Source organism: Nicotiana tabacum, chromosome 8 (assembly GCF_000715075.1).
Source record: "Nicotiana tabacum cultivar K326 chromosome 8, ASM71507v2, whole genome shotgun sequence".
Lineage (NCBI taxonomy): Eukaryota > Viridiplantae > Streptophyta > Magnoliopsida > Solanales > Solanaceae > Nicotiana > Nicotiana tabacum.
The window spans coordinates 183,242,212-183,314,300 of record NC_134087.1 but is presented as its reverse complement, the minus strand read 5'-3'; the positions used below and the strand labels follow the sequence as shown (position 1 = coordinate 183,314,300).

The window sequence follows — 72,089 nt, the reverse complement described above, 5'->3', positions numbered from 1 at the left end:
TTCGTGCTTTTCCTCACATAACTCTCACATCAAGGCACAGAATGACCCTTCGTGCTCAAATAATTAGAGACATGGCACGGAAAGACCCTTCGTGCATAATTATCAAAACATGGCACGGAAAGACCCTTCGTGCATAATCGCTCTTCCTCACCCAGTCATCAGTCACAACCAACCGGGGAAGGGAATATACAACAAGATTAAACATCCCGGCAAGGGAGAACAAATCAACAATAAGTCCCGGCAAGGGAAAAATACCACACTTCCTTCTTTAACTCATCTGCTTCTCAACTATCACTTCATAATTATATTAGCAAGTAATTAGCTCAACTGTTTCACATCTTTCGAATTTAAAAGCAACTACGACTCACGGTCATGCTAGACTCCGGTGCATAGATAACCGTCACCATGCCTATACACCGTACTCCACAGTTAGCACGTAGCAAATAACATCCAAATCCTAATCCCTCAAGCCAAAGTTAGAACAAACACTTACCTCGAATGCTCCAAACTCAACTCGCGCTTCTAGTATAGCTTTACCTCTTGATTCCACCACCAATCCGCTCAAATCTAGTCATAAGTTACTTAATCACATTAATAATTACTAAATGAATCACTCCCCATGCATGAAAATAAATTTTACAAGGTTTTTCCCAAAATGGTCAAAAATACCCCCAGACCCACGTGGTCGAAACTCGAGGTTCGGACCAAAACCCGGTTACCCATTGCCCCATGAATCCAAATATATGATTTGTTTTTAAATCGGACCCCAAATTGAGGTCCAACTTCTCAATTTGTAGAAAACCTAGGTTCTACCCAAAACACCCAATTTCACCCCTGAAAATCTTTGATTTGAAGTTGAAATTATGTTAAAAGATGTTAAGGAATAAAGAAATTAAGTTAGAAATCACTTACCAATCGTTTTGGAGAAGAAAAGTTGTTTGGAAAATCGCCTCTTAGGTTTTGGGTTTTTGAAAAGTGAAAAATGACTGAGATTTTCCGAACTTGTATACCTTTCTGAGGACCTGGCGCGGACCGCACAAAAATGTGTTGCGGCCGCGCCGAGTGGGAGAAAAATTGGGGCTTTTCTGAACCCTTCCAGCGCGGACCTCACTGTTTTGGTGCGCGGCCGCGCTGGTTGACCTGAAACCCTAGCCCTCAGACTCAGCCACGCGGACCGCACAGAAAGGCATCGCGGCCGCGCGGCTCCAGCGCGGACCGCGCGGAAATGACCGCGGCCGCGCTGGTGTCTGCAACACCTGAACCTGCATTTTCTTAAGTCCAAGACCTCCCGTGGCACCTATTCAAAACTCACCCGAGCCCTCGGGGCTCCAAACCAAACATTCATATGATCTCGAAAACACCTTACGGACTTACTCGTGCGATCAAATCGCCAAAATAACATCATATACATAGGATCAAGCCTCATAATACATGATTTTCTTTCAACTTTCATAAAAACTCAAATTCCCCATTTTAAGTCCGAAACACATCATATGACGTCCGTTTTTAGCCAAACTTTACAGATAGTGCTTAAAACATATTTAAGACTCGTACGACGTCGGAACCAAAATACGAGCCCGATACCACAGTTTTCTGATCAATTTTCTTCTTCATTTTCCTTAATTAATTTCAGAAAACAATTTCACACAAAAATTCATTTCTCGGGCTTGGGACCTCGGAGTTTAATTCTGGGCACACGCCAAAGTCCCATATTTTTCTACGGACCCTCTGGGACCGTCGAATCACAGGTCCGAGTCCGTTTACCTAAAATATTGACCGAAGTCAATATTATGTGTATTAAATATCAAAATTCATCAAATTTCTCACAAAATTCGCATATTTCAACATAAAAGCTTTCCGGCTTCACGCCCGGACTGCGCACGCAATATCGATGCAACTAAAAGCGAGGTTTTCAAGGCCTCGGAAGCACGTTACAAGGAAGAATTACGGTGATGACCCTTTGGGTCGTCACATTCTCCACCTCTAAAACAACCGTTCGTCCTCGAACGGACAAAGGAAAGAAGTACCTAAGTCGGGAAATAAATGAGGATAACGGCTCTGCATATCGGACTCGGACTCCCAGGTCGATGCCTCAGGAGGCTGACCTCTCCACTGAACACGCACTGAAGGAAAACTCTTCGACCTCAACTGTCGAACCTGCCGATCTAGAATAGCCACCGGCTCCTCTTCGTATGACAGATCTTTGTCCAATTGGACAGTGCTGAAATCTAACACGTGCGATGGATCTCCGCGATACTTCCGGAGCATAGATACATGAAACACGGGATGCACAACTGACAAGCTAGGTGGCAAGGCAAGTCTATAAGCCACCTCTCCCACACGATCAAGAATCTCAAATGGATCGATGAACCTAGGGCTGAGCTTGCCCTTCTTCCCAAATCTCATCACGCCCTTCATAGGCGATACACGGAGCAATACCTGCTCACCAACCATGAAAGCAACATCTCTGACCTTGCGGTCTGCATAACTCTTCTGTCTGGACTGAGCTGTACGAAGTCTATCCTGAATAATCCTGACCTTGTCCAAGGCGTCCTGAACCAGATCCGTACCCAATAATCGAGCCTCTCCCGGCTCAAACCATCCAACTGGAGACCGACATCGCCTACCATACAACACCTCATACAGAGCCATCTGAATGCTGGACTGGTAGCTGTTATTGTAGGCGAACTCTGCTAAAGGCAAAAACTGGTCCCACGAGCCTCCAAAATCAATAACACAAGCTCGGAGCATGTCCTCAAGAATCTGAATAGTCCTCTCGGACTGACCGTCCGTTTGGGGATAAAATGCTGTACTCAACTCAACCTGGGTGCCCAACTCTCGCTGAACCGCTCTCCAAAAATGCGAGGTAAACTGCGTACCCCGATCCGAAATGATAGATAGCGGCACCCCATGAAGGCGAACAATCTCCCTGATATAAATCTCGGCTAACCTTTCGGACGAATAGGTGGCTGCAACAGGAATAAAATGCGCTGACTTGGTCAGCCTATCAACAATGACCCAAACTGCATCGAACTTTTTCCGAGTCATCGGAAGTCCAGTAACGAAATCCATCGTAATACTCTCCCACTTCCACTCGGGAAGTGCAATCCTCTGAAATAGACCACCAGGTCTTTGATGCTCGTACTTAACCTGCTGACAATTCAAACACCGAGCCACATGCACAACGATGTCTTTCTTCATCTTACGCCACCAATAGTGCTGCCTCAGATCCTGATACATCTTCGCGGCGCCCGGGTGAATAGAATACCGAGAACTGTGGGCCTCCGCTAAGATCAACTCTCGAATCCCATCAACATTGGGCACACAAACTCGCCCCTGCAATCTCAATACGCCATCATCATCTAAGGTTACTTTCTTGGCACCTCCACGCTGCACCGTGTCTCTCAAGACACACAAATGGGGATCCTCAAACTGCCGCTCGCGGATACGCTCTAATAGTGAGGAACGAGCAACCGTGCAAGCTAACACTCTGCTAGGCTCAGAAATATCCAACCTCACAAGACAATTGGCCGAGGCCTGAACATCCAAAGCAAGCGATCTCTGACTGACTGGAATATAAGCAAGGCTACCCATGCTGGCGGACTTCCTGCTCAATGCATCAGCCACCACATTGGCCTTCCCCGGGTGGTATAAGATAGTAACATCATAATCCTTTAGCAACTCTAACCACCTCCTCTGCCTCAAATTCAACTCTTTCTTCTTGAACAGATACTGAAGACTCTTGTGATAAGTGTAAACCTCACACGTCACGCCATATAAGTAATGCCTCCAGATCTTCAAGGCATGAACAATGCCTGCCAACTCGAGATCATGAACCGGATAATTCTTCTCGTGGATCTTCAACTGCCTCGAAGCATAGGCAATGACTTTGCCTTCCTGCATCAACACTGCACCAAGCCCAATATGAGACGCATCATAATAGACCGTATATGGCCCTAAACCTGTGGGCAAAACCAATACCGATGCCGTAGTCAGAGCCGTCTTGAGCTTCTGAAAGCTCGCCTCACACTCGTCCGACCACCTGAACTGGGCACCCTTCTGGGTCAATCTGTTCATAGGGGCTGCAATGGATGAAAACCCCTCCACGAACCAATGATAGTAACCTGCTAACCCCAGGAAACTCCGAATCTCCACAGCTGAAGCTGGTCGAGGCCAGTTCTTGACTGCCTCTATCTTCTTCGGGTCTACCTGAATACCTGCTGCTGATACGACATGACCCAGGAATGCGACCGAACTCAACCAAAACTCGCACTTTGAGAACTTAGCATACAACTGACTATCCTTCAGGGTCTGAAGAACCACTCTGAGGTGCTGCTCATGCTCCTCCTGACTGCGGGAGTATATCAGAATATCGTCAATGAAAACAATCACGAACAAATCCAGATAGGGCCTGAACACTCGGTTCATCAATTCCATAAATGCTGCTGGGGCATTGGTCAACCCAAATGACATGACCCAAAACTCATAGTGCCCATACCGAGTGTGAAATGCTGTCTTAGGGACATCAAACGCCCTAATCCTCAGCTGGTTGTAGCCAGATCTCAAATCTATCTTTGAAAACACCCTCGCACCCTGAAGCTGGTCAAACAAATCGTCAATCCGCGGCAGTGGATACTTGTTCTTTATCGTCACCTTGTTCAACTGCCGGTAATCAATGCACATCCTCATCGACCCATCCTTTTTCTTCACGAACAACACTGGTGCACCCCAAGGTGATACACTAGGTCTAATGAAACCCTTATCAAGCAAGTCCTGAAGCTGCTCTTTTAACTCTTTCAACTCTGGCGGGGCCATGCGATATGGCGGAATGGAAATAGGCTGAGTGCCCGAAGCCAGATCAATACATAAATCAATATCCCTGTCGGGCGGCATACCCAGCAGGTCTGAAGGGAAAATCTCGGGGAACTCTCGAACAATAGGAATAGAGTCAATAGATGGAACCTCTGCGCTGGAGTCACGAACATACGCCAGATATGCTAGACACCCCTTCTCGACCATACGTCGAGCCTTGACATACGAAATAACACTGCGGGTGGCATGGCCTGGGGTCCCTCTCCACTCAAGTCGGGGCAAATTTGGCAAGGCCAAGGTCACGGTCTTGGCGTGACAATCCAGAATAGCATGATATGGGGACAACCAGTCCATCCCCAATATAGCGTCAAAGTACACCATATCTAAAAGCAATAAGTCGACACGGGTCTCAAGACCGTCAAATACCACCACACATGAACGATGCACTCGGTCGACCACTATAGATTCACCAACCAGTATGGACACATATACAGGAATACCCAAAGCCTCACTAGGCATGATCAAATAGGGTGCAAAATAGGACGACACATAAGAATATGTAGATCCCGGGTCAAATAACTCAGAAGCACCCCTACCACAGACCAGAATAGTACCTGTAATCACAACATCTGATGACTCGGCCTCTGGCCTGGCCAGCAAAGCATAACAACGGGGCTGACCCCCACCTCCCTGAACTGTATCTTTGGGGCGATCGACTGCTGGCTGACCCCTACCTCTGGCGGTCCGAGCTCCACCTCTACGGTCTCTCCCTCCACCCCTATGATCCCTACCCCCGCCTCTAGCTGGATGGGCGGCCTGTGGATCACCTGCTGCCTGAATCGTAGGGCGAGGACCCTGCTGCTAAGAACTACTCGAGGCTCGGGGACAAAACCTGACAATGTGACTCGGGTCACCACAACCATAACATGCCCTCGGCTGCTGGGACTGCTGGCCCTGTCGACCTGTATGTCCTCCCCTGAAGCTCTGAAGTGGCAGTGCACTGATGGGGGCTGGTGGTGCGCTGAAGGTCTGCTGATCCGAATAATACTGCTGAGGACCACCACCGCCTGGAGTACCATGAGAAACCTGAAGTGCCGACTGGAAGGGCCTCTGAGAGTGGCCTCTGTCATATGAATCCCTGCCTCCAGATGAGGCACCACTGAACCTACCAGAATGGCGAGGCCTCTTATCTGAACCCTGACTACCTCCTCGAACAAGTGCCATCTCTACCCGTCGGGCCGCATTGGCTGCCTCCTGAAAGGAAATATCGCTACCAACTCCCATGGCCATCTGAAGGCGGATCGGCAGAATCAATCCATCAATGAGCCTCCGTACCCTCTCTCGCTCTGTAGGGAGTATCACAACTGCATAGCGTGCCAAGTCAATAAATCTAGTCTCATACTGTGTAACTATCATGGAGCCCTGATGGAGGCGCTCAAACTGTCTACGAAGTGCCTCCCGCTGAGTGACGGGGAGAAACTTCTCCAAGAACAACTCCGCAAACTGATCCCATGTCAAAGCTGGAGACCCTGCTGGCCTAGACAGGCAATAATCTCTCCACCAAGTCTTGGCGGATCCTGCAAGCCTGAAGGTGCAAAAATCGACCCCATTGGTCTCCACTATACCCATAGTCCTGAGGATCTCATGACAACTGAATAGAAAATCCTGGGGATCCTCCGATGAAGTACCGCTGAAAGTGGTGGTGATAATCTTGGAGAACCGATCAAGTCTCCACAAAGCATCCGAAGACATGGCCGCTCCATCCCCGGCCTGTGCTGTAATACCTATGTGAGCTGCCACTGCGGGCTGAACCACTGGAACCTGAGTCCGGGGAGCTACCTGCTCCGGAGTACGCGTAGCAGGAGTTTGAACCCCTCCTCCAGCCTGGGAAGTGGATGGTGCTACTGGCAGCAAACCCGCTCTAGTGACACTGTCCATAAAGCCTGCTATACGGACGAGAGCATCCTGGAGGTTCGGGGAGAACATAACCCATCCTGGGACCTGAGCTGGGCCCATTGAAGTTGTTGGGGCTGGATACTCCTCATCAAAGTCAATATGAGGCTCCACCTCTGGAACTGCTACTTGGGGCTGAGCTCTGCCCCTACCACGGCCTCTGACACGGCCTCGGCCCCTACCCATCGCGGGAGCTACTACTGGGAGCTCGGGCTGCTGCGCGGTAGAAGAAGACGCACATGTTTTCACCATCTAGGAAAGAACAGAGTAGAACGACAATCAATATTTGAGAAACAAAATCGCACGACAAGAATGAACAAAGTGAAATTTTTTTCCTAACTCTGTAGCCTTTGAGGGATAAATACAGACGTCTCTGTACCGATCCCTCAGACTCTACTGAGCTTGTCCGTGAGTTGTGAGACCTAAGTAACCTAGTGCTCTGATACCAACTTGTCACGACCCGAATTCCCCACCATCGGGAGTCGTGATGGCGCCTACTATCGAAGCTAGGCAAGCCAACCTTAACATACCTTTTCAACTAATTTTCAACAAGATAATAAATAAAAATAATAAATTCAAGCGGAAGTCTTAATTTAACATTAAATGAACGAAAATGCGGAAAAATTAACATCATCCTCTATCCAAGATTTAGTGTCACAATACTCACGGACTACTATAAGATACTACAAATAAGAGTTTGAAAGAAAATACATAATGAGTCTGCTTCGATACAATGAAAACAAACAGAAATGAAATAGATGAGACTCAGGGCCCACACATGCCAGCGAACTACCTAGGAGTCTCTGGACTGAAGACACGCTCCCAATCTACTGCTACTGCGGTCCGTAAGCTACTCCCGAATCTGTGCACCAAAAGGGCACAGAAGTGTAGCATCAGCACAACCGACCCCATATGCTGGTAAGTGCCTGGCCTAACCCCGGCGAGGTAGTGACGAGGCTAGACCAGACCTACCACAATTAACCTGTACAGATATATGTGCAACAACGGAAAGATATACATAATTTAAACAGATATTAGGGAGGGGACATGCTGTGGGGTGTAACAATTTAGATATAAGACCAACGAACAGAGAGATGAAAACTGAATAATTAATATCTATGAAAGAGAGCAAGTGAATCAACAACTGCACGACACCAACCTTCGTGCTTTTACTCTCAATTCTCTCCAAAACTATCAAATATAGTGCACGACATTACCCTTCGTGCTTTTCCTCACATAACTCTCACATCAAGGCACAGAATGACCCTTCGTGCTCAAATAATTAATGACATGGCACGGAAAGACCCTTCGTGCATAATTATCAAAACATGGCACGAAAAGACCCTTCGTGCATAATCGCTCTTCCTCAGCCAGTCATCAGTCACAACCAACCGGGGAAGGGAATATACAACAATATTAAACATCCCGGCAAGGGAGAACAAATCAACAATAAGTCCCGGCAAGGGAAAAATACCACACTTCCTTCTTTAACTCATCTGCTTCTCAACTATCACTTCATAATTATATTAGCAAGTAATTAGCTCAACTGTTTCACATCTTTCGAATTTAAAAGCAACTACGACTCACGGTCATGCTAGACTCTGGTGCATAGATAACCGTCACCATGCCTATACACCGTACTCCACAGTTAGCACGTAGCAAATAACATCCAAATCCTAATCCCTCAAGCCAAAGTTAGAACAAACACTTACCTCGAATGCTCCAAACTCAACTCGCGCTTCTAGTATAGCTTTACCTCTTGATTCCACCACCAATCCGCTCAAATCTAGTCATAAGTTACTTAATCACATTAATAATTACTAAATGAATCACTCCCCATGCATGAAAATAAATTTTACAAGGTTTTTCCCAAAATGGTCAAAAATACCCCCGGACCCACGTGGTCGAAACTCGAGGTTCGGACCAAAACTCGATTACCCATTCCCCCATGAATCCAAATATATGATTTGGTTTTAAATCGGACCCCAAATTGAGGTCCAACTTCTCAATTTGTAGAAAACCTAGGTTCTACTCAAAACACCCAATTTCACCCCTGAAAATCTTTGATTTGAAGTTGAAATTATGTTAAAAGATGTTAAGGAAAAAAGAAATTAAGTTAGAAATCATTTACCAATCGTTTTAGAGAAGAAAAGTTGTTTGGAAAATCGCCTCTTAGGTTTTGGGTTTTTGAAAAGTGAAAAATGACTGAGATTTTCCGAACTTGTATACCTTTTTGAGGACCTGGCACGGACCGCACAAAAATGTGTTGCGGCCGCGCCGAGTGGGAGAAAAATTGGGGCTTTTCTGAACCCTTCCATCGCGGACCGCACTGTTTTGGTGCGCGACCGCGCTGGTTAACCTGAAACCCTAGCCCTCAGACTCAGCCACACGGAACGCACAGAAAGGCATCGCAGCCACGCGGCTCCAGCGCGGACCGCGGCCGCGCTGGTGTCTGCAACACCTGAACCTGCATTTTCTTAAGTCCAAGACCTCCCGGGCCCCATTCAAAACTCACCCGAGCCCTCGGGGCTCCAAACCAAACATTCATATGATCTCGAAAACACCTTACGGACTTACTCGTGCGATCAAATCGCCAAAATAACATCATATACATAGGATCAAGCCTCATAATACATGATTTTCTTTCAACTTTCATAAAAACTCAAATTCCCCATTTTAAGTCCGAAACACGTCATATGACGTCTGTTTTTAGCCAAACTTTACAGATAGTGCTTAAAATATATTTAAGACTCGTACCGGGCGTCGGAACCAAAATACGAGTCCGATACCACAGTTTTCTGATCAATTTTCTTCTTCATTTTCCTTAATTAATTTCAGAAAACAATTTCACACAAAAATTCATTTCTCAGGCTTGGGACCTCGGAATTTAATTCCGGGCACACGCCCAAGTCCCATATTTTTCTACGGACCCTCTGGGACTGTCGAATCACAGGTCCGGGTCCGTTTACCCAAAATGTTGACCGAAGTCAATATTATGCGTATTAAATATCAAAATTCATCAAATTTCTCACAAAATTCGCATATTTCAACATAAAAGCTTCCGGCTTCGCTCCCGGACTACGCACGCAATATCGAGGCAACTAAAAGCAAGGTTTTCAAGGCCTCGGAAGCACAGAACAAGGAAGAATTACGGTGATGACCCTTTGGGTCGTCACACTTGGGTGCGATCTGAAGTGAGCTGTATCAAAAGCCAGCTAGTGTAGCTCGGGAGAGTGCGTCTAGTAAATTGTCGTGATTACTCGGGAGAGATTTACGGTAAAGAGTGCTCATGATCGGTAGAGAATACTTAGGCGAAATTATAGAAGACATAGCGGGAATGATTCTGACAATTGGGGAAATCATAACTCTAGACCTCCTTAATCTTGTCTCTAACTCTTTGTATCTTTAGTTGTTAATTTATTATTTTAATTTGTTAATCAATTAGTTAAACACAAGAATCTAAATATCTATAAGTTAGGAATTGTTCAAGCTTGTCTTCTTGGTGATAGTGAACAGCTATAGCTAAGCCTTAGTTCTCTGTGGGCTTCGACTCCGGACTTGTAAACCGGATTATATTTGCAACGACCGCATTGTCCTTTTTATAAGGCATAGTTGGGCGTGATCAAATTTTGGCGCCGTTGCCGGGGAACTAACGGTGTAGCTGTAGGGGTACATATTACTAGGTTTCAAGTTTGAACTTTTATTTTTATTTTTTTGTATTTGATTTTTTTTTCTTTTACTTGTTGATTATAAAAAAACATGGCATCATGGAATTATGAAAGTTTTGATATTGGTAATTCTACTTTTAATCCTCCTTATGCATATTGTGATGAAAACCACCCTTGGCAAAATTATCAAAATATTTTCGAGAGCGAGTTTTGTGCACCAACTCAATCTTATGTGTGGAATGTGTGTGATATGTGTGGTGGTCAAGATGGTCACTTTCATGGTTGTGCCTATATTTCTTATTTTCCCCCAACCCCTTATTATGTTGATTCTATGTTTTCTTGTGAGGATAATAGGAGCAAAGAACCTAGGTATGAGGACCTGAAAGAGATCGAGGATATGTTAAAGTGCCTTACGAAACAATATGATGAGATACAACTGCGGGTACAAAGGCAAGGGGCAACTATTCACAACTTGGAGGCTCAAGCGAATAAATTAATTGAACCTGGTAAAGCGCAACAAGTTGACATTGTGGATAGTAGCCAATATGAGCAAGAACGGGCTGTAGAAATTGCCATATCACTGGAGGATTTAAAAAAATACGAGGATGAGCTAGAGGAGGAGGCTAGAGTAGAACACCAACAATCAATCGAACTAGATTTTGAGGATGCCGATGTCGTAGAGGAGATACTAGAGTCAACCAAGGATATTGAAGATACATATTTAGTTGACTCTATTGTCATTAGTGTTGAGAATGTAGACTATCCCAATGTTCATGTAGTTGAGCGCATTGGTCCTCACTCCAAGCATTTTTCCACATTGTGTTTAGATGATGATATGAAAATAGAGTCGTCCGAGCCACTTGAGGAGTCAAGGAATGAGGAACAAAGTGCTTACATTCTGGAATTCTTCTTTCCAGAAAGTCGGGATTACACACCTCATCTAAAGGCCAAGAAGTGCAGAATACTACATTATTTTATTGGGCCAATCAGATTCGTTCCACCGCCCCATGACCATAATCATAAGCTTGAATCAAAACTTGGGGTTCAATTCATAAGCTCGAGGTGGAGGCAAAAAGTGATCCGCGTCGTGCCGCGACGTTAAATCAAGCGCTTGTTGGGAGGCAACCTAACTTTATTGCTTTCTTTTATTTGTTTTTTATTTTTTTAATTGTATTATTTTTGTAGTGTCAATTTTTTATTTTCTAGGAGCATGGAAAGCAAAGGTATTGGAAGGATGCAACAACAAACCAAATGGTTGGAACTAAGTGTGATGTACCCGCACAAAGGACCAAGCTTGGGAGAAGTCTGAGTACCCCATGAGCTGTTAATGCTTCGGCCTTTGGCCTATTAGGGAGTTTCTTTTACCCTCTTATTAGTATGGTGTGCATTGGGGACAATGCACAATTTTAAGTGTGGGGTGAGGAGATTGTCTGGGTGACTTTCTATGCTATTTTAGTTGTGTTAGTTTAATTGAATAATTTTTTTTAAATAGAAAAGATTGGACTTTTCCCGACGATGGATCTATTAGACAATTTTCTTGAGGGATTTAAGTCTAAAGAAAAAGTACAAAAAGATTTTCTTTTGTTAGGTAGTGTAATAATTCCCCTTTGGTTTTTCTTTAAACCATGGTTCTTTTCCAAGGGTTTTATTTGAACCGGGTGTAGTTAGTTTATTTTTGGGAGTAGGAGCCATTATGTTGTGTTTTGAAGTGAAGCAATATCTCTTGACTTTGTTATGCCTTGAGAATAGTGAGTACTTTGGTTGCGACGCTTAGGCTCAGTTTTTGACTCTTGTAGAAGTACCTTAAATTGTATGATCTTAACTTTGCTTAACTGCTTTGACTAGAGTGTCTTGATGATCCAATCTTGAGTGAGTCATGTGCCATGTGTGTGTAAGAATTTGTTATATTCTGTGCATTGCATTTGATGCCTAGAACTTGTCCCGTGTGTTTGCAAAGCGAAATAGTAGTTTTATTCAGTCTAGGAAGTGATATAGGCATTTCTTTGTTGAGCCAAATATGTATATTTTACCCACCTAATTGTTATGTATCGTAGTTAACCCCTTTGAACCTGTAATCTTGTTTCTTTGGAAACCACATTACAAGCCTTACCCATTTGTTTGAACTAACCATCTATTGAACCATTGTAACCTTTCATGAGCACTTGAATTGTTTATGAACTTTGTAAAAGTTAAAGTGTGGGGTGGTTGGTTTGGCTTTTGAGTGGAATTAATGAAATTAAGAGAAAGGTTACACTGATTTGAAAAGCAAGAGCCACTTGAATTGAAAAAGAAAAAAAAAGTTGTATTGCTGTAAAAAAAATATATTCTTTGATAGTGGTGACTCTTGATATAATTGGGCTTAAATAATTTGGGAGTTGATGTATATTGATGTGAAGGTGGAGTTTGGCTTGACATAAGTATGGGGTTTGAATGTTAAAGTATATGTATTAAAGTGCTTAGGGAGGTGTAGTTACTCTTATATCTAAATGTATCATACCCGTCTCGTAGCCTACATTACAACCAAATAAAGTCCTACTTGATCCTAGACTGAATGAGCTCGATTAGTAGAGTAGTACACTACGGGCAAGCCTATCGTGCATCTTTTGTGGCATATGAATGTTATTTTTGAGAGTGAGTGAATTCTTTCTATCTTGAGTTCCTAAGTGTTCTTAAATTTTATTGTGTGGAACTACTCTCTTTTGTTGTGTGAGGGCACTTGATTCATGAAGGAAAGGTAATGTCAGTGACCTCTATGTTAGAGTAAGTAGGTGAATTGTGAATAATGCGTGGTACTTATGAGTCAAATCTTGAGGTGAAGATGTTACGCTTTTGTGCTTAGCCTATTTTAAATACTCTTGGTGTGGTGAGTTAGGAGAATTTGTTTAAAAAGGTCGTGTCTATAAAAAAAAGTGTAGTTTGATTGCTCGAGGACGAGCAATGGTTTAAGTGTGGGGTATTGATGATAGGCTATAATTACGTATTTTAGTCAATTATTACACTCTAATTTACTGCACTTTAGTTGAGTTTGCGCTTTAATCGCTAGTGTTTTGCACTAATTGTGTGTTTTATGCCTTGTATGTGTGATTCCGAGCTATATAGATGTTATGGAATAAATTTAAGTGGTTTGGAGCTTTGAAGTCTTAGTAAGAGCTCAAGGAATTAAGCCGGGATCACGTTCGGGGATCAACGGATGATAAAACAACAAAACGAAAACTCGAAGAGGCATATTGCGCACTGTCTAGTAAAATAGACATAACTTTTTGCTCAGAACTCCATTTGGGCTCCATAATATATGGTTGGAAAGATAACTAAAGGTCTACAACTTTCATGTTTACGTTTTTCCAAATTCCAAACGGAACAGGGTGAAAAACCGCGGTTACGGTAGGACCGCGGTAGAACCACGGCAGAAGGCAGTCGCGGACAAATGAAGAACCTGAGAGGGTGTTTGGCCGCAGTTCCGGCGTAACCGCGGCAGGATGCGTAAATTTCAGGGACCAAAGTGCAAAACACGGGATTTTAAGCCTTAAACCCTATATTAAACCAAGGAGGCCGGACAAGAAAAGGAATTGGACATATTTTTGACATAGGTTTGACCTAAGGAGGCAGAGACACAATAGGAGCAAGACTTGGGAATTCTTCTACAAATTTTTTCTTTCCTCTTCCTATTTTTCATTGTTGGTTATGACTTTTAGTATTGTAGTTTTACATACTATTATGAATAGCTAATTTGTTATCTAGAGTTTTGATAGAACCTTTTGTAGGATAAATTCTTGTTATGTTTTTATATAATTGAGCCGTAGTATAATCTCTATTTGTTCAACTAAGTTCTTATTGTAGTTAATTGAAGAGCTCTCAATTAGCTGTGCCTATTTAGTATGCATAACTCGAGAGAGAGTGCATATTTAGGTAATTGTTGAACAACACCACTCCCAGAGTATATGAGGGATCAATAACTGAGGGTTTAAAGACGGGATTAGGGATAACGAAGCCTTGGGTGCGATCTGAAGTGAGCTGTATCAAAAGCCAGCTAGCGTAGCTCGGGAGAGTGCGTCTAGTAAATTGTCCTGATTACTCGGGAGAGATTTACGGTAATAAGAGTGCTCATGATCGGTCGAGAATACTTAGGCGAAATTATAGAAGACATAGCGGGAATGATTCCGACAATTGGGGAAATCATAACTCTAGACCTCCTTAATCTTGTTTCTAACTCTTAGTATCTTTAGTTGTTAATTTATTATTTTAATTTGTTAATCAATTAGTTAAACACAAAAATCTAAATATCTATAAGTTAGGAATTGTTCAAGCTTGTCTTCTTGGTGATAGTGAATAGCTGTAGCTAAGCCTTAGTTCTCTGTGGGATTCGACTCCGGACTTGTAAACCGGATTATATTTGCAACGACCGCATTGTCCTTTTTATAAGGCATAGTTGGGCATGATCACTAAGCAATGTAGAGAAGCCAAACCTAAATAAAAGTTGCTTAAATAAAGATTTTTAAGGAAAGACTATCGTAGTAAATCAATTTTAAGGCATCTGAAATCTTAAATTTTAACAAAAGTATGTGTAAATCAATATGTAAGAGCGAGTGCGCTCAAGAAATGACACATATCTTCATTTTTTAGCTTTGGGCTTTTTGAATTTTTAACCTTCGTTTATTTTTTTTATTAACCACCAAGCTTTAATTTTTCTTGTCTTTTTCCTTTGTCCTCTTATTAATAATATTATTCCCTTTAACATAATATAGATGTAAGATACAAAATATTTATTTAATTAATTTTTTCTTAAAAAAGAATACATACCATAACTGAATTATACACAAAATTTAATTAAAAATATCTATTAATGTATATTGTTCACAAATAAGGTCAAATACAAAACTTGTACTAAATAAAAATTATTATTTCAACATAAAATTAATGTATAAGATACAAAATGAAATTAACAAAATTTAATTAATTCTTTCTTAAAAAAGGATACCTACCATAACTGAATTATACACAAAATTTAATTAAAAATACCTATAGTAATGTATATGATACCTATAGTAATGTGTATTGTTCACAAATAAGGTCAGATACAAAGCTTGCACTAAATAAAAAATTATTATTTCAACTTAAAATAAATGTGTAATATACAAAACAAAATTAACGAAATTTTAATTAATTCTTTCTCAAAAAAAGATACTTATCATAACTGAATTATACATAAATTTAATTAAAAATACCTATAGTAATTTATATTGTCCACAAATAAGGTCAAATACAAAGCTTGTACTAAATAAAGAATTATTATTTTAATTTAAAATTAATGTGTAAGATACAATGATTCTTTCTCAAAAAAGGATTCATACCATTACTGAATTATACACAAAATCTATATTATAGATACCTATAGTTATAATATATTGGTTTGCTTAATGAAAATTGCATCCTTTTTTTGGTGTACGTCTTTGGTCATTAAAAAGAGAACATTTTTATTTTTAGTTTAAATCTTAAAATAATTGGCTTTGATTAATTAAAGAATGAAATTCAACTTACAGAAAATCTTGGACTACTATTTCCATTAAATATGTTTCCATTTATTATTTAAATTTTTTATGTTGTTTTTAAATTGCCAAATGGCTTCATTTTAGCTTGCCACTTGGCTTAACCACATGCTTCACTACTCTCCTTTTAATATAATTAGTATTAGTACCCGCGCGATGCGCGGATAAAAAACATGTCAAATTGTGATGTAAGTTGTTTGAATCATGTGCGAATAACCTTAAAATATAAACCTTTAAGATAAAAATTATATAACATTAGATATTAATTATGAAGAAGGATATGAAATTATTGTTTAAATTTCGTAGTGGACAACCTATTTTTTTAATATATATTTGTAGTAGCATAACCCTTATTTTTAGTACTTGCATTTCGTTTTGCTATCAATATTAAAGAATACTAAACATGTCATGTTATGATCTGTCTTGTTTGAGCACATTAGATAATATTATTTTAATAAAATTCTTACTACCATTTTGTTTTTATCTAAAAGTCAAATATGTCTTATTTATCAGATCATTTTTATACAAATTCTTTTTTTTGGTTCTTTCCTTATAGTTATTGTATTATTTATTATTTAATATTATTATACTATTATATAATTTTCTATTAGCTTAATAATTAAATTAATGTGTTGCTTATTATCCTTTAATAGTCTTTAATAAATATAATATTTTATTCTTGAAATTTGATATATTTTTACGCTTGTAACCTCTTATTCAGAATTTAATAAAAACATTTCTCAAAAATTTTAAATTATTTAAAATTTAATAATATTTTAAAGTATTGTATATTTATTTTATTTTATTTTCTAAACTTATGAATTATAAATGTCCTTACATTATCTCTAATTTATTTTGTTCAATTTTTTTAATTTTTGATTTTAACTATTAGACTTGAGTTATGTGGACTTATATTATAACTTTTCTTAGTATAATATAAAAAACTTTCTCATCTCAAATTTAAATAAGTTTTACCCTTATTCCTATGATAAAAAATCTGAATTTTTATTTTTTCTCTATTTATTCTTTATTTTTGATTTTACATTATTCAATACCTAATATTATTACATTGTCATGTGAATTTTTATTAGCCTGTTTGAATTTAGTATCTATTTTTACTACACTCATTCTAATATAATATAGATAAACATTTAAAAACTTTCTCATCTCAAATTCAAATAATTTTTATAATTCTATTTTCTTAATTGGACTATATTTCAAAATATTATGTTATGCTTTCAAATTTAAACTAACTGAACTTAATTCAAATATAATCATAGAAAAATATTTTCTTAATTGTTCGAACACATTATATCTAAATGTTTTAGTAATATTTATGTATAAAATATTCGTTTGCACGAGTTATCAATACTAATATGAATTTATTATTCTTGTTATTAAAATATCTTTTGTTAATTATTTAATTTTTCTCTTACCTTATAAATAATTTGTATACTTTATGTAAGATCTTTTTTTGCTGCTTGAAATTATTTAATTTTTAAACTCAATAAATCCTTAATATCTTAAGTAAATTTTACTTTTATTTTATATTTTAACTTACTCCAAAGTATAAATAGTTATAGGTTATCTCAATTTACGTCTTTATATATTTTTATTTTTTTATTATAGTTTTTAATTAATTTTTCACCTCCATATTTCTAGCTAATATAGAAAAAAATCTATGAGTAGATCAATATATAAATAAAAATATAGATATAGATATAGATACAAATATACATATAAATTTAATTATAGATATATAGATAGATTTGTCTAAGATCTATTTAGATTATGTATAAGATTCATTAAACTACTTCCATAATTATGTTTCTATATATAATTTTTAGTTATTAATGTTGTCCTAAAATTGCCAAGTGACTTTATTTTAGCTTGCCACTTGGCGTAACCGCAATGCATACTACTCTCCTTTTAATATAATATAGATTTATTAATTATTCGAACACATTTTATCTAAATATTTTAGTAATATTTACGTATAAAATATTCGTTTGCATGATTTATCAGTATTAATATGAATTTATTATTCTTTTTATTAAAATATCTTTTGTTAATTATTTAATTTTTCTCTTACCTTAAAAATAATTTGTATAATCTATGTAAGATCTTATTTTGCTGCTTGAAATTATTTAATTTTTAAACTCAATAAATCCTTAATATCTTAAGTAAATTTTAGTTTTATTTTATATTTTAACTTACTCCAAAGTATAAATAGTTATATGTTATCTCAATTTACGTCTTTATATATTTTTATTTTTTTCTATTATAGTTTTTAATTAATTTTTCACCTCCATATTTCTAGCTAATATAGAAAAAAATCTATGAGTAGATCAATATATAAATATAAATATAGATATAGATATATATATAAATATAAATATAGATATAGATATAGATATAGATACAAATATACATATAAATTTAATTATAGATATATAGATTAGATTTGTCTAAGATCTATTTAGATTATGTATAAGATTCATTAAACTACTTCCATTAATTATGTTTCTATATATAATTTTTAGTTATTAATGTTGTACTAAAATTGTCAAGTGGCTTTATTTTAGCTTGCCACTTGGCTTAATCACAACGCATACTACTCTCCTTTTAATATAATATAAATAGATATAGAAAATATGTCCTTGCCTTAGGTCTTTATATATACGTCAATATATGTGTGAATATAAAGGTTAGGTCTTTCTACTTGCATTGCATTGCATTCAATTGAGTTGCGCAATAAAGTGTTTGATTGATTTTATTTTGTAGATGGATGATTCCTGTATTTCAAACTGGAATAATTGTTTGGTGGTGATTAATGCAAGTAGAAAGTCTATGGAAGTACACATTGTAGTTGGTAATGTGTGGGTTAGGCGCACATCAAGTGTTTAAACCTTGCCGCAGACAATCAGTGGCGGGGCCACCTTATCCAAAGGGGTGTCAATTAACACCCCTTCGTTGTATGTAGTTCAATGATTTTTATTTTATATATATATATATATTATTATATGTTGACTTCCCTTGACTTTTTCGTATATTTAGTTATTTATATCTTGACACCCCCTAATAAAAATTCTGGCTCCGCCACTGTAGACAATAGCCTTGGATTTAAGGGGTAAAGTGTAACCATGGTCCACCGAGTTTGAACCATGCGCTACTAGCCCTCGTGGATTTCTGGCTCAGCAAAGAAAATATTTCCTATCATTTTGAGTGAGAGCAGAGAGGAAGTTGCAAGTACAAATATAGTCTTCTTCCTGACACTTGATATATATATTGAATAAATATGCATGACTAGTGCAAGAAAACAAACTAGTACAACTTTATGATATGGCGAAGAAACTTAAACAGCAGCCAGCATGCTGCACTTTATAGTAGAGCTTGAAATTAGCAATGTTTAAGAACAAATTTCCTCTCACCTTGGGCCTGATAGGATTGAGGGAAGTAATGGAGCAGAATCTATCATATTGATATCTGATACGGTTTGTGGCACAAGGAAGTTGTAGTCCAGACTCTTTTCAACATCCACCGCGCCCTCAATGACCATGACAACTGTTGACATTGATGGTCTCTTGGTGTAATCGCGTTGTAGACACCACGCAGCAACTTGCATTGTATCTACTACTTCTTCCTTATAAAGCTGCATATCTTCACTGCGCTTATCAATCAGATCCATTAATCGCCCTTCCTCTGCCTTTCTCTTGAGAAGACTCATCAATAGCCTTTGCTCCTCGGGCTCAGATGGCTCGAAATTTTTCCTTCCACACAAGATCTCCAAGACTACTACGCCAAAGCTATAGACATCTACCTTTTCTGTTATAACTGCACTAAGCCATTCAGGAGCTAGATAGCCAGGAGTACCTCTCATGGTAGTCACAACTTTGCTCTGAGTCCGATCAATTAGCTTGGAAAGTCCGAAGTCAGAGAGCTTAGCATTATACTTCTCATCTAATAGAATGTTTTGAGGCTTAATATCCAAATGTAGAATTTTTTGCCTGCATTCATCGTGGAGGTAGGCTAATCCTTTGTCTATGTCATGAATAATCTTCTTCCTGCATTTCCAATCTAGAACGATTTCTTGATTTCCAGAGTAGATCCATTTGTCTAGCGATCCATTGCTCATAAACTCATATACTAGAAGCCTGTGAGATTTCTGAGCACAGAAGCCAATTAATTGGACCAAGCTGAGATGATGTATGCTGCCAATGGTTTCAACCTCAGCTAGGAATGATTTCTTGGCTTTGCCTATTCCATCAAGGCATTTCACTGCTATCTTTGTGTCGTCTTTTAAGGTCCCTCCGAACACTGATCCAAATCCCCCTTCACCAAGCTTTTTGCTAAAGTTCTCAGCTGCAGACTTTAGATCGTCGTAAGAAAATCTAACAGGCATTCCTGGCATGTTATCTAGATAATGCTCTTCCACTTCATCTTCCTTTCTCTTTTTCCAGAATGTGAAAATTATGCATCCAATTATGATACCAAGAATGGAAATTCCTGTAACAGATCCCACTATAGCACCATTCACGTGCCTCTTCCGTTGAGTTTCATTCTGTACTTTCAGAAACGCATAGGAATTATACCTTGTCTTGTCCTTCTCATTATTCATCAACGAAAAGATCTCGGATGGAAGGTGGCACTCCCCTTTAGAAGAATTTGAAGCATAACCAAAAATAGCAGCTTTACAAGAACAATTCCTCAAACATGCATTTTTACAGGTAGTCATGTCTGTATCAATAATATCTGCACCAAATGCGAAATAATTCATATCATTGAGCTTCAAATATCTATGGTTTTTTGAGTCATTACAAGTCATTTTTGTGATCTCAGAACAACCAAGATTAGGCTGCCTGTCATTTATCTGTCTAAAATAGTTTGTTGAATCAGAACTTGATTTGGGACAACTACACTGTCCATTTGAGCAAATGCCATATCTTCCACATACCATTGGATAACCACATTCACCAATAGAAAAAGTAAAAATGTCATTGACCTCTTTCCACTGGTCTTGCCACTCATACACTTTCAAGTGCCCATCAAATTCCAGTTTCATAAATTGAGCTGAAGATACAGGAGCAACGGAAACCAGTATCTCGGAGTCGTTGGAATTTGTGAATAAAGATAAGCTTCCATTCAAATACATGACATAGTTGGATGCTTTACTATCAGTTAGGTTAGTAATGGATCTCTTAAAATATGTTTGTGGTGGACTCGACTCAACGAGAGCAATCAAACCACTATTTGTGGCAGAGAAAGAATACAAACCTCCTGTTGCGGAAGCCAAATGTATAGAGTGTGAATAAGTCACAACTACTATACCAAAAATTATGACAGCCACCAAATAATAAATAAGACAATAAAGCAATAATAAAGGGAACACCAGAATTTACGAGGTTCGGCTAATTTTGCCTACTCCTCGGACACAACCAATATTTTATTCCACTCCAAAAATACAAGTGAAATAATACTAAAGAGAGAAGATACAAATGCCTTAAACAGATGAGAAGGCAAATGAGAGGTGTGTTTCAATCCTAAACATTAGGCCTTCTTTTATAGGGGAAAAATCCCCCCAAACTTAACTCCCAACCAATGTGGGACTTTGGCATTTTGCCAAACTTCAACAAATCTCCACCTTGGCAAAATTCCACATTTTCAATTCTCTCTCAATAACAAATTTTGGTTGTGTCTTCATCTTCAATCTTCAGTGTTCAACAATGTTGATCAAATCCAAACAATGTTGAAACTTGACCGCAGTCACCACCTTTGTCAGCATATCAGCAGGATTCTCTGTAGTATGAATTTTCTTCACCGTGACTCCACCTTCTTCTATGATTTCTCGTACGAAATGATACCGAACATCAATGTGCTTCGTCCTTGCATGATAAACTTGGTTCTTCGCTAATTGAATAGCACTTTGACTATCACAAAAAATTGTGATACCTTTTTGTTCAACACCAAGCTCCTTTAGCAATCCTTGAAGCCAAATTGCCTCTTTCACAGCATCTGTAATAGCCATGTACTCTGCCTCTGTTGTAGACAAAGCAATTGTTGACTGCAAAGTAGACTTCCAACTAACTGGTGCCTTTGCAAAAGTAAACACATAACCAGTAGTTGATCTTCGTTTGTCCATATCACCCGCAAAATCTGAGTCACAATATCCAACTACAAACTGATTGTCTTCCTGCTCAAAAACTAACCCGACATCTACAGTATTATGAATATACCGTAGAATCCACTTCACAGCTTGCCAATGCTCCTTCCCTGGATTGTGCATATATCTGCTAATAACTCCAACAGCTTGTGAAATGTCAGGCCTTGTGCAAACCATTGCATACATCAAGCTACCAACAGCATTTGCGTATGGTACCTTTGACATATACTCTCGTTCAGCTTCATCCATTGGCGACATAGTAGTACTTAGCTTAAAATGGGAAGCAAGTGGAGTACTAACTGGCTTAGTCTTGTCATCTATGCCAAAACGTTGAAGTACTCTCTTCAAATATTCCTTTTGAGATAAACAGAGTTTCTTTGAACGTCTATCTCTAATTATCTCCATGCCAAGAATTTTCTTTGCCTCACCCAAATCCTTCATCTCGAACTCCTTCTTCAGTTGAATCTTCAACTTATCAATTTCTTCCGAATTCTTGGAAGCTATCAACATATCATCAACATATAGGAGAAGATATACAAAGGAACCATCTTTAAGCTTGTGCAAATACACACAATGATCGTATTTGCTTCTCTTGTACCCTTGCCGCAACATAAACTCGTCAAATCGCTTGTACCATTGTCTAGAAGATTGTTTCAATCCGTACAATGATTTTTCAAGTTTGCACACCATATTTTCTTTTCCAGCAACTTTGAATCCTTCTGGCTGAGTCATGTAGATTTCCTCCTCCAAGTTTCCATGTAAAAACGCAGTTTTTACATCCATCTGAACTAGTTCCAAATCCAATTGTGCTACCAAAGCCAACATAATTCTAATGGAGGAATGTTTTACAACTGGAGAAAACACTTCATTGTAATCAATTCCCTCCTTTTGAGCATATCCTTTGGCCACCAATCTTGCTTTGTAGCGAACATCTACTTGGTTAGGAAATCCTTCCTTCTTTGCAAATACCCATTTGCACCCAATTGCTTTCTTTCCCTTCGGGAGATTGGCCAATCTCCATGTATGATTCTGATGAAGGGACTGTATTTCATCATTCATGGCAATCCTCCACTTATCTTCTTCTGAACTTTGGACAGCGTCTTTATAAGTAGTAGGAACATCATCAGCTACAATTGAGGTTGCACAAGCAACCGTCTCTATGAGACGAACAGGTTTCGTTATTGTTCTTTTTGGCCTGCTGGTTGCTATTGATTCAAGTTGTTGTTGAGATTCCTGAGTTGGAATCTCCTCTACTGGCTCTCCTTCCAGAGGGTAATCTTCATTTGTTTCCTCCGCTGCTTCTTGTGTAGGAAAAATAAATTTTCCCTCAAACTCCACCTGCTTAGAAGCACCTTCATTTTGTTTGGTATCTTCTGTTACCTTATTTACCATAGCAAATTCATCAAAGGTAACATCTCTGCTGAATATTACTTTCTTTGTCATAGGGCACCATAAGCGATATCCTTTGACTCCAGAAGTAATTCCCATAAAAATAGCCTTCTTTGCCCTTGGATCCAATTTTGACTCCGTCACATGATAATATGCAGTTGAGCCAAACACGTGCAAAGAGTTATAATCTACAGCAGGTTTTCCGTACCATTTTTCAAATGGTGTTTTGTCATCAATAGCAGCAGATGGTAGACGATTAATGAGGTGACATGCATATGTAATTGCCTCAGCCCAAAATTCTTTGCCCAAGCCAGCATTGGACAACATACACCGTACCTTCTCCAGCAAGGTCCGGTTCATACGTTCTGCCACTCCATTCTGTTGTGGTGTATGTCTAACAGTGAAGTGTCGGACGATGCCATCATTTTCACAGACCTTATTGAAATGATCATTTTTGTATTCACCTCCATTGTCTGTGCGAATACACTTGATCCTCCTGCCTGTTTGATTCTCCACCATCGTCTTCCATTTGAGAAAAATTCCCAGCACTTCATCTTTGTTTTTCATTGTATACACCCACACTCTTCGAGAAAAATCATCAACAAAGGTTACAAAATAGTGCTTCCCACCCAATGAAGGTGTTTTGGAAGGACCCCAAACATCAGAGTGTACATAATCCAAAATGCCTTTAGTATTATGGATCGCTGTACCAAATTTAACCCTTGTCTGTTTCCCTTTGACACAATGCTCACAAAACTCCAAGTTGCAAGCCTTTACTCCTTTTAACAATCCTTGATCTGATAGAGTTTTCAAGGATTTTCCTCCAGCATGTCCCAAGCGCATGTGCCATAGCTTGGTTGCTTCTGCCTCTTTGTCGTCACTGGATGTTACTGTCGTTGTCCCAATAACTGTACTGCCACGATAGCGGTACATATTATTATTCTTCCGATTAGCCTTCATTACCACTAGTGCACCGGAGCATACTCTCATCACTCCATTTTCTGCAATGATTTTGAACCCTTTTGATTCTAGGGCTCCCACAGAGATGAGATTCTTCTTCAAATCCGGTACATATCGAACATCTATCAATGTTCTGATCATTCCATCATGGTTCCTTAATCGTATTGAACCAATGCCATATGAGGTAAGAGGGCTGTTATCCGCTGTGTGGATGACTCCATATTCTCCTTCTTGAAATTCCATGAACCAGTCCCTGTTGGGACACATATGATAGCTACAAGCCGAGTCCATCAACCATATGTCTGATGATGTTGATGACTCTGTTGTAACTAATGAGAAGTCTGAATCATCACAATCAGCTACATTTGAATCCATAAAGGCCTTTCCATTGTTATGTTTGGCCTTATTCTTCAACTTCGGACAGTCTTTCTTCCAGTGCCCTTTTTCTCGACAAAAGGCACATTCATCTTTGCTGGGTCTGGATCTTGACTTGGATCTTCCCTTCTTTGTCCTCGTTTGATTTTGAGGACGACCCCTCACAAATAGTGCTTCTCCTTCTCCGCCCTTCTGTTTTTCTCGCTTTCTTTGTTCATAGCTGTACAAAGCCGAACAAACTTCTCTGAGAGAAACTTCGTCATTTCCATGGAGTAGAGTAGTTTCAAGGTGCTCGTACTCATCAGGAAGTGACGCCAACAACATCAAGGCCAAGTCACCATCATCATAAGTTGTATCCATATTTTGCAAATCTGTAACCAACTTATTGAAACTGGTGATATGTTCATTCATCGTGGTACCAGGAACATAGGTGAAGTGAAACAGTCTCTTCTTCATGTACAATTTATTTTGACTGTTTTTCTTCAAAAATTTATCCTCCAGTGCTTTCCATAATTTACTTGCAGAAGTTTCCTTTGTGTATGGATATTTCTGCTCTCTAGCAAGGTAGGATCGAATGGTACCGCAAGCAACACGGTTGATAATTCTCCAATCTTCTTCTCCAATAACATCTGGTTTCTTTTCTTTAATGGCCAGATCTAGCCCTTGTTGAAAAAGGACATCTAGAACCTCGCCTTGCCACATCCCAAAATGTCCGGACCCGTCAAATATTTCGACCGCAAATTTCGCATTTGACACAATTCTTGTCATAAGCGAAGATGCCAATGATGACGTATTGTTGACACTTGATGTAGATTCTTCTTGTTTATTGTCTCCCATCTTTGACACAAATATTATTTAATAGCTGACGACACAAATCAAGATTATTTCCTTTCTGGTGTGGAAGATCAGACTAAGCTGCAACCACAGAGCATACTCAGACAGAACCTTGACTCAGTTACCAAGATAAATCTTTTCTGATGTGGAAGATCAGACTATGCTGCAACCACAGAGCATACTTAGACAGTACCTTGGCTCTGATACCAATTGTTGCGGAAGCCAAATGTATAGAGTGTGAATAAGTCACAACTACTATACCAAAAATTATGACAGCCACCAAATAATAAATAAGACAATAAAGCAATAATAAAGGGAACACCAGAATTTACGAGGTTCGGCTAATTTTGCCTACTCCTCGGACACAACCAATATTTTATTCCACTCCAAAAATACAAGTGAAATAATACTAAAGAGAGAAGATACAAATGCCTTAAACAGATGAGAAGGCAAATGAGAGGTGTGTTTCAATCCTAAACATTAGGCCTTCTTTTATAGGGGAAAAATCCCCCCAAACTTAACTCCCAACCAATGTGGGACTTTGGCATTTTGCCAAACTTCAACACCTCCCTCAGTCCAGTTTGTTGCTGAGACACTTGCTGTTAGCTTCTGCCCTGGTATTAACTTCTGTCCTGGTTGATGGATTATTATATGCAGCGGAAGCAATCCCAGTATCAAAATCACATGTAATTTAGACAACTAGCATAAACGGGATTTCACGGGTTACCTCTTGAAGCGTGAACATATCTTTTCTACCACGTGAGCCTTCAGTTCCATAACTTCTCAATGGAATCTCCATCACCCGCACAATCGTGATCCTCGAACGTTTCACGGTCTTCTACTGTGTTACCCAAATAATACCCGAAAATAGCAATTTCGTGTGAGCGAAATTTCTAGGAAAACTTGGCTGAAAATTTCAGCCACCATCTACTCATCCCTCTAGATGGAAAACCTTATGTATTTATAGCACAAATTTTAAGGGTTAAGACCCTTTTCCAAAACCTGTTGGGTTTTCTTTTCCACCAGAAAAATGATTCCTTTATTTCCTATTATTTAGGCACAGTAGGGACCACAGAATTTAATTAACAAGGCTTCAATTATGGAATTAATTTCTAATTTTTGAAATTAATATCTACCATAATTAATTACGAATTATTCCACTAAAAATCCGTAATTGCACTCCTTATCCAATTTCGAAATTCATCCATTAAATCTTATTTAACTCCCCTTATTAAGATTCAGATACTAATCAAGTAAATTAAATTACTGACGATTTAATTTATTGATTATTTCCTTTAGACTTTCGCTTAACTTATTTCATGTGTCGGATACAAAATCCATCGGCCGGGTTTACACGTGCAAACTTATAAGCTTTCATAAAGGTATATCATCAATCTCTAAACCGAGACATGGATTCCATCAACTAACTATTACTTCGCCAATGTATATTATTATTATCCAATTTACCAGGCATATTGACCCACGAAAGAATCTCGCCTTTTAATAAATCAAAACAATAATAATATACACAGCTAATAATAATTATATCAAGATTAAGAGTATAAGTACATTTAATGGCTAGAGAGTTTATTTATTAAGTCAGTATAAAATATTTATCTCTACCTGGTCCGTTCAATACATACAAAATGTACTAGCACAAGAAGTTGGAATTAAACCATTCCCATAATCAAGATTAATTATATTTAATCTTGTGCTACAATCATTCCTGATGGTTTGTCCAATTCCATCATTAGATTGTGAACTCAAACTTTATACTTATAAGAACCGATGATTTAATCTTCCGTGTATAAGCTAAACTCTATACACTAAATCATCTACTATATAAGCAAAGGACACAGACTATTATATGATCTATTTAAAACTTTATTAAATCTGAATAAACAATTATTTCATAATAAATACTATATCTAAACCAAACTCATGGTTAATAGTATATATCCCAACAATCTCCCACTTAGACTTTTAACCATGATAATTATTAGAATATACTATATCCAAATGCATGGTTAATAGTATATGCCCCAACAATCTCCCACTTAGACTCATAACCATGCATCTACAACTTTCTCAGGCATTCTTTTACATGACTATTAAAAGTCTTCACCAAATAAGGTTTTGTTAAAGAATCTTGCCAAGTTATATCTGATGCAATATTTGTCCAGTAGTACTTTGTCGTAATTATCTAGTTTGGTATTAAACTCTTCAGAGATCCTGTTACCGAAACTATCCCAAGAATGAACACCGAACTATAATTTTCTTTAGCTTTCTCCCACTAAGACGAAGTACCACTAATATTACCTTCGTTACCTCACGACATTGAAATATTAGTGACTTCTTACTATAGTGTTCAATGTTCAAACATCACTCCCACTCGATAAAGGCATATTATGTCTATTAACGTTCTCCCACTACTTAAATGCAATGGAACGCCAATTCTGACGTGTGGGTTTTGATGTTCTTGAACATCTAGTTATTTCTTTGCCCAGTTCCTGTAAAAATAGTTTACTTATAGGAACATGTTTTATTAAACAGTCCTTATCTAGAAAAATGCATTTGTTTTAACAATTGCCTTATTTTCTTTAGGACAATAAAATAAAGCTTCATTCGTTTTCTTGGATATTCGATAAACATGCACCTATCCATCCTTAGTTCCAACTTACATATCTGCTTTCCCTTTCAGCACATATGCGGGATAATTCTATATCTGAACATGCCACAAACCAAGCTTACATTCAGTCCACAGTTCTATAGATGTCCCAGGTACTAGCTTAGAAGGAACTAAATTCAGAATGTATTTTGCAGTTTCCAGGAAATATTCCAAAAATAAATAAGGCAAATCTGAATAACACGTCATTAGTCTATCCATATCCAAAAGAGACTTATTTCTTCTTTATACTACACGACTCTATTATGGAGTTTACGGTGTAGTCAATTGAGATGTAATCCCTATTCTGATATGTAACTAAAAAACTCTTTAGAGAGATGCTCGCCAATACAATCAAATTGTAGTAACTTAATATATTTCTTTGGTGCTTCTCTATTTCAAGTCTTAAAAACCTTGAATTACTTAATTCATTAAGACTTACAGTGCATCAAATAAATATATTAATATTTTGAGTAATCATTTATGAACGTCATAAAATACTTAAAATCTATCTCTTACGAGTATGTTCATTTAACCATACAAATCAGAAAGGATTCATTCTAGCTTATCACTAGTTTTATTTCCTTTTAAAGGGAAACATCTTTTAGTCAAATTTCCTTCCAAACAGGATCCACAAGTTGGTAGTGCCTCTACTTTCAATGAACCTTAAGGTCCATACTTGACCAACTTGAAATCCTATCCAGATTAATATGACTTAGATAAAAGTGCACAGATAAGTTTTACTCAATTTTGAATAACATATTCTCTTATGAGGTAGACTAATATTGTTCTGTTCAGGAGAGACATCAATATATAATAACAAGGTCATGCATTCATGTACCACAAGAGATAAAGTGTTTATTAAGCTCAATAACTCAAGGTTATTCGAAAAATAAAACAAATATCCATCTCTTATTTTGCCCAGAAACCGGAATTAAATTTCTTCTAACAAAAGTACATATATTGCATCCTTAAAATTAATGCCTTATCACTAAAAGAAAATTTTAACAAGTAATACGACAAATTGCATAAAATCATTGTGGAGTTGAGATAAAAATATTAAATAGATCATAATAAGTCAAAACACTGAATAGTAAAATTCAGACTGCATTCAATATTTATATACATACATGCATCTGGAATAATAAATTTCGATGGGAAAAGAATTATTCATGCAAAGTATATTATATAATGCAAGAATTATACAATCCAAAAATAAATAGAACCAACTCAGATGGAGAGCATACTATTATTTTCAGTCAATTGTATATAACTTTTTAATACAAAAATTTTAAAACACACTACACATATATGTCATGCATCTTGAATAGCAATTTCGATGGGAAAGAACTACTCATGCAACATACATATGCAATGCCAGATTATTCACTCCAATAATTAAAACAGACCCAACTCAGATGGAGAGTATACTGTTAATTTAAGTCAAGTGAACATCATTTTTAATAGCTCTAGTTTCATTGATCCAACATGTATACTCAGATGGAGAGTAAGTACACGATATCAATTACTAGTATTTCACCTAGTGAGCTTACAATAAATTTATCCGATATGGAGGAAGACCTAAAGTCAACGCATAAATTTATTACTCACTTGAAATTAATAGTGGAAGACCATAGAAATATATTTCTATCACCACTTAATCATGATTGTATTGTAGTTACAAAATTGATTCAACCCTTTAAGCTCAGATGGAGAGTTAATACTGATTATTAATAACTAGTAACTATAGCCAGTGAGTTCATAATAAATTTATCCGATATGGAGGAAGACCTAATGTCAACGCATAAATTTATTATCTCACTATAAATAAAAAAATGAAGACCATAGGGGTTTATTCCCATCACCACTTTATCACAACCACGAACTTTTCTCTGAGGCTTAAGTTCCATATTAAAAAAAATGCTCAATACCCATTTAAACAGTCTTAAAATACTAAAATTAATATTTCACACTGTATAGTGGTGATTATTGTTGACTGGACTATTTCTGATAAATCTGCCAAATTTCATATCAATCAAAAATTGCGACCAAATTTGGAAAATTATCATTTTAAGCATTTTTTTAAGAATTTAAAATATGACCTACATTTTTTTTATCATATACCAATTCATGTCAAATCAACATGTGTTATCATGTTCCAGATTAGACATATAAAATGATAGAAAGAATGACTTTTCGTATGTAAATCACATTTTAATCCGTCAAACCTCCAAAAAACTCACCTAAACGATCCCAAATCGTCAAAATACGATGTGATTCACTGCACAACAGTGAGTTCTTCTTAAATGATCGTTTCCAATGATCCTACCGAATTTCAGGTCATTCGGAGATCGTGAAATTCATGATCGCCAAAAACTAGACCAAATTCGAATAAATTATTATTTTTTTTGGCGTAGTCAGGATTAAATCCATGTGATTTGCATTCTTGCTATATATCATATCAAGTTAAATCATCATGTTTCAGATTTAACACAAATATAACCGATATATAAAGAATAATTTTTCATATTTATAACAAATTCAATTTAATAAACTGCTTGAAAACCCATCTAAACGACCTCAAAATGCCAAAAAAACAACATGATTCACTGCATAGCAAGGAGTTTTTTTTCACTAGATCGTTTTCGATGAACCCACCAAGTTTCAGGTTAATCGGAGTCCGTCAAATTCATGACCACTAGCCCGTAACCAAACTCGGAGAATAACCGTTTTAAGTAGTTTCATGAATTAAAATAAATATGATATTGATTTCCATTCTCCTTATAATTATACTATGAGCTGAAGGCATATATTATTTTCTTCCTATTTCTAGGATATATAATATCTCCTTTTGCAATAAATTATCCTTTTATTAAATACATAAGAACCTGAGATATTATATTTTCTCCCATTCAGTGAAAACCCCAATATCTCTTCTCATGGGTGGAGTTAGTTTCACTAGTACCCAAAGATAAATACTCTTTTTCTAGTTATGAACCTTCACCATTAATGTAGATTTCTCAAGGATAATTTTCACATGGTATATTAAACATATTTCAATGACTCAAATAAATAAACCATTTTGTGGATCCTACTTATTAATCATAATGTTCAATCCATGAATAGATATAATTTCACATGTACAAATTTACTAAGAATTTTTCATGAGTTCAAATAAACAAACCACTTCAGTGGTAACTATTTATTACTTATAAAATTCTCAATTTACAAGTGAATATATATTTAGCTCATAAAATTATTTTATGGTAGACCATAGCTTAAAAGTCATACCAACATTATAAAACTCATACAACATACCGTCATATTTCACTTAATAAGAACCTCCAATCAGAGAACAAAATTCTTCATCGAAAATCCAAACTAGTAATCACGTAGGGCATGAAAATATAAACTTAAATTTGAGAAATGTTTTATGCACAAACATGCCAAACGCTCCAATCATTAGTCATCCAGGATATCAAATAGAGAATTTTACTTTCTTACAAAATAATTATATCATTACACAATATGAATTATACTTTGTAAGACCTAGTCAATAAAATCTTACACCTCTATTATTGAATTTAATACAACAACACGTTTATTTGCTAATAGTCAATGTGTAAACCTATTATATGACTAGTATTTAATCATGGGGACCATGGGGAGTCATCCCCAACACCATTGAATTAAAAAAGAATTAAAAAATAATTTCCAGAAAATAGAAAAACGTCCAAAACACAGTCCAAACGACCTCAAAATGCCGAAAAATACCATGATTCACTGCAAAAGCAGTGAGTTTTTCTCACCACGGCGTTTCCGATGGACCCACCAAATTTCAGCTCAATCGGAGTCCGTCAAGTTCGCTGACCTCCGAAAATTCCGGCTATTCGGTCAAAAACAGGTTTTGCGTTTTTCTAGGGTTTACCCCAAAAAATTCAGATAATCTCAATCAAATATCAATAAGAAAACATATATCTCATGATTATAAGAATAATCCATAAATTATGCACAGTTAATTCACAAAACAGCAGTGCAGTTTTTCAGAAAACCACATATATATGTAATTCAAAAAATGCACATAAACACCATATTCTTGTTTCATGAAAAACTTAGTTATCTAATTAGATGTGAGTGAGCTCTGATACCAATTGATGGATTATTATATGCAGCGGAAGCAATCCCAGTATCAAAATCACATGTAATTTAGACAACTAGCATAAACGGGATTTCACGGGTTACCTCTTGAAGCGTGAACATATCTTTTCTACCACGTGAGCCTTCAGTTCCATAACTTCTCAATGGAATCTCCATCACCCGCACAATCGTGATCCTCGAACGTTTCACGGTCTTCTACTGTGTTACCCAAATAATACCCGAAAATAGCAATTTCGTGTGAGCGAAATTTCTAGGAAAACTTGGCTGAAAATTTCAGCCACCATCTACTCATCCCTCTAGATGGAAAACCTTATGTATTTATAGCACAAATTTTAAGGGTTAAGACCCTTTTCCAAAACCTGTTGGGTTTTCTTTTCCACCAGAAAAATGATTCCTTTATTTCCTATTATTTAGGCACAGTAGGGACCACAGAATTTAATTAACAAGGCTTCAATTATGGAATTAATTTCTAATTTTCAAAATTAATATCTACCATAATTAATTACGAATTATTCCACTAAAAATCCGTAATTGCACTCCTTATCCAATTTCGAAATTCATCCATTAAATCTTATTTAACTCCCCTTATTAAGATTCAGATACTAATCAAGTAAATTAAATTACTGACGATTTAATTTATTGATTATTTCCTTTAGACTTTCGCTTAACTTATTTCATGTGTCGGATACAAAATCCACCGGCCGGGTTTACACATGCAAACTTATATGGTTTCATAAAGGTATATCATCAATCTCTAAACCGAGACATGGATTCCATCAACTAACTATTACTTCGCCAATGTATATTGTTATTATCCAATTTACCAGGCATATTGACCCACGAAAGAATCTCGCCTTTTAATAAATCAAAACAATAATAATATACACAACTAATAATAATTATATCAAGATTAAGAGTATAAGTACATTTAATGGCTAGAGAGTTTATTTTATTAAGTCAGTATAAAATATTTATCTCTACCTGGTCCGTTCAATACATACAAAATGTACTAGCACAAGAAGTTGGAATTAAACCATTCCCATAATCAAGATTAATTATATTTAATCTTGTGCTACAATCATTCTTGATGGTTTGTCCAATTCCATCATTAGATTGTGAACTCAAACTTTATACTTATAAGAACCGATGATTTAATCTTCCGTGTATAAGCTAAACTCTGTACACTAAATCATCTATTATATAAGCAAAGGACACAGACTATTATATGATCTATTTAAAACTTTATTAAAACTGAATAAACAATTATTTCATAATAAATACTATATCTAAACCAAACTCATGGTTAATAGTATATATCCCAACACTGGTACCAAAGAATCAGTTGGATGATCAAAAGATTGCCAAACGGTAACATTGTTGACATTAAAGAGAACAAGATTTCCCAAATGAGTGAACTTTAAGCCAGCAACAGATTTGTCAGTAGTATTTGTTGACCAAACCAAAGTACCATCAGCATCTCTAAGTACCAAGTTTCCTCCTAATGTGAGCTGCAAAGTTGCATTGATTCTAACTGGATTGTTACGATTAGCAGACCAAACAACTGCTGGATCATCATATGTAGACACAATGAAGATGGCAAAGATGTAAGTCTCACAATTGCCATTACAGTAGAATCCACAAGCATAACTTGGACCAAAGCTTTCTTTGACAAGTATAGGCGTTACTATAGAACCATCAGAGAAGTTCACTGAATGTGGTGGTGAATAACTGTTGATCCAAGTTGTAGAAAGATTTGCAGTTGAAAAAAGAGGGAACAAGAAAGGGAAAATCCAGCTTACAGCCATAAAAAAGAAATTTGGATGATAATTGTAAGATTGTGAAGTGGCTTGGTTAAACCAATTTAATTTAATATACATTCATGGACTTAAATTCTCAGAAAGGCGCATTGACCTATCAATAACATCTTGACTTCGGTCAACCGCTACTATTTCATTTTTAACTTACAGGATGGTTTGGAGGAAAAAAAGGGACCTGCTTAACTTATTGCAAACTTGGAAAGACTAATTAAGTGGACTGCCAAAGGAGTCAAATAAAAAACATTGACCTTCCCACTTCATCCAACTTCCTTGCTCCTTCCAAAAAGGCAGTCCGGTACACTATGTTTTGCTATCGGAAAAAGGTTGTATCACATTAGTTTTATATATGCAGTTGTTTACCCGTAAAACGATACAGTTGAATTTATAATATGGTTTATAAATACGTGAATCAAATTGATCCGAAAAAATAAAGTAATGAAAAACAAAATTAAATAAAATAAGAATAATTGAAGAAAAGACAAGCCTAAGCCTTGAATTGAACTATTCCGGAAACAAGAACAATACCAAGAACTAAGTACCAGCAGGATAATGTTTAGCAGAATAAGAGAGTAATATTAGCATTTCTTCATACAAGTTCTTCAGTGAGTACAAATTTTAAGATCCCCGAATCAAACTCCTCTTTAAGGTAAATAAAGACCCATCTTGATAGTTGCATAACGGTTGAGTATAAATGCTAGGATTCTCTGTAAAAGCTGCTCCTTTAATGCTGCCTTCTTCAACCGGTACCTTACTTTCAAATTCTCCTCCTCGGTTTTAATGTCTTTGGAGCTCATACAATACCTGTCTCATGCTTGTACCCTATGTCAGCTATTTGCTGAATCATTTCCTATCAGTCTTTATTGCTATGTGGCAACTCCACGAACGTCCACCTGTCATTCGTTAATTTTACCACATACAACAACCTTACCTTGTATTTCTACTAGAAGTTATTTCTGCGAATTGAACCTATAATCTCCTGGCTACACAACGGTAATTTTTATCATTGCGCCAATACTTCCCTTCAGCTTCTTCCTCAAATTCTTTTTTGTATAATTTTTTGTTTGGATATAGTGAAACTGCATGATTACTTCGTCTAAAAGTTTAAACTGAAATGTCATTTTTTGTTTTATTTTATATATCTTGCGTTTTCAACCCATCTTCATAGAGATTTGATTCTTTCTCTTGGATCATACGCATAAAGATTTGTAGATTTAAAGTGCCAATTCTTGAGCTTAAGTCTTCAAGGAGCGGGGAAGGGAGGGGTAAGAATCACCGAGAGTATAAGAAAACTTGGTACATATTTAATTTTGCATATATCTCTTTTGACATGAAGTGTTTAATTTCTTTTAATACTTTTTTCTCATTGCAGTTAAGTACATAGTATAAAATATTTATACATTCAAGTTAACTAAAAAATAATTACAAATAATTTTATATAATAAACATTGATTCATATCCTGCAATAAATGGTACATAAATTGCTGTAACATATTAAATTACCATAACAATGTAATAATTCTTCGTATTTTTAGTGGATATAACTTAAAACCTTTCCGAATTTAAGTTCAATGCTGACAAATTATAAATCTTTTGTATCATCAAAATAAATTGACCCATAACATGTACTTTTTCATAACAAGCCTAATAAGGTCTTTAGAATAGAATACTAACCTACTATTTGCAATTTAATTGCATTGATAGAGTACAGCAATCAATATGGTCGTATATATCTCCGTAAAATATTTTCCCCTCTGGACGTAAGGATATGAAGGATCAAAATAAACTGCCCTAATACATTAAGGACCACATTTTGATCATTTTTCTCTTCCCTTGAAACAAAAGACATTTGAAAAGATCAGTCATTCGCATGCTAGAATAACAATTGACATGAAATTATAACAACAAACCTAGTGAATTTCCATAAGTGGGGTATGAGGAGGGTAATGTATATGCAGACCTTATTCCTACCTAAAAAGGCAAAGATGTTGTTTCTGATAGACCCTCGGTTAAAAAATAAATGAAAAGAAGCAGTGACAACAAATAGTAACAAAATCAAAGATATTAAGAAAACCGAAGCGAAAGATAGCAACCAAACAGTAAGTAGTAATAGCAATCTAAGAATAAAAAGATATAGTTCTAACTAATACTACAGATATGGGATTGAAATTGGAAAACGCTCGACTAACTACTAACCTTCTACCCTAATCCTCGACCTCCACACCCTCCTATCAATGGTCATGTACTCGGTAAGCTGAAGCTGTGTCATATCCATTGATATGAAATTGATGGAAATAAAAGCAAAGCAATCTGATACTGCAAGTTCAAATTTTACATGCTAAATGACCGAAAGCATGACAAGAAACCTTCAGGAAAATCCCATTACATTACGATAACTAAACAAAGAAACAATTCAAGATGGTCATGGGGACTTTCAGTTCATCTAATTAGAAGCCCATTTAATGAGTTTTAAGTCCAAGAAAGACGCATCCGCGGATGCTTACACTTTAGAGTTTAGTCCCATTTGCAAATATGGCCATTGTTCCTCTTTGAGGAAGATAGTGGTGATAACCTCTAATTGCCCAATTTAGTTATTTCAAGACTTCATCAGAGCATTGTAATTAGAAGCTTGCTACGCTCGTAAATTGCAGATAATATTGTATAGAAATTTCAAGGACGACCATGATCTTGATCTTCCATTTCTTCAAGTATAACATACTTAGCAGCTCCATTTCCTAAGGGTGATCCAGGCATTTCGTCTTCACCTGTGCTACCTCTTTGTAATTTGTCGTACCTGAGGAGCGAAAGTGTAAAACGACTTCATTACATGGCGTACCACCATCTCAACAATTCAAAAGTTCCACGGTATAGCAGAAAGCAAAAAAAAATTCTCTGGCTACCAAAGTACAGATATGTATGCTGTGTTTGGTAGTCTAATTACAACAACAACAACAACAACAACCCAGTGTAATCCCACAAGTGGGGGCTGGGGAGGGTAATATGTACGCAGAACTTACCTCTACCCCGAGGGGCAGAGAGGCTGTTTCCAGGAGACCCTCGGCTCAAAGAGGCAACAAGAGACACTATATTAGTACTATCCATAGACTCATAATAAAACAACATAAAATACCATAAAATTCATAACATAACATAAATACCATAAAAAACAAAGTAACAGCAATATAAGAGATATAAGAAATACGAGAAAGATGTAAGGTATTAATACACGGAAGATAAAGCCCATCATCAGTAGTTGATCAATAGCATCCTAAGACTAATTCCTAACTGGCTAGTCTCACTCTAGTGCGCTGTAAAAAAGACATCACAATTTCCCCTAACCTACAACCTTAATGCTCGATCTCCACAATTCCCTGTTTAGGGCCATGTCCTCAGTAACCCTAAGTCGCGCTATATTCTGCCTGATTACCTCTCCCCAATACTTCTTAGGTCTCCCTCTACCTCTCCTCGTACCCACCACCGCCAGTCGTTCACACCTTCTCACCGGTGCATCAGTGTTCCTCCTCTGAATGTGCCCGAACCATCTGAGTCTTGCTTCCGGCATCTTGTCCTCCATGGGGGCCACACCCACCTTCTCCTTAATTTTGGTAGTCTAATTAGAAAGGACTAAATACTAATCTAACTTTAACGTCAGCGCAAAGCCAGAAATCACGAAATACCTCTTGCTAAAATATGAAGGATTCAGTCACTTACTTGTACCAGTTAAACAAACTGACACCAAACATTATCGTCATGAGACCGAGTCCTTTCATCCAGGTAAACTCATCATGGAAGTAAAATACAGCAACCTGAACAGGCAGCAGACATAATAATCTTAAAAACTACTTATGATTGAAGCAACCCACATTGTATTTCAGTCTAATGTATTCGAAGAGTGCTATCTGCTTGAAAAAGGTATATAAAATACAAGTAAGTTCCATCATCAGTACATTACTTGTAGTCTCTTTTTTCAAAGGTCGGTCAGTTACATTAATTTTATATTCTTGAAAATAACTTAGTTTATAGTTCATACCAAGATAGTGACCGCCTCCTTTACAACTCCTGCTATTGTTACTGTTACTGCACTTGTGATAGAAACAAGAATATATTCTGTCAACACCTGCAGTTAACAAATATTGCCAGGTAAGCAGGAAAAATAGTCCTCGCTGTGTACATCCAAGTTCTTTAAGAACTGATAATCGCTTCTAAATCGTCTAGCCTATTAGAAGGCATCATTTTCTCCAGAAAAAAAGAGGAAAAATGAAACAGGAAATCCGCAATAAATTAAAATGACACCGGTCACCCTAGACAAATACATACCATAAAGAAAGCCAAAGTTCCACCAAAGAGCATCAGCAAACAACTTCTAGCTATATGCCATGAGCTGTCAAAGTATTTGGTGCTTCCGAATTCATACCACGGATCAAAAATAAGGGACAGCACAGCAGTTGAAAGAGCCATTACTGGCGTAACATAGCTCATTAGCGTGAGTGGATTTTTTAAACCTGGAAATAATCAAAGCATGCATGTCATGCACAAATTATTCACAATCTATATATGAAGCAAATACTGAATCGACAACTATCAATTTATTAAGAATGTTGAAGATTGGTAGAAGTTATTGATTGTTCTTACCATAGACTTCTTTCTTTATGCCAGTTTTATGCCAGCACGACCAGTTGGATATGGGAGATTGGAGAACAAACACAAATTAGACAAAGTAAGCAGACATACAATTGAGGAAACAATGAAAGAGAAATCACTGATAATACTACCTGCAGAAGAATCTGAGTCATAGTCCAGCGAAACCCAGACATAACTGCAGCAAGCATAACAAAGACGAATCCCCAAAACTGAAATTCTGTCTCCTTTGCAACTGCATTGTCAGACAATAAAGGTCAGACTTGTCTATCAAACAGATCCAATTTAACAGACACCACATTATCCACACGGTGATAGAGTTAGTGAAACACTCGTGTAAGAAAATTACCTACGTTGGTAAAAATTGATAATGTTGTCAAAAGAACAATACCTTATGCAATCAGTTGAGTTCAGCTACAACTATTCCTTTTTCTAGATGTAAATATATCTACAGCAATACTCATGGTTAAAACCTTAAGTTGCTACATCTCTTACAATAACCTTGCTCGATCTCAGTTGTCATTGTTCTGTCTACTTTTGACTATAGTATTGCCCCTTCCAATAGGCTGCACCTTTGAGGCATTTTGGAAAGATTGAAAATTGTTTAATCCATTCCTTCCTTGACTGTCTCCGTGTGACCTACAGGTCACGGGTTCGAGCTGTGGAATTAGCCCCTGATGCTTGCATCAGGGTAGGCTGCCTACATCACACCCCCTTGGGGTGCGACCCTTCCTCAGTCCTGCGTAAACTCGGGATGCTTCGTGCACCGAGCTGCCCATCCTTCCTTGACAATCTTCTGTAGGCGGTACTCTCATCACTTCCCTCATCAGCTTTAGTTCCTTTAATTATATTTCTTAGTCCTTTCTTCGTAAATTAAGTATCCATCTTAACTTTCTCATGTCGGCTGTGTCGACATACTTTCATCTAACCTTCTAAATGAAATGAGAATGTACCATGAAAAAAATGAGACTGGACAAACAGAAATAAGAATGACCAACAGTTTTCTTGAGTCTCCAGAGCCCTAGGATACTCTTTTTAAAATAAAGCAATAGTTTACACCGGAAGGGGAGCCTTGGCGTAGCTGGTAAAGTTGCTGTCATGTGACCAGGAGGTCATGAGTTTGAGCCGTAGAAACAACCTCTTGCAGAAATGCAGCGTAAAACTGCGTACAATAAACTCTTGTGGTCCAGCGGACCTCGCGCATAGCGGCAGCTTAGTACACCGGGCTGCCCTTTTTCAACACAACAACAAAAATGTGATCGGTATGGGCTCAAATCGAGAGAGTGTCTTTGAAACAACTAACAGTTCACAGGAGAGCCACAGCATCTTCAATCCATCCTTATTGTATCTAAACAAGAATTTTAGTGGCCTACAAGAAATACTGTACTAAAAAAGTAAATCTTTTTAGCAGTGCACAAGTGAAGGCTATTGATTTTTCATTTAAGAATGACAGATAAAGAATGAAGATCATTAATTTTATATGCAGGTAACGGAATAAATACTACAAAAACATATGCAGACAACTACATGCAAGTAAGTGTCAATGTACCTGTAAATAGTATCCCAACAGAAATGATCAAGATGACCCCCAGCAGCTTTAAACTTGGAGACTCCAACCTTCCAAAAATAGTTGACGTTAAAAGCAAGGGCATCAGACAAAATATATGCAGGTTAGATAAGAGCCCCAGTCAAATGTATCATATTCATCAAAGATAATTGTTGCAAAGATACTTTCAGACTATTATGTTGACGAATAATATGGTTGGATATAGATCTATCACACAGCGTAAAAGATTAACCAGAAATACAGATTCTTCTCTCCCCAACCACCCCCCAAAGAAGCACTATAAAACAACAGAGATCACTGAATAAAGTAGTACCTGAAAGCAAAGGCGAAGAACAGGAGAAAGATGGGAGATGCAGATTTACACTGTAATAAGATAAATTGGCTTTAGGAGTCCAGAATTTTTATTCAGGTAAGGGTAGGAGAAAACAAAAGTAAGAAATGCATTATTCTAATCGATAGTAGACGGTTATTTCGCTGGCCCTTGAAGTCTTTGACAATCGCAATTACTTTAGTGGCAGAGATTCGCGACTGTCAGTAGTGGATTATTAAAATTTCAAGGTACATACATGCAAATTTCTAGAGATCTCAGTGAAAGTTATGGTTGTGAGTTTCACTACCATGCTTTCTGAGAGCTCAATTTTTTGAAGAAATTTGCAGTCTATCGGTATTGACGGAAAAAGTCTGATAAAAACAAATTAAGGAGAAAGAGTTACACACCATGGTGGCAAATGTAACAGAGATGAAAACAAGGGATGCATTGCTGAGGTTGACATCCATTGCCGTTGTGAGAGCTGTCGGTACGACTGCGAAAGGCAAAATCCATCTAGTATTAGTTGTTAGAGAAAGTGACCAAGAGAATTAGCAGGTCAAAAGTGGAACTTTATAGTTGACATTAAGAGATCATGGCAATAGATTCCAAGGTAAAGATTGATTAAAAAAATTCCAAATAAAGGTTAATAAGAGATTACGTCTTAAACTTATGAAGAACTAAAATAACTTTAAGTAGATGTGCAAATTTGAACGAATAGTGAGATTCTAGTACATAGCAGGAACTGCCTCATTTTGTGTACAAACATCAGTTCAATAGAAGCCATTGTCGATATATCAGTTATAACCTTACAAGTGTAGCATATGGCTTAGCTAAGTCACACGCTGTGCCAAGCCGAGATTAGTTTTTAGCTAACTGAAGCTGTGAACTCGTGAGATGCAAAAATTAGACACTGAGAACTGCGGATATCATTCAAGCCCATTAGTAATTCGTAGTCTCGTCTTTGTTACATTTTGTAAATAACCCAACTGGCAAAGTATATAAACAAATTATACCCATATCTCCTACTCTACGATATCATAAACGTTTCAGATACTCGTAACTTCCAACTCTACCCTGTCTTCCTCTTTCTCTCTCCGTGTCTTTTCAATGTCAGAAAAGTCATCGAATACAATATAAGACATTTATAATCGCATCGTAGTACACAGAAAAAATATCGTTAAAAAATCTATACTAATCTATGATAACCCGTGTGATACTCTTCTTCAACAAATCATGCTGTAATATACTTGAAAGAAACAGAATTATAGTCATAAAGTTACCTCTCAAAGAATAGTCTCTCCAGGACATCATTACTGTAGGTTGAAATCTATGGGACCAGAAGCCAGTAATGGCCTTGGACAAGACGGCTTGCATCGCAAAGTGGACAGTGTTCATCAGTAAAGGAGCAGGGAACTTCCCTAGATGATCACCGAGAAGAGTTTTATTGTACCTATCCCACAAGTCAATATATGAGACGAACAAAAACATCCTTGAAGCTTGAATATACAAATTCAACTACAGCTACGCTTCAATCCCAAACAAGTTGGCGTCGGCTATATGAATCCTCACTGATCATGTTCCCTATTTAAATTCATCTCCGGCCACATTTTACAAAATAAAAATAAAAATTATAAGTACTAGAAGTTCTCTATATTTCCTACTAGCATAAGAATTTCTAATAGGGCTAAGAGACTACTAGAGTGCATAGGACCTAAAGTAAATGTATAAACATGACTAAAATATTTGACATTTGAATACACCTCAATGAGAAAAAGACAAGAATACAATGAAATTCAATACTTACAATGTCAAGAACAAACTGACACTATACCACACAAGTATGAAGAAAAATGTCTTCAACATATCAACTTCTGAAATGGCAGCATTGTTTGAAATTGACTGCGGCGTATCATGGTAATCCGAGAACACTGAGTGATCGTCATCATCATCGCCATCATTACCATCACCAACATCGACAGATCCTCGATGACTCGAGGAACCATTCTCTACATCAAATGGAACATACCTATCTTCTCCACTCCCTACAGAGTTACTACCAAAATCACCACCACCCCTCATTCTATGCTTAAAATTACTACTACTTTGGTTTGTCTCAGTGCCTATAGATACAAAATCAAAGTCCTCTACACCAACATTATGTCTATTGACTAATTGAGCTGAATGAAGAGTGCCATTCTCATCAAACCAACCTGAAAAAGAAGGGTCCCTATGACAACTTGAAGCTGAATCTTTACTCCATAAGTTGTCACTTCTACTACTCTCCTCAATATTCTCTTTACTCAAATCACTCTCTGAAAATTTCTTTTGGCCTAATATGAGAAAAGATCTATTTGGCATTATCATGTTAATTCAGTCATAAAGGCAAGGCTATATATTCTTGAAATATCACATTAACGTTTAAAATCTTTTAATAGTATAAATGAGGAATTTAAATTCTTGAAATTGTTAAAAATTGTATAAAATGGAATTTGCAACAGTAAATTCACAACATGATGATGGAATTTCACATTGAATCTAAACGAAGAATTCCCATTTTATGCACAAGATTTGCAGAATGTAAGTCTTATCGATCCAAAAAAAAAAAAAAAGAGATCAAACGTCATGCATGTTAAAGAATGCAATTAAACAAAACGTTAATGAAGATTAAAGGCGAAGAGATGCAAAGAAGATCATAATCAGAAAATAAAGCTTGCGATTTGATCCGTTAATTTCCGTTAGGTGGAAGAGATATATATATATATATGTGGGTCTTGTATTTTAATTTCTCTTAATGATTTTTTTTTTTTTTTTTTTTTTAACATGTATGAGCTACACGCCTAAAACTAAAAGAAAGAGACTTCCAAGTATTTTTTTATATTCCCAACTTTAACATTTATTTCCGACTTCAATCAAATATTATCTAAAGGCCTAATAAATTGAAACGGAGAAAGTAATACTTAAGATTTGTGTCTGAAATTTCAAAAGGCATCTAAACGACATTTGCTACCACTGGTACTTCTGTCTTGTATTTACAAAATGTGGCATCCAAAATTATAGTATAATTTTTACAACTAAACGATTGTTTCTAACCATCAAAATTTCAAATAAAATGTTTAACAATGTTATTTTTGAGTGAAACGACATTTTTCACCTAGAGAATTTTGAAATGCCAGTGTGCAATTGCATGAATTGGAACATCACATGGACATTCTTTAGTATAGAACTCATGCAGCGACTACAATAGTGCCAAAGAAAAATTAATCTTTTATTCTAAAAGTTTTGGTATTCTTATTTCTTTAATTATTAGTTCGTTGTAAAATTGATCTCTTTTCTCAAATAGAAAACAAAATACTTCTCTCAAGCATCCATATTAATATAAACTACTGCTCCCTCTATTTCAAATTAGATGAGGTACTCTCCTTTTTAGTCGGTTCCAAAAGAAATGACACATTTCTAAATTTGGAAATAATTCAACTTTAAACTCTTCATTTTATACTTAATGAGAAGTTTTTATAATCACACAAATACCATGGCCCCACAAAGCTTTTGCCTCTTAAGTTTTTAAGACCACAAGTTTCAAAAGTCTTTTTTTTTTCCATAAACTCTGTGCCAAGTCAAACTACATCATCTAAATTGAAACGAAGAGAGTACAACTTTGATTGACTTAGCTAATGTATTATTTACATGTTCTATTTTATATGGTAGTTTTCTTTTCTAGTTAGTTCCAAAGAAAATATGACACCTTCTTATATTTGAAAATTCGTTTGTTTTAAATTTTTAATTGATATGCTTTTGTAGCAATAGAAATACTATAATATTTATGTTTAACACCACAGATCTCATGGTACATTTTCTCTCTCCTTCTTTCTTTCTTTCTTATCACTATAGAAAGTGAACAAATGGAATAATTAACCTTGAAGTCTACATATATATATGTGAGATAAATAATTTCGACGGATGAGTAAAAGACATAAAAGTGTATACTAATGCATCTTCTTTTTTGTGCAGTCTATAAGTTCAAGACAAGATATTTCGTAATGCTAAAATTAAAGAAGGCTACATTTTTGTGATAAATACTTTCCTTGAAAGAGTAACAAGCATTTTATAAAACGGAGAAATAAAAGTCATATATACTAAAGCATCTGCGGAGCCTATATGTTAATCAAGACAAGATTCTCTCAAGAAAAAATTATCGGCTAATTTATCTCAAGGACCAAATACTCTACACAAAGTTTAGCAAAACAGCAATCCGATTCATCCCAAGGAGTTCTTGGTCATAACTTCGATTTATCGCGACTTCTCTCCATTTTTTCTTTGCAATGTCATATAAGAATATGTCCAAAATCGTACTAGGAGTACTAGTACTGCGTGTAATTAATACAATCTCTCCCTTAGAATTGGTCTTAAATAAAGGCCATATACTTGTCCCTCTTAAATTTGATGGTAGCTTAATTATGTGCTTCACCCATCTCTCAGTTTCATCAATACCCTTGAGAACATACAAACTGACCTTGACATCGCCTTCAAAAAATTTTTGATCTAGAACTGCAATTTGTCCCTTTATTTCTGTTATTTTTTGTGGAAGTATTGATGTCAATGCCTGATCAGGCAATGTGATCCTTCTCATGAACTTTTCATTTCCAGCACTGAATGCAACTATATTATACGGCATTCCAATTAGTCGATTTACAAAATAAAAGACTCCGCCAATACAAACAAAATTGCTTCCAGGAATAGATTTAGCGCAATCAAAAATCTCTCTCCACGATTTGTCCACTCCTATGGTGAAAATCCAGTATCTCGCTTCATAATTCCTAACGTGTGCCTTGAATACTTTAGGTTTCTTGGTGATGGGATCAAAACCAATGGAGCAACAAATCATAGAACCGTAAGGTTTCCCCTTAGGTTTGTTTAACCAGAAATTAAGAATTTTGGTCAAAGCTTACTTTTTAGAAGAACTCGGGTTATTGATATTCAAATATGAAATAAATAAGAAGAATTGACTTAGACAATAACTGAACAAGTAAAAGAAAGCAAAGTAAATCAGTGTTTCCGATAATATTCTGTGTCCTTACAAATGTTATTTCTCTACTTTTATAGCTATTTCTAAGTAATACATTTCTTTCCTCTCATAACAGAGCCATTATGAGCATTTAATGACATTAATGTAACGTTATAATTGACAATCGTAACTATTTCGTGAAGATTCTATAACGTTTTCCATCATTGATGCTCATTAATCACGAATAATATGTCTCTGTACTTTTTGCTATCCAGGTTCACTTCTCCGATGTCTCTTCAAATTATCAAGATGTTCGAATAACCGTTCCTTCTTGTTTTCTTGAATCTTTACCCGCGCCTGTTAAGGTTCGTGCCTCTTCGACTATTCTTTACCAGCTGTCATTCTTTTATTGATCCATGTGTCTTGACGTGTCAGCACTTAATTAATTCCAAATGTTAACTTGGTTTTTCCCAATACAGATAGTCCCCCAATTGCCATTTATTCATCAATTGAATATTTGGGAAGTGGATCTGATTAAAGATGGAATTTTTGCCGCCATTCTTCGTATCATTATAACTTCTCCAAAACTGACGCTTCGCATGTCACTTCCATTTAATGCTCGTTACACGTGGTGGATTTTGATTGGTTCTGCAACCCTTCAGCGCCTTTTGAGGCTTTTTCAGACTTGCATCAATCACGAAGTGACAGTTCTCATTATGACGCTCCCATCATTACCTTTTTTGTTTGACGATTGCTTTTGAGTATAAATATAACCTTTGTCTTTTCTTTTCCATAAAAGTTTTTCATCTTTGAATATTCGTTCTTGTCTTCTTCCTCGTACAACTATGTCTTCTTCGAACCCTAATCCCCGAAGAGTTTCTATTGTTAATGAACATCCCATTGCTCCTGTTAGAAGCAGAAGAGGGGGAAGACTACGCAGTTTAGGATCATCATCTATTCGAGGTGCTTCTTTGCCTCCACTTAGTTCTACCCCTCATTCTTCTTCTAGAACTAGGGGTTCTCTTCCACATAGATCTTCTGCCAGAAGTAGGGATTCCAATGAGCCAATCCGTGAACCTATAGTTGACGAGATTATCCCTTCTGAACTTTCCTTTTATACCGATAGAGAAACAATTAGGAACCAGGTTTCCTCTATGTCCTCTCATGATCGTGCTGATCTTTACCCTTCTCAGATTACTGAAGGTTTAATCTCTATTGTCCGTAGAGATTGTCATTGGAAATTTGACTTCCTAATCATAATTCCTAATGCAAACCATAGAATCACATCCTACATGACTGGATTTTCTTTCGTGTATACATATCTTTTTACACTGAATTTTAGACCCCCCATTGATCCTGTTATCATCGAGTTCTGTCGTTCTTTCAATGTTTGTTTAGGACAAATTGGTCCTATTATGTGGAGGGTTGTTTCTTGTTTAAGGTACTTGGCGAACTTGGCTCAGTTGCCGTTTACCTTTTTTCATGTAATCCACCTCTACTCCCCTAAATTGTTCCGACATGGGATCTTTACTTTGGTGGCGAGGAGTAAGAGGGTTTTAGTCAGCCCTGAGGATGACAAGGACCATGGCTGGTATGCCAGATTTGCTGCTCCTACTATAGGGTTAGTAGGCGAAGAAAATACTCCATTCCCTGAAAAGTGGAATTTTGCACGTAAGTTTTCTTTACAATTTTCTTTTTCCTCTTTTTCCCTTTCCTTTTTTTTAGAAAAGTTTTGTTCTTCCTGTGACTATTTCGCTTTTTCTTTTTCAGCAACCATGTTGAAGAGATTCCCAATTTCCGTGGTTGGGTAGAGAAATTATTGACCATTGCTCCGATAGAAACTAGATCTTGGAAATACCTTTCGAACAGGTTTGGTTGGAAGGTTAAAATTCATGGTAAAAACTTTACTCTTTCCCTTTCTATTTTTGTCTATCTTTTATTAAGAATGTATTTGACCCGTCTTTTTATCAGGGTTTCCTATTCGCTGTGTTAGTGCCGAGTCAATCGTAGCTTCCAAGTTTTTTTTGGCAAGAGCTCAAGAGATAATTTTGAGTTCTTCATCGAAAAGGAAAGCTGATGCATCCTAGGATTCTGAGAAGGAAGAGGAACGAGATGGAAGTTCCTTGATTAGAAGGTCGCGTGCTAGAATACATGTCATTTCGGATGGCGAAGCTACTTCTCTCCGTTTTATTCCTGTGACCGAGCCTATTGAAGCCACCTTAGTGAGTTCTGATGATGATGCTCCTATGGCTGCTCGTGACTCTGATGAACAACTTTTTTCCGTGGGTTTGATAGTGAAAGTTTTGATTTGGTGTCTGATGAAGTACCTCTTGTCTCTTTCCCCGTGTCTGTCCCGGTGGAATGCTCTTTACTAGTTTCTACTGTTGCTGCTTCTGCCCCGTTTCAAGCTATTATGACTTCCTCTACAGTCCCCACTGCTATTGTTCCTCACTTTGAAGTTGGTTCTTCAAGTGGAAGTAGAGTGATGAAGCAGATTACCATTGAAGTCCTTGCTAATGGTAGTCTTTTGAAAAAGTCAGGTCGGGCTGACGTATGGTTGAGACCCTTGATTGGTCCGGTTGAGAAATCCAAACTAGAAAGTCATAGTTCTCTAACTTGGATGAATGATATCGTGCAGTCATTACTGAAGGTATTAATTTCTTTTCATGCTTTATTTTATTCTCCTTTTGCCAAGATTCTTACCCTTTTTTAGATCAATCTCATCGGTACGGAGATGATAAAAAGGGTTTCCCATACAGAGAAGTTAATGCATGATTACCAAATTGAGGCAGACAAATGGAAAGAACAATATGAAAGTCTTCAGCTTGATATGGAAGTTTTAGAAGAAAGCAAATGTACCTTAGAGCAGCAGTTGAAGGTCATGGCTTCGGGATTAGTAGTTGAAAAAGCTTCTTCCAACCAGGCAGGTAAGGATAAAACTCTCCTTGAGTCATCATTTGCCGAACAACTCTCCAAAGCCACCAAGGAGATCAGAGGTTTGAAGGCTTTGTTGAACGAGAAAGAAATATATGCAGGAGAACTTGTTCAAACACTCACCTAGACCCAAGAAGATTTTCGTATATCTTCTGATAAGCTCAAATTTTTGGAGAGTTCGCTTGCCCCTTTACAATCTTCTTATGATGTTGTTTTGGCTGAAGGGAGGAGCTCAAGAGTGAAATTGACCATTGGGAAAGAGACTACGAGGCTCTTGAGGACAAAGCTGCTGTTGAAGTAAGTTGGGCTATACTGAACACACGCCATGATACCCTTACGGAGGTTAGCCAAGAAGGCTTTAACTTGGATGCTGAGTTAGCAAAGATCAAAGAGACTATTGAAAAAAGTCAACAAGGTCAAAGTTTCTCTTCTCCCATGGCTTATACTCCTGAGTACGTTGAAGCTGACTCTAGTTGCGGTGGATGTCCCAACTCCTTCAGATCAAGTCGAGCCTTCAGTTGCTGATGATACTGTCTTGAACCCTTCTCCTGCTCCACAGTGAAAGTTTATTGGTGAAGTTTAACTTTTTTTTTCCTTTTTGGTGGAATATGTGGTGGTTTTACCCCTGGTCCTATTTTGAGGGGTTAAGTTTTTGGTGATAACTAGTCCCCAGGTCCTTTCGGGGATTTTTGTAAAAAAAAACAATCAGTTTATAACTAAGTTCATACTTAGTTTTAACTTAATATTTTAAAGTTTCTGTTTTAACTCAATTCTCTCGAGTTTTTGTTATACTCCTTTTGCCTTGTTTTTTTATATCAGTCCAAGGTCTTGTTTTTAGTTCGCGGATTTTTGGTCTAACCCTTTTTGACTTTTAGCACTTTTAGAAATGCTTTATTAATTTCATGGATCTTTGAATCAAACATAAATTTGTAAAAGAGGGCCCTTTTATATACGATACTTAATGAAGAAGATGTCTCAACTTCATAATGATGTAAACATACGAAAGGAGAAATAGGAACACACATGTTTCTTGAAATAACTTTGATAAAGTTTTCATTCAAACTTTGTCAAGTTTAGATAACATCTTACATGTATTTAAATATCTTCTATTACTCTTCCGTAACTGTTTTCTTTACAATAGATTTGCAAAAAAGAAAATCCAAGGGTTTATTTATGACCCATGGCTAAATACGGGTTTCTTTATGACCCATGGCTAAATACGGGTTTCTTTATGACCCATGGATAAATACTTCCTTTAACTTAAACACTGTAAGATTTTAAAATCTATATCCACGAGTGTACTCTTCACAGGTTTTTTTATCAGGCTTGTGTTATTGGCTCGTGACTTTGCTCTGAACTTGATATTTGATGAGTAGACTTTTATGCTTGACTTGAAATTTAATTGTTTTCAGTCTTCTTTGCCTTCCTTAAACATATATATGTATATTATATAGTCCCCCAAGTGTTTGAGCTTTGATGTATGAAATCTCGAGCACTTGATTATTCCTTCCATGCGGTCCTTTTCCTGAAAAGGAAAAACATACGGGATTCGGAGGTACAATTTTAGATGAAGACTGCTTAACCCGTTTAAATTTCCATCAGAATAGTTGTAACCCTAGACCGGGAATTATGTTCTTTCCACGTGTCTTTTAGGTCGTAATTCATCATTTAGTGTAGGCTAGATTTTTGCCTATCATCTAAAACCATTAGTAAAATTTTAATAATTCAAAAATAAAAATTGTTAGTGAGGATACCTGCCCGTTGGTATTTTCTTCCCTTAGAAGTAGTATCTCTTCAAGTGAACAACATTCCAATTTGAAGGTAGAATCTTGCCATCCAACGTTTCAAGCTCATCTGCTCCTTTCCTACGATACCATGAACCTTATAAGGCCCTTCCCAAGTTGGACTTAACTTTCCTGCATTGGTTGTCCTCGTGGATGGGAAAACTTTCTTGAATACGTAGTCCCCAATCTTGAAGTATCTGAGACGAGCTTTTCGATTGTAATACCGCTCAATAACTTGTTTTTGTGCTGCCATCCTTATTAGTGCATTTTCCCTTCTTTCTTCAAGAAAATCCAGGTTTACCTGCATCTCTTCTTCGTTCGATTCCTCGGTAACTTAAATATATCTCGTACTTGGTTCCCCTATCTCGAATAGAATTAAGGCTTTAGCTCCGTACACAAGCGAAAACCGTGTTTCTCCCGTACTTGTTTTTACTGTTTTTCGGTAAGCTCATAAGACCCCAGGTAGTACCTCTGGCCAATTGCCTTTAGATTCTTCCAGTCTTTTCTTCAAGTTATTTATAATGACTTTATTTGTGGATTCATCTTGTCCATTACCCAACGGATGGTAAGGAGTTGAAGTAATCCTTTTAATTTGCCAACTCTGGAAAAATTCTATGATTTGTGCACCTATAAATTGCGGGCCGTTATCACATATGATTTCCTTTGGTACCCCGAATCGGCATATGATCTTCTGCCGTATGAATTCTCTGGCCTCTTTTTCTCGTACCTGTTTGAAAGCTCCCGATTCTACCCACTTAGTAAAATAGTCAGTGAGCACTAATAAAAATCTTACCTTGCCTTTGGCTTGTGGTAGTGGACCTACGATATCCATCCCCCACTTCATAAAAGGCCATGGTGTAACGACCGGATGTAATAATTCAGCTGGTCGATGCATGTTGTTACCATATCTTTGGCACTTGTCACATTTTGCCACAAAATTTTCCACGTCTTCTTCCATTTTCGGTCAATAATAGCCGGCTCTAATCATGGTTTTTACCAAAGATCTTCCTCCAGTATGATTTCCACAATGTCCCTCGTGTATTTCCCTCATCACGTACTATGTTTGAGAAGGCCCGAGACATCTTGCTAGAGGACCACCGAATATTTTTCGATAAAGATTGCCTTGCTTTAAACAGTAGCGAGCAGTTTTTGCGAAGTGCTTGAGTTTTTTTCTTATCCTTAGGTAAAATTCCATGCTGCAAAAAATTGACAATCTCGTTCCTCTAATCCCAAGTTAGATTATTTTAATTTACCTCATTTTTGTCTTGATCGAGTACTGAATGAAACAAATGAATTACGGAAGCATTCTCTTCATTTGTCACTTCTGCAGCAGATGCAAGATTAGCTAGGGCGTTTGCCTCAACATTTTCTTCCCTTGGTATTTGCATGACTTTCCAAGTTTGAAATTGCCTGACCAAATCCCGTGCCTTTTCCCTGTATTGCTGCATCCTCACCTCTCTGGCTGTATAAGTCCCCTGCATCTGGTTAACAACAAGTTGCGAATCGCTTTTGATTACTATCTGCTCTATTCCAAGCTCTCGTGCCAACTCTAAAACTGCAATCACAACTTCATACTCTGCCTCATTATTAATGATTGGATGGCACTTTATTGCTTGTCTTATGGTTTCACCCGTAGGTTGTACCAGGACAATGCCCAAACCTGCTCCTTTTACATTTGATGAACCGTCAGTAAATAAGGTCCATGTACCTAGATTAGATCCGTTAAATACCTGCAGTTCTTTTTCTGCTTCTAACTGTATCCCTTGGCTAAAATCTGCCACAAAATCTGCTAAAACTTGTGATTTTATTACAGTTCTAGGTTGATATGTAATGTCATATTCACTTAGTTCTATAGACCATTTGGCTAATCTACTAGATAACTCTTGTTTATGCAATATATTACGTAAGAGGTAGGCGGTTACCACTGAAATAGGATGACATTGGAAATAAGGTCTTAATTTCCTAGATGCCATAATTAAAGCTAATGCAAGTTTTTCTAAATGAGGATATTGGGTCTCAACATCTAGAAAAGATTTGCTAACGTAATAGATTAGTGATTGTCTACCTTGATCTTCTCGAACTAATACGACACTTACAGCCACTTCTGAAATTGAAAGGTAGGCAAGCAATTTCTCCCTATCTTTTGGTTTGGCTAGCAATGGTAGATTTGATAGGTACACCTTTAAATTCATAAGCGTTTGTTGACATTCTTTAGACCATTCAAATTGATTTTGCTTTTTTAAAGCTAAAAAGAATTTGAAGCATTTTTCTGATGACTTGGAAATAAACCTGCCTAAGGCTGCTATTATTCCTGTCAGTCTTTGAACTTCTTTTTTACTCGTGAGTATGTCTGGAATCTCTTCGATGGCTTTAATTTGTACAGGATTTACTTCAATGCCACAGTTAGAAAAAAGAAATCCCAAGAACTTACCTAATGAGATGCCAAATGCACATTTCTCAAGATTTAACTTCATATTGAATTTGCGAAGAATCTAAAATATATCAGTCAAGTGTTGAATATGGTCCCCTGTTTGTTGTGATTTAACCAACATATAATCTATATACACTTCCATGGTTTTGCCTAAATGTTCTTGGAACATTTTGGTCACTAGCCTTTGGTATGTGGCCCTAACATTCTTTAAACCGAACGACATAACTTTGTAACAGTAAGTCCCCCTGTACGTGATGAAAGAAGTTTTTTCTTCATCTAGAGGATCCATTTTAATCTGATTATATCCTGAATAGGCATCTAAAAAATTTAACAATTCATGCCCTGCAGTAGCATTAATTAGTTGATCTATATACGGTAATGGAAAAGAATCTTTAGAGCAAGATTTATTCAGATCAGTATAATCTACACAAACTCGCCACTTACCATTATTCTTAGGTACTACCACAGTATTAGCTAACCAATCTGGATACTTTACCTCGTGGATAGACCCAATTTTTAAAAGTTTCTGCACCTCATCTTGAATCACCTGGTTTTTGAAGGAGCCTTGCTTCCTTTTATTTTGTTTGACAGGTGGGTACGATGGATCTTCATTTAATTTGTGGGTCATTACCTCCGGTGGTATACCTGTCATGTCTGAATGGGACCAAGCAAAACAATCTGCATTAGCTTTTAAAAATTCAATCAACTTACGTTTCATTTCCGGGCTGAGGTTGGTTCCAATGTAGACTTTTCTGTCTGGCCAATGTACAAACAACACCACAACTTCTAGTTCCTCGATCGTTTTCTTGATATTTTCATTTTCTTCTGGTTCCTGAATAGTATCGGACCTTGAATCTACATTTGTTTGCCCATCTTCAGTTGAGGTTCGTGTTGATGTATCCTTAACTATATTCTGTGATTGCTATTTTTCATCACTTTTTACGTTTGAATCTGCCATGGAATTAATGCTTCGTGAAGCTTGTCGATCACCATGGATTTGTCGTATACCTCATTATGATGGAAACCTGATAACTTGATATAGAGTAGATGGAACAATGTCCATTTCGTGAATCCATGGTCTACCGAGAATCATATTGTAAGTCATATCCATTTCTACCACTTGAAATTTCGTATCTTTGACGACTCCTTCTGTGAATGTAGTGAGTATTACCTCCCCTTTTGTTATGACGGTCGAGTTTTCAAAACCAGATAAGGTGTGTGCCTTGGGTATCAGCTTATCATCAGCTTGCATCTCGTTTACCACTCTTAACATAATGATATTTACAGAACTACCTGGATATATCAAAACTCATTTTAAATTAGTGTCATGTACAAGTAAAGAGATTACTAGTGCATCATTATGCGGGGTTAGCACGCCATCTGCATCTGCATCATCAAATGTAATACTTTCTTCTTCCAAAACCTGTCAAACTCACTTTCCGTGTGTGACTGTAATTTTTGAAACTTTCTTTGATGTCGTATACGTTACGCCATTAATCTCCTCTCCTCCGCTTATGACATTAACCGTCCTTTTTGGTGAAGGGGGTTTAGGGGGCTCCTGCCTATTCTTCATATATGCTTGCTTCCCCTTTTAACTAAACAATTCGGTTAGATTGCCTTGCAGCAATCTACAATCCACTGTTTTGTGACTGTGATCATTGTAAAACTCGCACCAAAAATTAGGATTTTACCTATTCGGGTTTGATCTCATTTCCTTTGTCCATCGTACCTTGTCTCCCATGCTCCATAAAACAGCCACCAACTCGGATGTACTAACATTAAAACTGTAACCGTCGATCTTTGCCTTTGAACTTCTGTCATCATCTCGCGGCTCTCGTGTGTTTCGTACTTTTCCGAACCTTGATGATGAACCTGACTCCCTATCTCATGATCTATGATCGTACCTCGGGTTTTCTTGTTTTGAACAAGAGTCTCTTTCTGATGGTCCCATGTAAGGCTCGTACCTATCTTTTTTTCAGTTTCAGCTTGTCTTGTACTTACCCTTTCCTCTTTTCGAGACTGAGTGATGGTATCCTCTTATATCTGCAGCTTCGTATTGTATCTATTATAAACATCATTCCAAGTTGTTCCTGGAAATTCTCGTAGACTTTCCTTAAGTCTTCTCGTGGCTTCTGAACTTTTCTTATTTAGATTTCTAGCAAACGCCATAGCTGCCCAGTTATAAGGTACACATGGCAACATCATCCTCTCACGCTGTAATCTGTCTACGAATTCCCTGAGCAGCTCCATATCTCCTTGTTTTATTTTGAAAATGTCCTCATTCATTTTTCAACTTTTTGAGCTCCCGAATGTGCTTCGATAAATGAATCTGCAAGCTCAACAAAAAAATCTATAGAATTTTCAGGTAAAAGAGAGTACCATGTTAATGCTCCCTTAGTGAGTGTTTCACCGAATATTTTGACCAATACTGATTCAATTTCTTGCTTGGTCAAGTTGTTTGCCTTTAAACCAGTTGTGAATGCAGTTACGTGATCTCGTAGATCAGTTGTTCCATCATATTTCAAAATATCAGGCATCTTGAATTTCTTCGGAATTGGTAGAGGAGCAACACTTGGCTTCCAAGGTTGTTGTGAATTTTTGTCCATATCTATTCCCTTGATTACATGTGGCACTCCAGGTATTTTCTCTATGCGGTCGCTCTGCTCCTTGAGCTGTTTCTGCAAAGTTAATACTAAAATTTATAAATCAGAATTAACTGGGTTACCTAGTTCTCCATCACGAGATTCGCTGGGAGTTCCGCCACTGCATGAGTTAACGAGTCTAGGATGTTGTTGTTTGGAGTTGGTATTGGCGGTACAACTGGCAACTGGCTAGTAAAAGCCTGAAGAGCATTGCTGACCTGTTGAGTGATTAATTTCTTCAGAGCTTCATCAATAGCTTGATCATTTGCAAGTCTATCATTTTCATTCGATTCAGATCTGTCAGGAGACCCCTCTCGTGATTGCCGCTGAGAATGTTGTGGCGAAGGAGAGGGAGTTCTGTCACCTTGTTGGTTCAGCTGTTGTGGATCTCCTTAGAGTGGTAAATTTTGTTGGTTATTGTTATTGACATTCGACATGATTGTTTTCGATAAAGAATCGATTTGGAAAGCAGAAGATTATCAGATTCCCGGCAACAGAACCAATTTATTTAACTAGAAAATAGAAATTTTGGTCAAAGCTTACTTTTTAGAAGAACTCGGGTTACTGATAATCAAATATGGAATAAATAAGAAGAATTGACTTAGACAATAACTGAATAAGTAAAAGAAAGCGAAGAAAATCAGTGAATTTTGATAATATTCTTTGTCCTTACAAATGTTATTTCTCTCCTTTTATAGCTAATTCTAAGTAATACATTTATTTCCTCTCATAACAGAGCCATTATGAGCATTTAATGGCATTAATGTAACGTTTTCCATCATTGATGCTCATTAATCACGAATAATACGTATATGTACTTTTCGCTATCCAGGTTCACTCCTCCGATGTCTCTTCAAATTATCAAGAGGTTCGAATAACCGTTCCTTCTTGTTTTCTTGAATCTTTACCCACGCCTGTTAAGGTTCGTGCCTCTTTGACTATTCTTTATCAGCTTTCATTCTGTTAGTGATCCACGTATCTTGACGTGTCTGCACTTAATTAATTCCAAATATTAACTTGATTTTTCCCAATACAAGATTGACAAGGAAGAAAGACATGTTGTTTTATTAAAGGATTGCAAATAACAACAACTCCATCAAAATTCCATAGACAAACTAGACCATTGGTGGAAGCTAGAGAGTGAAGCTTACGGAAACACGATTGATTCAGGTACTGAGTGACATCTTCCCGAGTCGTCAAAGATTAGCAACTTACATGAAATTGACCCACAGAACCATTTTGATGTGCTTCAATGAATAATAAGGGTTCTGATATAAGGGAGAAAAAGAATTTCGAAACGCACTTAAAACACATTAAAGACTTTACAGGAAGACGTTTCAAAATTTCAAAGACAATGTCGCGCTGAATGCATGAATTACCAGCGGCGGCAATCTTCTTTTTCCCCGTGTGAAAAGTGATAGTATAAAGGTGTATTGTATACTATTTAGGTTACTACATTTATATTGGCCGAAGGTGTGTTGTGTACTGTTTAGGTTACTACCTTTGTATTTGCTGGCAGCCATTAGTCTATGCGTAGGGTTCAATATCTATTGGGAACATATGTAAATATGGAAAATATGGAAATTGTATCTTTGTATTGTAGGGTACAGAATATATCACGAATATAACTATAACGTCCAAATCCACTACTAAAAAGTAAATGGACACGGTTGCATGCAATATAATATACCCAACTATGAGTCGTGATCGAATCCCACAGAGAACAATATGTAGGCGATTAGGAATGTAAGAGAATTATCACTTATTATGCAATGCCAAACACTTAGAATTGGTTTTAGAAAATATTTGTACCTAAATGCGGAAATGTAAACTAACCTTGAAAGCAAGTAAAATTATCAATGGCTACAAGGATGGATGCATCAGGAATTACACTCAAGTAACTATCCAATGTATTTCATGATTTTACAAATATGAGCAAGTTTATGTTAATTAGCCACGGGTAATAATTCTATATTAGCTTCTTCCAAAGACTGACAAGGCTTCCTAATTGAATTATCCCTAAAATAATTGAGAGAGTAAGCACACCCGAATATTGCTACAAGTGATTCAATCCTATCCCTAGGTAGAATCTATAAAATGAGGGTTAACGCCTCAAATTCTTGTTAATTAATCTTTCCCAACCCCAAATTATCTTTTTCAAAATTAATTCGGAGTTAATGGGAGAGTCCTAGGGTTAGCTAATCCCTTTGGAAACATTAAAGAACAAGACTAATTAAAGAAACAATAACTCACTTCATAAATAATTGAAAATCATTCAATACATAAACACAACAAGGTATTTAATCCACACTTTAAATATGAATATTTCCATAAACAAGATTCAAATGTTGGAAATAAATACTACACACTTAAATATTCAATACAAAGCAAGAAAATGAAGAAATAAACATAAATGGGTAAGAAATCTTTACCCACAAGCTTGAAATCTTCAAAACCCAAGTGTGTGTGCAAAACCATAGCTTCTACCTTGTTCTCTCTAGTCTTTAGAACTGAAAATATGCCAAAGATCCTCAAAATATCTGCTAGGGTGTGTATTAAATGGCTTGGGGGACGACAGTGTGAAATTCCAAAACTGCCCAGAACTGCCCAGGATTTACTCTATGCGTTAGCAACAGTGCAACCGCGATCGTAGAGAATAAGTTCTCCCATGTATGCGATCACATATGGTCCTCTGCGTTCGCACAAGTCTATTGACCAGCCGCTGACTGGGCTTTCCTTTATGCGTTCGCATGTATTCATACGCGTTCGCATTGGTTCATATGCTTAAGTTTATGCGATTGCATTAAGTAACACGCGATCGCATAGGGTAAAAACTGGCAACCTTCCATTTCTCACAATTTTGACACATTTTGACTTGTTTTTCACACAATTTCTTCACCATCAATTCTAAATCACTTGACACGTCAAATATGCCAATAAACATCAATAAATGCCTTAGTTTCTCAATAAAATTATACAAAAGTCTAAGTATTAAGAGGAGATAAGTTGGTAAAATACCAACTTATCAATCCCCCAAACTTAAACTATTACTTGTCCTTAAGCAATTCAAAAACTAAGTACATCCTTCCATAAAATCATGTCACGACCCTAAACCCGAACCCGGTCGTGATGGTGCCTCTCGTGAAGAAAAGGCCAATAGGCACTTCCCATTTCAGATATTAACAGTTAAACCATAAGAAATAAGTCTAAAGCATAATAAATAAAATCTCAAAGTAGCAGATAATAGCATAATTTGTGAAATACAACCCAGCACAGCCCGATACCGGGGTGTCACTAGTCATGAACATCTATAAGTCCTAAAACAAGTCTGAAAAGTCTATAAGCTATTACAAAATGTCTAATAAAGAGATAGAAATGATAAAGGGGGAGAAACACGGGACTGCAGATGCCAAGCAGCTACCTCGTGGACTCCGAAGTCTACCAGGAGCTCTCAACTCGCATTGGCAGGATCAACAATGCCTGAATCTGCACACGGGGTGCAGGGAGTAAAGTGAGTACTCCAACTCAGTGAGTAATAATCATAAATAAAGACTGAAAGCAAGAAATCACGTAAGGTACATTACAGGCTATAACGAAGCAGTAAAACCAGTAAAAATAATAAATCAGTAAAGATATATGAAAAGTTATTTTAGTTCAACTTAAACTGCATGAAAAGCCTTTTTCAACAATTAAGCAGGTAAAAGGACAAGAGATTAAGAAGAATAAACACATAATGGTTCGCCCCTCGGACAATATCTCAGAACAATACCAACCCCTCGGGCTACATCTCACATCACATGGTACCCGCGCTCACTGGGGGACTGCAGACTCCTGGAGGGACCCCTTACATCCCAAGCGCAATATCAAGCCATCTCGTGGCATCATCACTAGGCTCTCGGATTCATATCAACAAGCAACCTCGTGGTGTACATATCTCAGGCCCTCGGCCTCAAATCATGATTAGTGTTTCCTCACAACATAGGCCCTCGGCCTTACTCAGTCAAAGATCATCACAAGCCACTCGGCAGTAGTAAAACATGATTCTCTACCCAATTATCATTTAAGATGTCAAAACAGAGTAAATATGGCTGATCATGAAAACAGTGAAATATAACATGACTGAGTTCAAGTATAAAGTCAAAACAGTGAGGAAATATCAATAAAAATCACCAAAGGGTTCAAATAGTTGGCACAAAGCCCTAATATGGCATTCAACCCAAATAATGATGATAGCAAATAGATTTCAGTCAAATACACGGTAAAATAGTCATTCTGGACGGACTAAGTCACAATCCCCAATAGTGCACGACCCCACACTCGTCATCAAGCGTGTGTGTCACCTCAATATAGCACAACGATGTGCAATCCGGGGTTTCATACCCTCAGAACATCATTTACAATTATTACTCACCTCAATCAGGTCAAATCTCTAGCCCGCGATGCCATTGCCCCTCGAATCGTCCTCCACTCGCGTCGAATCAATCCAAAATCAGGATCACGGCGTCAAAATATGCTAAGGGAACGAAGCCCAAACAAAAATAATCAATATACTACACAAATCCCGAAATTACCAAAACCTGACCCCTGGGCCCATATCTCGGATTTCGATAAAATTCACATCAATAGGTTCCTTATCTTCCCCCGAGTTCATACATAATAAAAGCATCAAAATCCATCCACAAATGTCCCCTCAAATCCCAAATTTTAGGTCTCCAATTTCAAGCCCTAGTTCCTCAATTTTAGGCTTAGATTCCATGATTTATTAGGTAGATTTCACATTAAAATCGAGTTTTAAGTCCATGAATCTTACCTACAAGTGATTCCCCTTGAATCCCTCTTCAATCCTATTCAGAAATCTCTAAAAACGATCAACAATGGAAGAAATAAACCCCAAAATTGCGGACAAGACGACTATTTAAACCTTCTGCCCAGGCCTGAAATCCTTCTTCGCGAACGCGGTCAAAGCCTCGCGTTCGCGATTCACAAAATAAATTTGACCACTATTCCTCTTTCGCGATCACGACCTTCCCATCGCAAACGCGATGCTTTACTCAGACCACCCTTCACGATCGCGTTACCCCTCTCACGAATGCGATGAATAATATACCTCAAACCCAACTGACCACTTTTCCTCTACGCGAACGCGATCCACCTCACGCGAACGCGATGACCAAATGCCCAGCCCTTCACGAACGCGTAGCCTTCCTCGCGAACACGAAGGCTTAAATCCCAGCTTCATCAACTGACCCTTCGCGAACGCGAGGACCCACTCGCAAACGCGAAGGTCATTTCTCTGCAGCACTGACCTGCAATTTTCTGCAATTCCAAACTTCATGGAATGGTTCGATTGACCACCCGAAATTCACACGAGGCCCCCGGGACCTCAACCAAACATGCCAACATATCCCAAAACCTTATTCAAACTTGTACCAATCTTCAAAACACCTCTAGCAACATCGAATCAACCAAAACATATCGGATTCAAGCCTAAGTTTCCAAAAATCTTTCAAATTCCGCTTTCGATAAAAAATCTAACCAAACCATGTCTGAATGACCTGAAATTTTGCGCACACATCCCAAATGACACAACGGAACTACTACAACTCTCGGAATTCCATTATGACCCCTATATTAAAATCTCACCTACCAACCGGAAATCGCCAAAATATCAACTTCGCCAATTCAAGCCTAAATCTACTCCGAACCTCCAAAACTCATTTCGATCACGCTCCTAAGTCCCAAATCACCTTCTGAAGCTATCCGAACCATCAGAACTCACATCCGATCCCTCTAACACATAAGTCAAAATCCGATTGACTTTTCCAACTTAAGCTTCCTCAAAAGAGACTAAGTGTCTCAAACCTTACCAAATCCTTTCCGAACCCGAGCCAACCAACCCGATCACACATAGAACCAATAGACAAAGAAATAAGAAGCAGAAATGGGGGAAACAGAGTGGTAACTCATGAGATGATTGGTCGGGTTGTCACATCCTCCCCAACTTAAACAAACGTTCGTCCTCGAACGAGTTAAGAAACATTACCTGAAGCCTCAAACAGGTGGGGATATCTGCTCCGCATCTCCTGCTCGGTCTCCTAGGTAGCCTCCTCCATGGGCCGACCTCTCCACTGCACTTTCACTGAAGCTATATCCTTTGACCTCAACTTTCGAACCTGACGACCCAAAATAGCTACTGGCTCCACACATAAGTCAAATCACCACCCAACTGAACCGTGCTGAAATCCAGAACATGAGACAGATCCCCAATATACTTTCGGAGCATAGAAACATGAAATACCGGATGCACACTCGACAAGCTGGGTGGCAAAGCAAGCTCATAAGCCACCTCCCCAATCCTCCGAAGTACCTCAAAAGGCCCAATGAACCGCAAACTCAATTTCCCTTTCTTCCCAGATCTCATAACACCCTTTATGGGCGAAACCTTCAACAAAACCTTCTCACCAACCATGTCGGACACATCTCGAACCTTCCTGTCAGCATAACTCTTCTATCTCGACTGCGCTGTACGAAGCCTCTCCTGAATCACCTTCACCTTTTCTAAGGCATCCTGCACCAAGTCTGTCCCCAATAGCCTAGCCTCACCTGGCTCAAACCAACCATCTGGAGATCTACACCGTCTCCCAAACAAAGCCTCATATGTAGCTATCTGAATACTCGATTGGTAGCTGTTGTTATAAGCAAACTCTACAAATAGTAGAAACTGATCCCATGACCCTCCAAAATCAATGACACAAGCATGCAAAATATCCTCCAATATCTGAATAGTGCGCTCGGACTGCCCGTCCATCTGAGGGTGAAAAGTTGTGCTCAACTCAACCTGAGTACCTAACTCACACTGCACAGATCTCTAATACTGCGAAGTAAACTGAGTGCCCCTATCTGAAATGATAGAAACTGGGATACCATGCTAATGAACAATCTACCGAATATAGATCTCTGCCAACCGCTCTGAAGAATAGGTAGTACACACAGGAATGAAGTGCGCGGACTTGGTCAGCCGATCCACAATCATCCAAATAGCATCAAACTTCTTCAATGTCCGTGGAAGCCCAACTACAAAGTTCATATTGATCCTCTCTCACTTCCACTCTGGAATATTCATCCGCTGAAGCAAGCCACCCGGTCTCTGATGCTCATATTTCACCTGTTGACAGTTGAGACACCGAGCTACAAATCCCACAATGTCTTTCTTCATTCTACTCCACCAATAATGCTGCCTTAAATCCTGATACATCTTCGCGGCACCCGGATGAATGGAATACCGCGAGCTATGGGCCTCCTCCAGAATCAACTCCCGAAGCCCATCCATATTGGGCACACAAATCCGGCCCTACATACTCAACACCCCATCATCACCAATAGTCACATCTCTGGCATCATCATGATGAAGGTCGAAGGCTGAAGTCTACCAAACCTCTCCAACCTATGTCGCTCATCCTCTGGCATGGCAGGAACTACATAGTCCAGAGCAGCTGCAACCGGCTGGGCTGGATGTGTCCCCGATATCTGAAGTCCCTGCACCACCTGCTCAGGTGTGCGAGCGGCGGGAGTCTGATTGCCTCCCCTGGCCTGAGAAGTAGCTGCGGCTGTAGTAGCTGAGACCGCCTGAGCTAGGCCAGTGCAAACTGATAGAATCTGAGCCAAGGCCTCCTGAAGACTCAGAATCACAATGGGCATAGCTGGTGCCTGAGCTGGTGTTACTGGAGCATCCATAACTAGGATTTGATCCTGGACTAGGGCTGTTGGTGGATCTGCAGGTGCTGCCCTAGCTGTTGTGCGGGCCATACCTCTGCCCCTACCGCGACCACGACCGCGTCCTCGGCCTCTCGTGGCCACAACTGGTGGTATTGGTGGTCGTCCATCCTAACCGGTAGCTCGTGTCCTCACCATCTGTGAGAGAATAGAATAATAGAAGTTTAGTACTCGAATCAACAAATTCGCACGACAAGAATTTCAAGAATATGAAGTTTTCCTAAAGGTTTTGCAGCCTCTCGAGGATAAATACAGACGTCTCCGTACCAATCCGCGAAACTCTACTAAACCTACTCATGACTCGTAAGACCTATGTAACCTAGGCTCTGATACCAACTTATCACGACCCCAAACCCGGACCCGGTCGTGATGGCACCTCTCGTGAAGACAAGGCCAGCCGACACTTTCCATTTCAGATTTTAACAGTTAAACCATAAGAAATAAGTCTAAAGCATAATAAATAAAATCACAAAGTAGCAGATAATAGCATAATTTGCGGAATACAACCCAACACAGCCCAATATCGGGGTGTCACTAGTCATAAGCATCTATAAGTCTTAAAACAAGTTTGAAAAGTCTATAAGCTATTACAAAATTTCTAATAAAGAGACAGAAATGATAAAGGGGGAGAAACACGGGACTGCAGATGCCAAGCAGCTACCTCGTGGACTCCGAAGTCTACTGGGAGCTCTCAACTCGCACTGGCAGAATCAACAACGCCTGAATCTGCACATGGGGTGCAGGGAGTAAAGTGAGTACTCCAACTCAGTGAGTAACAATCATAAATAAAGACTGAAAGCAGGAAATCACGTAAGGAAAATTACAGGCTATAACGAAACAGTAAAACCAGTAAAAACAATAAATCAGTAAAGATATGTGAAAAGTCATTTTAGTTCAACATAAACTGCATGAAAAGCCTTTTTCAACAATTAAGCAGGTAAAAGGACAGGAGATTAAGAAGAATAAACAGATAAAGGTTCGCCCCTCGGGCAATATCTCAGAACAATACCAGCCCCTCGGGCTATATCTCACATCACATGGTACCCGCGCTCACTGGGGGAGTGTAGACTCTTGGAGGGACCCCTTACGGCCCAAGCGCAATATCAAGCCATCTCGTGGCATCATCACTAGGCTCTCGGCTTCATATCAACAAGCCACCTCATGGTGTACATATCTCAGGCCCTCGGCCTCAAATCATGATCTGTGTTTCCTCACAACATAGGCCCTCGGCCTTACTCAGTCAAAGATCCTCACAAGCCACTCGACAGTAGTAAAACATGATTCTCTACCCAATTATCATTTAAGATGTCAAAACAGAGTAAATATGGCTAAGTATGAACAATGAAATATACATGACTAAGTTCAAGTATAATGTCAAAATAGTGAGGAAATATCAATAAAAATCCCCGAAGGGTTCAAATAGTTGGCACGAAGCCCTAATGTGGCATTCAACCCAAATAATGATGATAACAAATAGATTTCAGTCAAATACGCGGTAAAATAGTCATCCGGGGCGGACTAAGTCACAATCCCCAATAGTGCACAACCCCACACTCGTCATCAAACGCGTGTCACCTCAATATAGCACAACGATGTGCAATCCGGGGTTTCATACCCTCAGAACATCATTTACAATCATTACTCACCTGAATCCGGTCAAATCTCTAGCCTGCGATGCCATTGCCCCTCGAATTGGCCTCCACTCACGTCAAATCTATCCAAAATCAGAATCACGACATCAAAATATGCTAAGGGAATGAAGCCCAAGAAAAAATAATCAATATACGACTCAAATCCCGACATTACCAAAACCCGACCCATGGGCCCACGTCTCGGATTCCAATAAAATTCACATCAATACGTTCCTTATTTTTCCAGGGGTTTGTACATACCAAAAGCTTCAAAATCCATCCACAAATGACCCCTCAAATCTCAAATTTTAAGTCTCCAATTTCAAGCCCTAGTTCCTCAATTTTAGGCTTAGATTCCATGATTTATTAGGTAGATTTCACATTAGAATCAAGTTTTAAGTCCATGATTCTTACCTCCAAGTGATTCCCCTTGAATCCCTCTTCAAAAAGCTCTAAAAACTATCAACAATGGAAGAAATAAACCCCAAAATCGCGGACAAGACGAGTATTTAAACCTTCTGCCCAGGCCTGAAATCCTTCTTCGCGAACGCGGTCAAAGCCTCGCGTTCGCGAAGCACAAAATAAATTTGACCACTATTCCTCTTTCGTGATCGTGACCTTCCCATCGTGAACGCGATGCTTTACTCAGACCACCCTTCGCGATCGCATTACCCCTCACGCGAATGCGATGAATAATATACTTTAAACCTAGCTGACCATTTTTCCTCTACGCGAGCACGGTCTACCTCACGCGAACGCGATGACCAAATGCCCAGCCCTTCGCGAATGCGTAGCCTTCCGTGAAGGCCTAAATCCCAGCTTCATCAACTGACCCTTCGCGAACGCGAAGGTCATTTCTCTACAGCACTGACCTGCAATTTTCTGCAATTCCAAACTTCATGGAATGGTCCGATTGACCAGTCGAAACTCACTCGAGGCTCCCGGGACCTCAACCAAACATGTCAACATATCCTAAAACCTTATTCAAACTTTGTACAAATCTTCAAAACACCTCAAACAACATCGAATCAACCAAAACATATCAGATTCAACCCTAAGTTTCCAAAAATCTTCCGAATTCTGCTTTTGATCAAACACCCAACCAAACCACGTCCGAATGACCTTAAATTTTGCACACACATACCAAATGACACAACGGAACTACTACAACCCTCAAAATTCCATTCCGACCCCTATGTCAAAATCTCGCCAACCAACCGAAAATCGCCAAAATATCAATTTCGCCAATTCAAGCCTAAATCTACTCTGAACCTCCAAAACTCATTCCGATCATGCTCCTAAGTCCCAAATCACCTCCCGAAGCTATCCAAACCATCAGAACTCACATACGAGCCTTTTAACACATAAGTCAATATCCGGTTGACTTTTTCAACTTAAGTTTCCTCAAAAGAGACTAAGTGTCTCAAACCTTACCAAATCCTTTCCGAACCCAAGCCAACCAACCCGATCACACATAGAGCTGATAGACAAAACAATAAGAAACAGAAATGGGGGAAACAAAGCGGTAACTCATGAAACGACTGGCTGGGTCGTCACAAATCATCACTTAATCTCAATGGCATACCAAACATCATTTCAAGTCAAGAAGGATCAATTTAAGCACAATCTAATGACTTCGGTTGGTACCATCAATTAATACAATGCATATGAATCACCAACTTTTCACACATTTTATTTCAATTCAAAAGCTCAAACACCACATTAACCAAAGTAGCAACCAAGTCATGACACTAAAAATTCAAAATTTGCCTCTCTATCACAATTGCCTTCCCTCACTCATTCCTCCCAATTGAAAATGGGATTAAATTCACAACTCGAATCTCATGTGCCTCACACTTTAAGAGAGAATTCCAAACTCATAAATTGCAATTCAAAACATAAATGGGATGTCAAATGGAAAGACTCAACTCTCCCTCTCACAAAGATATTCAAATGCACACAAGTAGTACCATAGGCTTGCCATTCATGTATTTCTCTACTAATGTAGACATACTTGGTTCAAAATCAATTAGAACTTAAAGGATTGTAGTTTAGGCTTTTGGTTAAAGTAGGACACAATTTTGGGTAAGAGTGACTCAAAACCTCCCTACGCACTACACTTTTTCAACAATCAAAGTCCACTCCCTTTAAGAATGTTTCTACCCTTTATTCTTTTTTTTTTATATATCACCTAGTCTTCCATTTATTCATACTTCCTTATTTTGCTTTTCATTTCATCATTTTTTTTAACACTTTTCACTTTTTGAGAAACCTCCATATCACAACTTTTCCAACCTCCACGCTTTTAGCCTATATTCATACTTTAAATTACTTAGGGAGGTATGGTTCCACAAGAACATCAATAAGATGATAGTTGTAACATGGTTGTAAAAAAAAAGTAAAAAGTAAAAAAAAAGCTCAAAAGGGTTGACTAGGAAAAAAAATTCATGGGTAGGAAATTTAGGCACAATAATGGTACAAGGAAGGCCTAATATCATTTTTCAAACCAAGTTTATCTAGGATTTCACCTTGAAGCACATTCCGGGCAAGTTCTAGACTACAACTGATGCAAAAGAACTTTCACAAATAAAGCTCACCACACATGGCACATGAAAACTCAAATGGAATACAAATCCAAAATCCAATTGAAACCAATGGATCTCAAGGAAGTCATTTGTAGCCTAAGAAGCTATTTAGTGAATCAAAGAGCCAAAATTAGAATCTAAAAGTTACAACAAGGAATCTTACCTTAATCATTCATTTTCATCATATATATATACATATATTTTAAAGATCAAAAACTTCATATGCCAAGGTTTAAATCATATTGGTACCAAACAAGTCACTCATTGGCTGGGCACAAGATTACACCCAATAACTACATTATTCACCCAATATATATTTTTAGTTTAGTAGCTAGTTGTGAATAAAGTGGTTATTGGGTGTAATCTTGTGCCCATAAGCCAATGGGTGACTTGTTTGGTACCAATATGATTTAAACCTTGGCATATGAAGTTTTTGATCTTTAAAATATATGTATATATATATGATGAAAATGAATGATTAAGGTAAGATTCCTTGTTGTAACTTTTAGAAGAAGGTTTAATTTCTCGCTATCAAGCCACTTCGGAAGAATACCTCGAGACCCCGAGGACGTGGAGTTGCGACCGAGTCCCCTCCCTCGGGGCTTGTCGAGGCCCAACTCAAAGAAGACGAAGACCGAGGCTAGAGCAAAGGGGGAAACTCCCAAGGCATGCGGCTCAGTCTGACCAAGCCGGCCTATCCAGAGCCTATGTCAAAGCATCACATCTAGCCGTCCTATCTCCATACTTTACAATTAATGTATGTTGTACTATAACCGGATTTCCCCCTATATAAAGGGAACTCTCAATAGTTTGTAATGGGGCTAACGTTGCTCCAACTACTCTCCACAAGATCAATAATATCTCTCTCTCTTTCTTCTCTCTAATTTACTCGCTCAAGGACACTTTAGCATTTATCATTTTCTTACTTGTTCTTCATTTATTGCTTGGTCTTGGCCATAGAGAGCCTTGTCTGATCATATCTTAACTATTATCCCATTCCCGACTACCCCCGATACCTCGAGATCGAGCCGGATATTGACCCCGAGGCTTCTTCATCGACCAGTTTGAGGCACGGGAGGTAAGCCCCTGGGTTTGATCACTGCCCCATATTAGCTTGTATCTCTTCGTTAAACTGCATATTCTTAGCATCAACTGCTCTAACAACTAGCATAACAATAGATCACGTATTTTTAGAATCCCATTTACAAATCTAATTATTGTTACCATATTCACGGTAAACAGTTTGGCGCCCACCGTGGGGCTAAAAATAATAGTGATTATTTTCTTGCTAGTTCCATTACACAAACACAAGTTATCTTTCACACTTTTTCTAGTCCAAGATCTCTTGACTTCAGGTCAAAATGTCTGGCTTGGTAAACGGGGTTAAGAACGACTACCTTAAAAATCACGGAGAAAATGGTGTGGCAATTCCAGTCATTGGCACGCCACCGCAGAACCCTGATAACGCACCTGGACCGATTCCAGCGGATGCGGGTTCTCAAGACACGTAGCGAGTCTACAAAACCTTGCACACCGATGGAAGCATACAACATGGCAACCAACAGGAAGCCCAAAAGACCCCAGCCCGAGAAGAATAGGAAGTTCGTCTTCATGTTATTTTTGAAATGTTGCAGGAACAACAGTTGGCCATTTCTTAGTTACAAAGCCATCCGAAGACACCCAGCACAGCAGTGACGGAAACAGCTCCCCCCGCCGAACAAGTACCCAAGAGGTCGAGCAATAACGGATCGGTAGTCAACCCTGCCATAGCAATGATGCTTGGGAATCTCACCAAAAGGATTGAATCAGGTGAGAAATTGATAGCAGCCAATGATAAGAAGGTCGAAACCTACAACTTTAGGGTCGACCAAATCCCGGGCTCTCCCCCGATCCTGAAACGTGTAGATTTAAGGAAGTTCATGCAATGGGTTCCCCGAGGAAGCGGCTTCGGAACCCATTTCAAAGAAGTTCAGAATGCCAGAACTCCCTAAGTACAACGGGACCTCAGATCCGAACGGATATCACTGCTCATGCGTGCACGGAAAAAGGCAATGACCCAAAATATGATAATATCGAGTCCATCTTATTGAAAGGGTTCAGGGAAACACTCCCGAAAAGGACCATAATGAGGCGTCATAACCTAGTGCCCAACCCCATAAACCCACTAACCATACCGGTGGATTCCTCTATAAAGGTGCACGCCGATGCCATCGAAGCAACGACGAAAAAACCCGACACATCCAGGGCCGAACAAAGGGAGAATGAAATACCACAGGAATTCACACCTCATTCCCTGATGGAACGAACGGGATTACCCCTTGTCTCAGATGACTGGGCGATACAGGCTTTCACTCAAAGACTAAACAGACCAAGCCCGACGATTTCAGGGCAGTTCAAACAAAACTTGATTGGGTACCCCGCCAAAATTTGGTTAGATGCCCGTACCCGGCATTGGTCGCAAATCAGGGTCATGGATGACCACCCCGGAAGCCCCTCAGGCTCAGTATACCCAAGAAGGCTCCTGGCGGAAAAACCTATGCCTAACAGATAAAGGTATCACCCGTACGCCGGAGATAGGAGGAATGCCCCGAGACACAACCTACCTTGCAACGATTGGAGAATGAATCGAGGAAGATATCCTCGAGGAATCATTAATTGAGATAGATTCAATGGGGACACAGGGCTAGCGAGGGTTCCTCGCCCATCAGAGTACAATTTCAACATCGTTATACCAAACATCATGTTCACCGTAAGCGAAACCAGGGACGTCAAATGGCTCGGACCAATTCAGCAGAATCTCTCTCAGGGGAATCACAACTTGGTGAGGAAAACAGTCGTGCTACCCAATAAAAATCACCACCGAGAATTGTTGAGTGATCAGGCTCGAGTTCAGTTCCGAGTGAGGAAGGCAGCCAGGAAGAGTGAAGCAAATGAGCCACGATGTATTGCCACGATAGTGGAGGAGCGGCGACACCCTCCAAGGACTCATAAAAGGGAGAGTAAAAATGCTCGTCACCAGAGGGAAACAGATCCGGGGATACATTCCCGAGGACTCCCTCACATTCAGTAAAAAAGAAGTCAAAACCTTGTCTCGGCCTCACACTGACGCATTGGTAACCTTCTTCGTCATTTGATCCATTTCAAATAAAATATATGCTCATTAATTCAGGTGGTTCGATCAACATATCAACATTGTTGGACCGAGGTTGATAGGGCGGTTCGGACCGCCGGGTCAATACAACAACCACCTCTCGAATCTTTGGCAAATTCCAAACAGCCATCGCTACGACAAGGAGAAAGACCATTCTCTCAGCACAACGTGGCTATCCCGGTATGGGATGCCAAGTTCCATATCATCAAAGGAGGCACAAGGCACGAACGTCTTATTCAGACGACCACGGGCACACCGTCCGAAGAGAGTGTCGTCCCCATTTCGCCAAAAGAATGAAACCTTCAGCGAAGGATGAGATTGAAACCATCTGTGGGGAGCGACACACAGCAAGGGGAAAGTCCACATCACATAACGCGTCACTGGCACTAATATCTCCACTCTCGAAAGAGCCAAAGGGTAAGCGAACCACATCTTCGACCAAGCCCGATTAAACACAGCGGAGGGCTGTACTAGAGTCCTCACCTCGAAACAGTAGGAACCTATCAAACCTCGGAACATCACTTGCACATCCCGCGGTAAAGAAAAACTACCTGCCTTCTTCGTTATTTTTCACTAACCTGTATGCAGACACCCGACCAGGGCGTTCGGAAGTGCTAACTCTACCCAAAGATCCCGAGGCCTTAACGGAAGTTGCTGCGCTCTTTCCCCTCGGCCAGACTTCCGCCCCGAAGAGGGTCTCACCAGCAATGTTCTTAGTAGAGCAACATACCCCCCTAGGAGGATCTGACAAGATTGCAGGCTTTCTCTTGCAATCAAGCGATGAAGGGCACCCCCCCTCTTGAAGGCGCCATCTGCTCGGAAGGACCGGGGAACGATGGACTGAGTTTCAATAGGGAATCATGTACCAGAACAAATGGTCCAAGGGGCCGCACCTGCACGGGCCAAGCTCGCAACAACGAAACGACATGTATTTACGCCAAGCAATAAAAGAATATCTTTCAGCATCTCGTACTCCAAAAAAATAAAATTTCAGCATGCTCGCGGCAGGGGTCCCTCCGCCGAATGCGTCCCGAAATACTCAGAGACTTAGCGTTAATAATTTGGCACCCGCACGACCCCAGGATCGGAACTCCAGGCTCATAAGGCCCCAACAAGGCAACTCCGAGCTCACAAGTAACGGCCTTCGAGCCTAAGCAAACTCGATGACCTCGAGACTGTCGTCAATCGCCATATACTGGAAAACCCGAGGCCGTAAGACCCCGAGCGGGAAAACTCGGTCTAGCTAGATCTATTTTACATAGCAACAAACAGTGTAAGACCTCAACAGGCATGACAAACTGTAAGACCAC

At 38.2% G+C, this 72,089-nt stretch overlaps 3 protein-coding genes across 3 annotated transcripts; all 3 read right to left on the bottom strand.

Annotated features, from left to right (window-relative positions):
* Positions 1-19,403: 19,403 nt before the first annotated feature.
* Positions 19,404-34,482, bottom strand: LOC107818004 (G-type lectin S-receptor-like serine/threonine-protein kinase SD2-5). Its single transcript, XM_075219927.1, has 4 exons — positions 33,843-34,482; position 32,864; positions 26,261-26,326; positions 19,404-21,250 (listed from the first exon to the last, which is right to left on the bottom strand). The coding sequence occupies exons 1-4, from the start codon at positions 34,392-34,394 to the stop codon at positions 19,404-19,406; spliced, it is 2,466 nt and encodes an 821-aa protein (XP_075076028.1). The 5' UTR covers positions 34,395-34,482.
* A 2,210-nt stretch (positions 34,483-36,692) lies between these two features.
* Positions 36,693-43,210, bottom strand: LOC107775255 (putative sugar phosphate/phosphate translocator At1g06470). The gene is made up of 11 exons (XM_016594972.2): positions 42,651-43,210; positions 42,127-42,296; positions 41,254-41,339; positions 40,850-40,899; positions 40,519-40,586; positions 39,104-39,204; positions 38,964-38,976; positions 38,649-38,833; positions 38,362-38,448; positions 38,043-38,137; positions 36,693-37,125 (listed from the first exon to the last, which is right to left on the bottom strand). The coding sequence occupies exons 1-11, from the start codon at positions 43,208-43,210 to the stop codon at positions 37,002-37,004; spliced, it is 1,539 nt and encodes a 512-aa protein (XP_016450458.2). The 3' UTR covers positions 36,693-37,001.
* A 1,858-nt stretch (positions 43,211-45,068) lies between these two features.
* Positions 45,069-45,728, bottom strand: LOC142163438 (putative F-box protein At1g53550). Its single transcript, XM_075220724.1, has one exon. The coding sequence runs from the start codon at positions 45,726-45,728 to the stop codon at positions 45,069-45,071; it is 660 nt and encodes a 219-aa protein (XP_075076825.1).
* Positions 45,729-72,089: the final 26,361 nt, after the last annotated feature.

What these genes read in the sequence shown, in the direction of transcription:
- LOC107775255 (XM_016594972.2), bottom strand. Translation starts at nt 43,210, where the DNA reads ATGATAATGCCAAATAGATCTTTTCTCATATTAGGCCAAAAGAAATTT. An exon ending in GAGAGACTATTCTTTGAGAG is followed by an intron (nt 41,340 to 42,126) that starts GTAACTTTATGA and finishes TGCCTTTCGCAG; the next exon opens with TCGTACCGACAGCTCTCACA. An exon ending in CTGTTACATTTGCCACCATG is followed by an intron (nt 40,900 to 41,253) that starts GTGTGTAACTCT and finishes ATCTTATTACAG; the next exon opens with TGTAAATCTGCATCTCCCAT.
- LOC107818004 (XM_075219927.1), bottom strand. Translation starts at nt 34,394, where the DNA reads ATGTATATTAAATTAAATTGGTTTAACCAAGCCACTTCACAATCTTAC. An exon ending in AACAAACTGGACTGAGGGAG is followed by an intron (nt 21,251 to 26,260) that starts GTGTTGAAGTTT and finishes CCGCAACAGGAG; the next exon opens with GTTTGTATTCTTTCTCTGCC.
- LOC142163438 (XM_075220724.1), bottom strand. Translation starts at nt 45,728, where the DNA reads ATGATTTGTTGCTCCATTGGTTTTGATCCCATCACCAAGAAACCTAAA.